This window comes from Arachis hypogaea, chromosome 10 (assembly GCF_003086295.3).
Source record: "Arachis hypogaea cultivar Tifrunner chromosome 10, arahy.Tifrunner.gnm2.J5K5, whole genome shotgun sequence".
NCBI lineage: Eukaryota > Viridiplantae > Streptophyta > Magnoliopsida > Fabales > Fabaceae > Arachis > Arachis hypogaea.
In genome coordinates, this window is record NC_092045.1 from 90907924 (window position 1) to 90980012 (window position 72089).

Below are 72089 nucleotides of genomic sequence, written 5' to 3' on the forward strand. Positions count from 1 at the left end.
GGGGAAAACGAAGAATGGTAATAAACTATAAGAAAATGAATGAAGCAACTATTGGTGATGCTCATAAACTTCCAAGAAAAGATTCTATTTTAGAAAAAATCAAAGGAGCAACTTGGTTTTCATCTCTTGATGCAAAATCAGGATATTGGCAACTTCGTTTAGACGAAGAAACAAAGAAATTAACTGCTTTTACTTGCCCAACGAAAGAATCAACAAGCGTATTGCTCTATGAATGGAATGTATTACCATTCGGATTAAAACAAGTCCCAGGTATTTATCAAAGATTTATGGAAGAAAATCTAAAAGAGTTAAATGAATTTGTTTTAGTGTACATTGATGATATACTAATTTTTATAAAACAAGATAAAAAAAGATCATCTTCAAAAATTATTAATAGTTTTAAAAAGATGTAAAGAAAAAGGATTAGTTCTTAGCAAAAAGAAAGCAAGACTAGCAAAACAAGAAATTGAGTTTCTTGGATTGATTCTATCCACTCAAGGAAAGCAAAAACTTCAACCAAATGTTCTAGAAAAGGTAAATTTATTTCCTAATAAAATAGAAGATAGAAAACAATTACAAAGATTTTTAGGGTGTATAAATTATATTTCTGATCAAGGATTTTTAAAGAATATAAAAGAATACACTAAAAGCTTATTTCCAAAAATAAGTACTAAAAAAGTATGGAAATGGGATGAAAAAGATAGTATGCAAATTCAAAGAATTAAAGAATTATGTGAAAAACTTCCAGAACTTTATATTCCAGAAGAAAATGACTACTTAATAGTAGAAACAGATGCTTCAGACATAACCTGATCAGGATATCTAAAAGCTAAGAAAGCTATAAAAAGTCTGGAACAAGAAAAAGAATCACTAGATTCTAAATATTTCCCAAAGGAATTACTTTGCAGATATATTTCAGGGACTTTTACTCCAACAGAACAGAGATATACTACTCATGAAAAGGAAACTCTGGCAGCAATTAAATCTCTTAAGAAATGGAAAATTGATTTACTACCCAGAGAATTTACATTAAGGACAGATTCAAGTTACCTAACAGGTTTCATACGATATAATTTAAAAGTTGATTATAATCATGGACGATTGGTAAGATGGCAATTATTTTTGTTACAATATCCAATAAAAATTGAATATATTAAGGGTGACAAAAATGTTATTGCAGATACATTAACAAGAGAATGGAGTTCGTCTACAACGCATTAGATCAAGAAATTCAAAAATATGAACAAGAACTCGAAAAATGCAAGCATTGTCAGCAAATAAGGACACAGATCCAATCCCTCAAGAAGGCCATCGAAGCAATGAAATCAACACAACAACCAAAACCATCAGAGTTCAGCCAGCTAAGCGTGGTGGACAAATCAGGTGAAGAAAAAATTTCAGAAAATAAAACAATTGCTGAAATTATCAAAAAATCTACCCAAGATAAAAAATATTATGTAATTTATAATGGCCCCATGAAAGGAGTATATGATGCTTGGGAAAAAGCAGCACCATTCACACATCAATCAAGGATAATTCATAAAGGAGGGTTTCTAATACTGGAAGAAGCAAAGGAATCTTTCAGGGAATATGAACCTCTTCATCCAGAACAAACCCTAAAAAGAGCAGATAAAGCTCAAATTCAAACCCAGAGAACAGGGATAATAAGAAACATTCCTACAAGGGCTGAAATCAAGGAAAAGAAAAGGGTCTGTAGATCAAATCTCAGAGAAACCCTTAACATAGTCTTGAATTGGACCGAAGAAAAAAGGGCAATTTTGGGATATTATCCTATTGCCAAAGAACAGCTAACAAAGCTGGTTATATTTCTAGAGGCTTCCCCATCTGATACCTATCAGTTTTTCCAGTATGGACTAATTGATACAATTTTAATTTTTAATGATCTAAAAATTATTAGTGAGTTTCCTGCAGGATTCATTGATGCAGTAAAGAGATTTAAAAATATGATTGACAATGTAAATCCAATGGATATATCCCTAAAATTTACAAACATTCAACATATTTTTAATGAAGAAGAAGAATGCTTGGTTCCAGCACACCAAGTAATATTCATGTCCGTCTTCCCAGGAAATTTTTAACCAATTGATCAGATTCAAGACTTAACAATTTACAGTCATGAAGGAAGGCTAGCCAGCACATTAGCAAGGGTCTTTGAAAGAACTCAAAAAATAACGAAGGAATCTCACACAAGGATTAATTATAAAAGTAGAAATACTCTGCTTGTTGTAAAACCCGGTTAATTAACGGCTAATTAACCCATAAATGAGAATTTATTCTAGAAAGCCTAAAATGTGATTTTTATGGCTAAATGTGATAGAGGAGACTGAGACAAGAATTTCGGTACCAATTTTATAGAATTCGGACCAAGATTGGACCAAACGGGCCAAACCGGGCCAATTGGACCTAAAGTGGGCCCTTGGCCCAACATAACTTAACCAAAACCCTAGTTTTCAGCACTCTCTCTCCTCACACAACACCAAACACGCTGAAAAGAGAGGAAATGGGGGAAGAACACTCTCTCAAACCTCTATCTCTCACTTGATCTTCAAACCACCATAACTTTTGATCTAGAGCTCCGATTGCCGCTCCGTTTGCGGCCACGCGTTCACCGTGGAGAGCTCTACAAAACCCATACCATCAATCTTGAGGTAAGCCACACTTTGCTGTTCGAAATTCCAGCCCTTATTTTCGAGTTTCATGGGTGAAATGTTGAGATTTTGGGTTCTTTGATGTTATAGGACCCAACTCTCTTGAAGGAGAAGGTTAATCTTGTCTCCTTGGACCTTGGGTGTGGTAAGATTCTCAACCCTAGTGTATTTTGTTGTTTTATGATGCTTGGGTTTTGAGATGTTGTGTATGGGTATGATGGTTGTGGCTTAGGTTGTGTATGTGTGGATATTGGAGCTTGATTGGTGATTTTGAAAAGCTTGAATAAGGGATTTGGTGGTGAAAAATCTGTTCTTGGAGGTTTTGAGGCCTTGAGAGCTTGTGGATAAGTGGTTTGGAAGTGCTCCGATTGAGCTTGGGAAAATCGGCTAAGGTATGGTTTCGGTTTCCCGTATCTAATATGTAATGTGGTAGGAAATACTTAGGCTAGAGGCCCTAAGATAGGCATTGAATTGTTGATGTTGTTGAATGATTGAGATATATGATGTGGTCATATATGTGGTGATGATTATTGATGCCTTGGTAGTATGATGTATGAAAAATATGCATGTTGAGATATATGCTTGATGATTGGTTATGGTTGAATTGTGGGTTGAACCATGTTGATGGTGAATATGATGTTAATTGTGTACAATAATGATTTATTGGAATTGGTGTTGTTGAGAATTGGCATGAGGAATAGTATACGATACGTCAATATGTTTGAGTTTGAGCCACTTGGGTGAAGTGTGTTAAAATGATGGGATAGTGATTTTGTAAATCGTGGTAATATGTCAATGTGTGAGTTGAGGAGGCTTGATGTTGAATTTGATATATTTTGATTGATTTCAAATAAAAGGGATGAAATTGGCATGTTTCGATTGATTTTGAAAAGAGTTGAAAATGGCACTTGGTGGTTTTATATGAAAATTTGGTTTTTGGGCATACTTTGGCGGGATATAACTTGGACTACGAATCTCTGTTTTGTACCAAATCTGTTTAGAAATGAAATTGGAATCCGGGATGTCCATGCCGTTCGAAGAACGGGTGAAAAACGATTTAAAATGAGAAAGTTATGTCCGTCGGAAGATTGGGGTTTAAATCTGTGAATTTTGCAGCTTTTAACTTAGAAAATTTTTAGCAGAATGACCCCTTGCGCGTGGGCGCACCTGGCGCGTACGCGCCGATCTTCCAGAAAGCGCCATCCACGCGTACGCGTGATGTGCGCGGGCGCGCCGATTGTGCTGCACCCAATGCCCAGCCATTTTCCAGAGAGTTATGCCAGAACTGTGCCAGTGTTGTGCCTGGGGCACGAGAACACCCACGCGTACGCGTGGATGACGCATGCGCGTCGATTGGCAAATTTTTAATCCACGCGTTAACGTGCATGACGCTTGCGCGTCGATAAAGTTTTTTAGGCCATCCACGCGTGCGCGTGGAGTGCGCGTACGCGTGGACCTGTTTTCGTCCCAAAGTTGATTTTTGAGTTTTAAAAGCCAAATTTCATACTTCTGAGCCTTCAATCTCACCATTTATGTCTTAAATCATTATGACATGCCTAGCTATTAAAAAGGGGCTAGTGAATGTGATAACTTGCGAGTGAAGCAAGGGGAAATATATATGATCATTGAGGATCAAAGATGATTATGTGAGATGCGGAGAATGGCGGTGGAGGTGCTTGTTATGCCATGGGCCGAAGGGCCGTAAATGTTAATGAATTGGCTGGTTATGGATTTAACCGTGAGCCGGATGGCTAGATTATTGCCGTGTGACGGCGGAGCCATGTTTATGGCTAAGTATAAATGCATATATGTTGTTGAATGAATTGTGAAATGTTTGCACTTCCACCATCGGAGATGAGGGTTTCCCTGGGTAGTAGCAGTGGCTAGCCACCACGTGCTCCAGGTTGAGACTCGAAACTCTGTTAACCCTATGTCGTAAGTGTGGCCGGGCACTGTGAAAGGCCCGGATGAGCTCGCCCCCGTAAATATTCACCAGTGAGGGTGATGGATATGGATCATGATTATGATCAAGTTTATGATGAGTATAACTCGAGTTGGGGATGCGCGACAGAGGGACAGTCCAATGGTTAGCTGCCAGGACTTGTCGGGTTGGCTTTATAACCGACAGATGATATCATCAGCCACTAGGGATAGGCATTCATCATATGCATACTATGTGAATTGTTTGAGATTGCCTATTTGACTGCATATTACTTGCTAATTGTCTAAATGCCTTAACTGCTCCTATTTGTATATTCCTTGCTTGATATAACTGTGCTTGCTACTTTATACTTCTGCTGGTGGTTGGGAGGTCTGAAGGAATTGGAAAGGGAAGTATTAGTTAGACTGAAGAATCTTTAGTCAGTTGCCTTGTATGGTTTAGCTTGTTTATAAGCTTGGATATTATCTGGAGGAAGTTCTAGGATTGCCTTCGGCTTTCCTCTATTATTATGTATTATATATGTGGAAGCTGTTACCATGCTGGGGACCTTTGGTTCTCACCCATGCGGATTTTGTGGTTTTCAGATGCAGGACGTGAGGTGTCCCGCTGAGGCATGCTGGAGACTTCTATTATTGCGAAGATCCTTTGTTCTCGGGGCTATGTTTTGGTTTATATGTTCTGCTTAGATACCTTTTATCTCCATTAAATAATACAAACTGTGATGACTCCTCTTATGGGAGATTTTGGAGAATAGGTTTTATGTATTTGTGTCCCTTTTGGGTTTCCTTTGGGGTTTTCCTTATTTTATCATATGTATATATTGTTATGCTCGGACCGGTTATCTTCGCAGCCGGATCTTGAGTCTTGATATTCCTGTTTTTGACACTCCTTTGTATATATATAATCACGCGTTGGTTATCCTTGTTCGTTACGTTATCGATCGGAGTGTTGCGCTTTCGAGTTGCGATTTTTGTTTACCCCTTTTTCTACAAAGGCTCCTAGTTATAATCAATCGTTCATACTACTATACGTACTAAAATTTTATTTTAGAGGTCGTAATACCTTGCCATCTCTGAATTATGACTTAAGCATAAGACTCTGTATGGTAGGGTGTTACATTATGGTATCAGAGCAGTTCGTTCCTGTAGAGCCTGAGGGATGGACTGATTATGCTTCTGTGCATTCTCTGTGTGTGTGTTATGTGCTGTTAGTATATCTGCTTGATATAGTTGGCATAAACGTTCATGAGCATGCATTTGGGACTTTGAAGTACAAGACTTCCGATATTGAGACTGATCAACTTAATATCGATTGTTTGGTATGTATAGGGACCAGATGGCGCCTCGTGGACGCGGTAGAGGTAGTGCGAGAGGTCGTACGAATGCTCGTGCACCGAGGAATAACCCTAATGACCCGGTGAACTTTATGACTGCGTTGGAGAACATGGCTGCTGCTATGCAAGCCACTGCTGAGGCTCTTGGTCAACAGATGAACAACCATGGTAATGATGGAGGTGGAGTTCAGGGCCCGATGACACTAGCAAACTTTTTGAAGGTTAATCCGCCTAAGTTCAAGGGAACTACTAGTCCGACTGAGGCTGATACATGGTTTCAGGCTATAGAGCGAGCACTGCAAGCACAAGTGGTACCTGAAGGGCAGCATGTCGAGTTTGCTACCTATATGCTCACAGGTGAAGCGTCGCATTGGTGGCAAGGTACCCGACGTCTTCTGCAGCAGGGTGATGATTATATCACCTGGAATGTCTTCCAAGAGGAGTTCTATAAGAAGTACTTTCCGACTTCTGCTAGGACGGCTAAGGAACTCGAATTGTTACAGCTGAAGCAGGGTACCATGTCCATATCAGAGTATACTGACAAGTTTGAGGAGCTGTTCAGGTTCTCTCGTATGTGCCAAGGGACTCCGGTGGAATATGAGGAATGGAAGTGTGTTAAGTATGAAGGAGGACTCCGGAGTGATATCTTCAGTTCAGTGGGACCAATGGAGATTAGGACTTTCTCCGAATTGGTGAACAAGTGTAGGGTTGCTGAAGAGTGTGTAAAAAGGGCAACCGCTGAGAAAGGGAGTCACAAAGGTTCATTCCCACAGAATCGAGGGAAGGGCTTTGCACCTAGGGGTCCGTATTTCAAGAGAGAAAGCTCTTTCAGGAGGCCCAACAACAACAACAATTTCCAAGGGAAGAAGTTTGGGAAACAACTTCAGAATGAACAAGCTTGTACTAGGTGTGGAAGTCACCATCCGGGAGTACCATGCAAGGCCGGATGGGGTTTGTGCTACAATTGCGGAAAAGCGGGGCATAAAGCTGCAAGTTGTCTGGAGAGGCAGAAACAAGGTGTTGGGAAGGCACAGCAGACTGGTCGGGTGTTCACCACTTCAGCTGTAGGAGCTGAGGGATCTGAGACACTCATTAGAGGTAACTGTGAAATGGCTGGTCAAACTTTAAATGCTTTATTTGATTCGGGAGCATCACATTCATTCATTGCATTTGAGAAAGCCCATGAGTTAGGACTGAAGATTGTAACCTTAGGTTATGACCTAAAAGTATATAATGCTACCCATGAAGCCATGCTAACTAGGCTAGGATGCCCGGAAGTTTCCTTTAGGTTCAAGCAGCGTGATTTCGTTCATAATTTAATCTGCTTGCCGATGATTGGTCTTGATCTTATCTTGGGATTGGACTGGTTATCTAAGAACCATGTTCTGCTTGATTGTTCTACAAAGTCGGTGTACTTTATGCCGGAAGATACAGAAGGACCGATCGTGGTAAATAATTATTACTTGAATTCGATGATGGTGAATTGTTCCGGAACCGAATGTCAGGGTATCATGTTGTTAACAGCGAGTGTTTCGGGTGATGATCAAAGGTTGGAACAGATTCCGGTTGTGTGTGAGTTTTCGGAAGTGTTTCCTGATGATATTGATGAGTTTCCACCTAACCGAGAGGTTGAGTTTGCTATTGAATTGGTGCCCGGGACGGGACCAATCTCAAGTGCTCCTTATAGGATGTCACCGTTAGAGATGAACGAGCTAAAGTCTCAGTTAGAGGATTTGTTGGGAAAGAATTTTATACGACCAAGTGTCTCTCCATGGGGTGCTCCAGTGTTACTGGTGAAGAAGAAGGATGGGAGTATGCGGCTCTGTGTGGATTACAGGCAGCTGAACAAGGTTACAATAAAGAATAAGTACCCATTGCCGAGAATTGATGATCTCATGGATCAGTTACAAGGAGCTGGAGTTTTCTCCAAGATCGATTTGCGATCCGGTTATCACCAGATAAGGGTGAGGGGTGAGGATATCCCTAAGACCGCTTTCAGGACTCGTTATGGTCATTACGAGTACACTGTAATGTCTTTTGGGTTGACGAACGCTCCTGCGGTATTCATGGATTACATGAATAGGGTTTTCCGTCCGTTTCTGGATAAATTCGTTGTTGTCTTCATTGATGACATACTGATTTATTCCAAGACTGAAGAAGAGCATGCGGAACACTTGAGGACCGTGTTGCAGATTCTAAAGGAGAAGAAACTCTATGCAAAACTGTCTAAGTGTGAGTTTTGGAAGAGTGAGGTGAAGTTTTTGGACCATGTGGTGAGTAAGAAGGGAATAGCCGTAGATCCAACTAAGGTGGAGGCTGTGATGGATTGGAAGCAACCAACCACCGTAACAGAAATAAGGAGTTTTCTGGGTTTAGCTGGCTATTACCGAAGGTTTATCAAGGGCTTTTCACAGATAGCTTTGCCAATGACAAAGTTAACCCGCAAAGACACTCCGTTTGTTTGGACTCCTGAGTGCGAGGAGAGCTTTCAGACATTGAAGAAAAAGTTGACCACTGCACCTGTGTTAGTGTTACCTGAGCCGAACGAGCCATTTGAGGTGTATTGTGATGCCTCATTGAAGGGTCTAGGGTGCGTGCTGATGCAGCATCGTAATGTGGTGGCGTATGCCTCACGACAGTTGAGACCTCATGAAGTTAGTTACCCTACGCACGATTTGGAACTCGCTGCAGTTGTGTTTGCCTTGAAGGTGTGGAGGCATTATCTCTATGGGATTAAGTTCCAAGTTTTCTTTGCTCATAAGAGCTTGAAATACCTCTTTGATCAGAAAGAGCTTAATATGAGGCAGAGAAGGTGGATGGAATTGTTGAAGGACTACGACTTTGAGTTGCATTACCATCCGGGAAAGGCAAACGTAGTGGCGGATGCGTTAAGTCGGAAGTCATTATATGCGGCTTGGATGATGCTTCAAGAGGAGAAGTTGCTCAAGGGATTTGAGAGTCTGAAAATTGGTGCTCGAGAAGTATCCGGAACTTTGTGTTTGAGCCGATTAGAAATCTCAAGTGACTTTAAGTCCGAACTCCTAAAGGCTCATCAAAATGATGAAGCGTTATGGAAGGTGTTACCGGCTATTGAGCAAGGAAAACGGTGGAGAGTGTCGGAAGAAAAAGATGGGTTATGGAGATTCAAGGGTAGGATCATTGTGCCGGATGTTGGCACTTTGAGGCAAGATATTTTAAAGGAGGCACACAAAAGCGGATTCTCCATTCACCCGGGAAGTACTAAGATGTACCATGATTTAAAGACAATGTTCTGGTGGCCGGGTATGAAGAATGATGTGGCGGAATACGTATCAAAGTGCTTAACTTGTCAAAAGGTAAAGATTGAACATCAAAGACCTTCTGGGATGTTGCAACCTTTAGAGATTCCACAATGGAAGTGGGAAAGTATTGCAATGGACTTTGTGTCTGGATTGCCAAGGACTAGGGCTGGTTTTGATGCTATTTGGGTGATTGTGGACCGACTGACGAAGTCAGCTCACTTTTTACCCATTCGTATGACTTACACCCTTGAGGAGCTAGCTCGGTTATACATAAAGGAGATTGTGAGACTTCATGGTGTACCTGCCACTATAATCTCTGATAGAGATCCTCGTTTCACTTCAAGGTTTTGGGGTGCATTTCAGAAAGCTTTTGGAACCCGATTAAGTTTGAGCATGGCTTACCATCCTCAAACAGATGGTCAATCTGAGAGGATGATCCAAACACTAGAGGATATGTTGAGAGCTTGTGTTTTGGACCAACCGGCGAGTTGGGATCGGTATATGCCATTGGTGGAGTTTGCATACAATAATAGTTATCATGCGAGCATTGGAATGACTCCATATGAGGCCTTGTATGGAAGGAAATGTCAATCTCCGCTATGTTGGTATGAAGCTGGAGAGAAAAGCTTGTTGGGACCGGAAATGATAGCTGAGACTACTGAACAAGTCAAGAAAATCCGTGATAGGATGCTTACGGCGCAGAGTCGTCAAAAGAGTTACGCCGATCAGAGGCGAAAGCCCTTAGAATTTGAGGAAGGAGATCATGTTTTCCTTAAGGTTACTCCGACTACAGGAGTAGGTAGGGCGATTAAGGCAAAGAAGTTGAATCCTCGATACATTGGTCCATTTCAAATCCTGGAGAGGATTGGACCAGTGGCGTATCGGATGGCTCTACCACCTCATCTTTCGAATCTGCACGACGTGTTTCACGTGTCGCAGCTTCGGAAGTACACTCCTGATGCTAGTCATGTGTTGGAACCTGAGTCGGTTCAGTTGAGGGAAGATTTGACGCTTCCAGTGGCTCCGGTCAGAATCGATGATACTAGTATCAAACGGTTGCATGGAAAAGAGGTTTCATTAGTCAAAGTGGCATGGAGTCGAGGCGGTGTTGAGGAACACACTTGGGAACTTGAGTCGGAGATGCGAACGGATTATCCGCATTTATTCCCAGGTAATTGCATTTGAATTTTGTGGGCAAAATTCCCAATTAGGTGGGTAGAATGTAAAACCCGGTTAATTAACGGCTAATTAACCCATAAATGAGAATTTATTCTAGAAAGCCCAAAATGTGATTTTTATGGCTAAATGTGATAGAGGAGACTGAGACAAGAATTTCGGTACCAATTTTATAGAATTCGGACCAAGATTGGACCGAACGGGCCAAACCGGGCCAATTGGACCTAAAGTGGGCCCTTGGCCCAACATAACTTAACCAAAACCCTAGTTTTCAGCACTCTCTCTCCTCACACAACACCAAACACGCTGAAAAGAGAGGAAATGGGGGAAGAACACTCTCCCAAACCTCTATCTCTCACTTGATCTTTAAACCACCATAACTTTTGATCTAGAGCTCCGATTACCGCTCCGTTTGCGGCCACGCGTTCACCGCGGAGAGCTCTACAAAACCCATACCATCAATCTTGAGGTAAGTCACACTTTGCTGTTCGAAATTCCAGCCCTTATTTTCGAGTTTCATGGGTGAAATGTTGAGATTTTGGGTTCTTTGATGTTATAGGACCCAACTCTCTTGAAGGAGAAGGTTAATCTTGTCTTCTTGGACCTTGGGTGTGGTAAGATTCTCAACCCTAGTGTATTTTGTTGTTTTATGATGCTTGGGTTTTGAGATGTTGTGTATGGGTATGATGGTTGTGGCTTAGGTTGTGTATGTGTGGATATTGGAGCTTGATTGGTGATTTTGAAAAGCTTGAATAAGGGATTTGGTGGTGAAAAATCTGTTCTTGGAGGTTTTGAGGCCTTGAGAGCTTGTGGATAAGTGGTTTGGAAGTGCTCCGATTGAGCTTGGAAAAATCGGCTAAGGTATGGTTTTGGTTTCCCGTATCTAATATGTAATGTGGTAGGAAATACTTAGGCTAGATGCCCTAAGATAGGCATTGAATTGTTGATGTTGTTGAATGATTGAGATATATGATGTGGTAATATATGTGGTGATGATTATTGATGCCTTGGTAGTATGATGTATGAGAAATATGCATGTTGAGATATATGCTTGATGATTGGTTATGGTTGAATTGTGGGTTGAACCATGTTGATGGTGAGTATGATGTTAATTGTGTACAATAATGATTTATTGGAATTGGTGTTGTTGAGAATTGGCATGAGGAATAGTATACGATATGTCAATATGTTTGAGTTTGAGCCACTTGGGTGAAGTGTGTTAAAATGATGGGATATTGATTTTGTAAATCGTGGTAATATGTCAATGTGTGAGTTGAGGAGGCTTGATGTTGAATTTGATATATTTTGATTGATTTCAAATAAAAGGGATGAAATTGGCATGTTTCGATTGATTTTGAAAAGAGTTGAAAATGGCTTGTTTTGAAAATGGCACTTGGTGGTTTTATATGAAAATATGGTTTTTGGGCATACTTTGGCGGGATATAACTTGGACTACGGATCTCTGTTTTGTACCAAATCTGTTTAGAAATGAAATTGGATCCGGGATGTCCATGCCGTTCGAAGAACGGGTGAAAAACGATTTAAAATGAGAAAGTTATGTCCGTCGGAAGATTGGGGTTTAAATCTGTGAATTCTGCAGCTTTTAACTTAGAAAATTTTTAGCAGAATGACCCCTTGCGCGTGGGCGCACCTGGCGCGTACGCGTCGATCTTCCAGAAAGCGCCATCCACGCGTACGCGTGATGTGCGCGGGCGCGCCGATTGTGCTGCACCCAATGCCCAGCCATTTTCCAGAGATTTATGCCAGAACTGTGCCAGTGTTGTGCCTGGAGCACGAGAACACCCACACGTACGCGTGGATGACACGTGCGCGTCGATTGGCAAATTTTTAATCCACGCGTTAACGTGCATGACGCTTGCGCGTCGATAAAGTTTTTGAGGCCATCCACGCGTGCGCGTGGAGTGCGCGTACGCGTGGACCTGTTTTCGTCCCAAAGTTGATTTTTGAGTTTTAAAAGCCAAATTTCATACTTCTTAGCCTCCAATCTCACCATTTATGTCTTAAATCATTATGACATGCCTAGCTATTAAAAAGGGGCTAGTGAATGTGATAACTTGCGAGTGAAGCAAGGGGGAAATATGTATGATCATTGAGGATCAAAGATGATTATGTGAGATGCGGAGAATGGCGGTGGAGGTGCTTGTTATGCCATGGGCCGAAGGGCCGTAAATGTTAATGAATTGGCTGGTTATGGATTTAACCGTGAGCCGGATGGCTAGATTATTGCCATGTGACGGCGGAGCCATGTTTATGGCTAAGTATAAATGCATATATGCTGTTGAATGAATTGTGAAATGTTTGCACTTCCACCATCGGAGATGAGGGTTTCCCTGGGTAGTAGCAGTGGCTAGCCACCACGTGCTCCAGGTTGAGACTCGAAACTCTGTTAACCCTATGTCGTAAGTGTGGCCGGACACTGTGAAAGGCCCGGATGAGCTCGCCCCCGTAAATATTCACCAGTGAGGGTGATGGATATGGATCATGATTATGATCAAATTTATGATGAGTATAACACGAGTTGGGGATGCGCGACAGAGGGACAGTCCAATGGTTAGCTGCCAGGACTTGTCGGGTTGGCTTTATAACCGACAGATGATATCATCAGCCACTAGGGATAGGCATTCATCATATGCATACTATGTGAATTGTTTGAGATTGCCTATTTGACTGCATATTACTTGCTAATTGTCTAAATGCCTTAACTGCTCCTATTTGTATATTCCTTGCTTGATATAACTGTGCTTGCTACTTTATACTTCTGCTAGTGGTTGGGAGGTCTGAAGGAATTGGAAAGGGAAGTATTAGTTAGACTGAAGAGTCTTTAGTCAGTTGCCTTGTATGGTTTAGCTTGTTTATAAGCTTGGATATTATCTGGAGGAAGTTCTAGGATTGCCTTCGGCTTTCCTCTATTATTATGTATTATATATGTGGAAGCTGTTACCATGCTGGGGACCTTTGGTTCTCACCCATGCGGATTTTGTGGTTTTCAGATGCAGGACGTGAGGTGTCCCGCTGAGGCATGCTGGAGACTTCTATTATTGCGAAGATCCTTTGTTCTCGGGGCTATGTTTTGGTTTATATGTTCTGCTTAGATACCGTTTATCTCCATTAAATAATACAAACTATGATGACTCCTCTTATGGGAGATTTTGGAGAATAGGTTTTATGTATTTGTGTCCCTTTTGGGTTTCCTTTGGGGTTTTCCTTATTTTATCATATGTATATATTGTTATGCTCGGACCGGTTATCTTCGCAGCCGGATCTTGAGTCTTGATATTCCTGTTTTTGACACTCCTTTGTATATATATAATCACGCGTTGGTTATCCTTGTTCGTTACGTTATCGATCGGAGTGTTGCGCTTTCGAGTTGCGATTTTTGTTTACCCCTTTTTCTACAAAGGCTCCTAGTTATAATCAATCGTTCATACTACTATACGTACTAAAATTTTATTTTAGAGGTCGTAATACCTTGCCATCTCTGAATTATGACTTAAGCATAAGACTCTGTATGGTAGGGTGTTACACTTGTGTCCAGTAAAAGAAATGAAATTGAAGAAAGAGAGATGAGACTCTTGGTGGAATTTGAATCAGCATTCTACAACTTATCTGGACTTTTAGAAAAGCTCCCTGAAGGGATAAAGAGGAATCTCTGCTATTTAATAAAAGACAGAGAAGACCACAAGTGCCAGCTATGTGCCTCAGAGATATATGAAGAAAGCAATAATGAAACGGAATCAACCCACATGATAAAGGAAGAAGACGACGCATCTGAAGGTCACATGATGAAAGAGGAGGATAGCACATCTGAAGCATCTCTCAACATTATTGCATAGTGACGTAAGCACTTAGGTCATAAAGCACCAACAATGTAGCTGGTGCAAGATAGCAAACAATGACGTAAGCAATGACGTCATAAGAAGGGTAAGGATGGGAATTGTCCATCAAACCCAACTATTATAAATAGGTTGCTTAGGCAATTGTAGAAGGCATCAAACAATAGAAAGAAGAAGGCTAAGAGTACTCATATGCTAGGAGAGCAAGGAGGAAGCTGCCGAGGCGATTCTATAGTTTGAAGAAGAATTCCCTTAGGAAAAACCAATTCTAAACTCCCCTCTGGAGTTAGTATCTACAATCTCCCCTCTGGAGATAAAAACATCTTATGTAAAATATTCTAAATAAAGGAAGTTTTTCTCCAGAAAGGTACGCCTTTATCCTAATCTCTTAGTTATGAATTATTTAGAAAGTTTAGAATTAACGGAAGAATCTGATTATTATAGATTATCTGCTTTATTAGATAATGAAAAACAGGCTGTTCTAAAAACAGAATTAAATCTCAAATCAAATGAAAATTTTAATAAACAAAATCTTTTAAAAGAAGTTTTTAATAGAAAAAATATAATATATTATGGAAAAATTCAACTTGAAGCCCCTATAAAGATAAAATCTGCCAATGGAGAACTTGAAATAGCTTTGATAAATGATGAAGAATTGAGTAAACAGATTGAGAAAATTAAGGATCAACAAAAAAGATCTAAAATTGGATGGATTCATATTAGTACTATACAAGTCTTAATCAAATCTACATATATGAAAGGAATTAATTCACCAATAAACTTAGCAATCTGTGACAAAAGAATTACTAATGACCCAATAGACCAAATAATTGGAATTGTTCATGAAAACTTGGCAAACGTAAATGTTAAATTCAATGCCCATCTTGGATATGCTATACCTTTATCAACTGAAAATCTTGGAAGATTTATAAGTTTGGCTTATAAATTTCACAGAAAGAATCTAATGGAACAAGACGATGAACCATTTTCAATTACATATGCAATAAATTATGCTTTAACAAATAGCCATCATAGTATAATATTTAAAAACATAGAAAGATTTTATGTTAATGAATTATTTCAGAAAATTGTAAAAACAGAAATACCAAAATATAAAGCTATTGAAAATCCAGTTCTATTATTAAAAGAAACATCAGGAAAATTAGTTTCATCGAATTTTCAAATAAGAGAATCTAAAATTAATAGCCCTTTAAGTTTATCCAAGTTAAAGATTAAAGAAGAAAATTCTGAAATAAAAGAATTAACAAAAAAGGTCGAAAAATTAAATGAAACCCTAAACATTAAATTATGACAATAAATAAAGAAAAAATATATGTAACTTATCAAGACAAGAAACAAGAGCTCTTTGAAAGAGAAAATCGGTTGAATTATTTACAGTTTTCTGAAATAAATCAAAGAGCATTTGAAACTCTAAAAATAATCTATGACAAGTTAAAAAGAGAAGTCGAAGAGCTAGAAAAATTAATAGAATCTCTAGAAAATAGTGATGAATCGATGATAGAATTTGCAGAAATTCTAAGATAAATAATGAAGCATACAAAGATTGAGAGACCAGAAAATAAAATAAAAAAGAAAAGGGCGAAAAAATTAAAAAGTAAAATAAAGGAGTATAAAAGGGAATTAAATAATCTTCAGATCGAAATTGATGGCCTTATAATAAAAATGATAGAAATAAGAATAAATATAAACAAGTTGGAGTTAAACTTAAAAAATTTTTAAATGCCTGGAAAATCATATTATAACCTAAAAGAATTAAAGCTGTTAAAAAAATGGAGAATGAAGTTGAAAAATTAAAAAGATATTTAGAAACAACAGAAAGTGTAGAAATAAAAGAAGTTTTTGAGGATTTAAGAAAATATATTAAAGAAAAAGACAAACAGATAAAAGATTTTATATACAATAATCCATGCAAAAAAGAATATTATAAACTAAAACAAGATTGAAAAACTATAAAAATCAGAATTATGGTCAATACTTTTGATTATGAATTGGCAAATTATTCGAAAAATTTTTAAAGTCGTTTTACTTATAAAAATTGGTATCAGAGCCAAGTTAACGATTAAGGGTAACACTTTCTCTTTAAGCAACACTTTTAGTGACATACTTTTAAATCAAAATCTGTAAATCTGTACAAACATGCATCTGTACAGTAGATGGACCCTTATTTAAATCCCGTTTCTTGGATTTGTTTTTCTTAAAAAAAAATCTCATATTTGGAATAATATTTTTAGCTATAAAATCAGCTGTATAATTAGTTATTCTTTGAATTAAAGTGATACAAATTTAAAGTCTTCCAATTTTAACTTAGCAGTTTTTAAATTTTATTCACTAAATTCTTTTTTAAAATAATATTATCAAACTTCTTTTTATATACTATAAAAAAACATCCAAACAATTTATTTTATAAAAAATATGGCAATAACCACATTCCTAAATAAAAATTAAACTCCTCTAAATAGTATGAAATTCAGCTTAGAGAACAATAATATTGTCTAACTTCCTAGAATAATCTTTCACTCAACAATTTTTCGAATTTCGAATAAGACTAGCATCATAATTCACTTTGACTAAGAAAAATAGAATAAAGAAGGAGATAAAGACATGTGCTATTAAAAATGGCATATAAGTCTCTGGCTGAACTCCGAATCATACTATCCATTCTGTTGACACTCCACCCATCATCAAATTGAAAAGATCATTGTTTCTATCTCTCTATATTCACCAAAGAGTTTAATAGAACAAAAAATATCTCTCTGATTGAGATTTCGCTCAAGTCATTTCTTCAAACTAGGACAAGCAGAGTACATACCTTAAAAGCGTCCAAATTTCTCTTGCTTTAGCACAGTCTTTGATGCAATGAAGGAGAGATTCATGAGTTTGTTTGCATCTATGATAGATATCAGATGTTATAAGACCACGATGAAACCTGAATTCAGTTACCTAAACCCCATTATGAAGACAAAGTCAAATAAAAAAACATGTAATTATCCGGCACTTGCAGCCTTCAAATCCAATAGTTGAGTAGAAATTGAAAGCAGATGCACTCCAAACGCAAACCCGGTATTTCCCTAATCTCATGAAGAATCAAGCTTCCACTTATCAAACCTAAAGAATTTGGTTGATGACCCAATACACTAAGAGAATCCATTCTTTAAAGCAACAAAGAATTTACATATGCTCTTTCAAATATGAGATGCTGAAGCCAAAAAAGAACCATCAAAGACTCCTTTTTGTCGTAGGTATTTTGCCTTCGTGAGACCCATCCAAGGCTTATCTTTACGGTGCAAAAATTGCCAAACCAATTTACCAAGGAGATATTGGCGTAAAGCAGTGTCTTTGATTTCCAAACCACCATACTTATTCGAAGCCACTGCTTTCTTCCATCTGACAACATTAAGACTTCTGCCATCTGGGGATGAATGTGATAGGAAATGATAAGATGGGGATGAATGTCGTAACCAAATTAATTAAACAAAGTCTTCCAGCTTTATTCAAAAGTCTCTCTTTCCAATTTGCTATTCTTCCTCTCACTTTTTATTCTATTAGTCTGAAAATAACTGATATTCACCCAAGCAGTTAACCTTAACCTTTTTGATGATGCCAAAGAGATTCTTGTAGAAAGATAGTGTGCCTCTTATTATAATATCGCTGGAGCAGTAGACCAGAAACCATTCCTCACATAAAGCCCATGAATTTTGTATTTCTATCCCCATATTTAATTTATTGTTGCATTGACTTCTGGTACCAAAAGAGCTTCTCTTGCATCAAAATGCCATTATAATCATCCTTTAGTTCAGCTTCTTTGACCCAAAGAAAAAAGACATCTACTACCTCCAATCTCTACTAAATCATGTTAATTTATTCTCAAGTTTCCGCTTCCTGATAAAAATATTTCCAAACACTTTTGAGTTAAATTCCAAATAATCCCTCTTGACTCTTGAGCACCCTCAGTCTGTCAATAATTCCCCTAGAATCATGATTCCAAGCTTTGTGAACAACATATTTGTAGGATGGACGGGTTGCCCACGTTAAAGACATAGTATGCTTATTTTAAATTATTTATTATGCCCATTTATCATTTTCTTTGTTTTTGAAAATACAGAAATTTCTGAAAAAATACAAAAAAATTGACAATTTATATTTTTATGTTTCTCATCTTTTTGTCTTTTATTTCTTTTTTTTTTGTTTCTATAAAAAAGAAAAGAAATAAATGCTGAAAAGCACAAAAAAAGATAAAACAAAACATAAAAGAAAAATGCATGTAACTGATTTTTTGGAGAAACTTTTTTTTGTAAAGAATAATGTTTGTTAAAGAATGAAGATTATAATTAATTTTTGAGAAAAACAACATTGTATATGATGTCTTTAATTTCTTTTGTTTTCTTTTTCTATTGTAAAGAGTACAATCTTAACTATTCACCTAATTTTCCTATTCACATAGCATTATTCTTTTTTTGGATGTATTTTTTTTAGGTTTTTGGGATAACTGATTGAACAATAAATAAATGGTTTAGCATAGCACTATTTCCATTTTCGGTGTGATTATGTTTCTCATGTTTATTACCTCTTTTCAGTGATATGGTGCTAACTTCAAATTGGACTCTCTTATTATAACGAATCAGAATCACTATCTATTGTTCAAGTAAATTAGAGAATGGATATCTTTATTCTTTAAGTTGGATACTGATTAAAATATTTTTAAACAAAAATTGTGACACGTCTTGTTGAATACAGATGGAACGGAGTATGGAGTTATATTTCCCCAATAATAATCCGCAGATTTTAACAAGACACCTTAAACCTATACTCTACTTACTCCTTGCCAAAAGCCAAAGGCTCCAACAGTAGATACTAGATAGTAAAAAATAATCTACTTTTTACCTTGAACTGAAATATAGCATTATACGGAGTCACGGCCAGTATACAATCAGCCAGCAAAACAACAAAATAATTTGAAAATAAAAATCCTTATTGTAAAATAAATAAAAGATATATTAAATATAAAGATGTATTAATATACGACTCTAGCATTAAAATAATTAGCTCAATAATGATTTGTATATATATAATAATATTATATGTTGTAATGTGTATATATATATAAAGATAGAAAAGAGTATAAAAAGTAAAGAGAGAGAATTGCATAAATATATATATATAAAGATAGAAAGAAGTATTAAAAGTAAAAAGAGAGAGAATTGCATTTGTTTATAATAAGAGAAAGAAAGAGAACATTTTATATTGTTTTGTAGTGTAAGAAAGAAAGGAGAGATTATTTGTTTATTATTGTTGTGTAAAAAGGTCTCGTACCATACTCCTATTTATACATGTATGGGGTCTTTAAATATTCATTCTCTTTTTGAAAATATGAGTTTTACATGGGAATGGGCATCCACCTTGCTCGTTCTTATCACAGCACTCCCCTTGAATGCCCATTTAGAATTATTGCCTCATTAAAACTTTATTAAAGGAAAACCCTGTGGGAAAAACCTTAGGCAGCGTTTGGTTTGAGAGACATAGACACTGAAACATAGACACAGTGGTACACGGTGACACATGTCTGCTGTTTGGTTTGGTGAGACACGGATTTTTGAAGGACACGGGAAGACACGGATGGACACGGAGACACTAAATTTGTTTACCTCCAATTTGGTGAGACACTAAGACACAACTTGTGAGACACTAATTTTTTACTCTTTTACCCTTATTGAAATTTTAAAATTTGTCATCTTATCTCCCCAAACCTTTCTTTTTTCTCTTCCTCTTTTAGATTCTACAACTAAATTTATCTTTTTATTTTCTTTAAGAAAAAAAATTGTACATTTAATTTTTTATTTATTTAAATTTTGATTAATCTTTGATAAATTCTGAGATTTAGTTTTCTATTTTTTTCAGAAAAAATTTATATATTTAATATTTGAATGATAATTTAAGATGATATTAGAAGAAATAAAAAAACATTAAAAGAAATAAAAATTTAATGGTGATGACATACAGTATTTAGGGTAATGGATGTACAGTAATAATAGTAAAATTTGTGGTTGAATGAAGGATAATTCAGTCTTTTTTAAATATGTGTCTTGTTCTTTATTTTTACCAAACACTACATAGACACAAATATTTTATGTCCATGTCTTTAATGTCTATGTCTTTGTGTCTATGTCTCATCATATACATCAACCAAACGGAGCCTTAATGAAGGAAAAAGAGTACAATATCCTTTGTGATGAGGACTGCCTCATTAAAAACCTTGTCAAGAAAAACCCAATGGGAAAAAAATATGACCAAGGAAAAAAGAGTACAGTCTCCCCCTCTTGCTGACATTATTTAATGTCTCGAAATCGGCGCATCCCAATCTCATGTACCAATCTTTCAAAGGAGGATTTTGAGAGTGACTTTGTAAATAAATCTGCCAGATTGTCACTTGAGCAGATCTGTTGGACATCAATTGTCCCTTGATTTTGAAGATCATGAGTGAAGAAGAATTTGGGAGAAATATGCTTTGTTCTATCACTTTTAATGTACCCGCTTTTAAGTTGAGCAATGCATGCTGTATTATCTTCAAACAGGACAGTTGGAGCTATCTTATGATCAATCAGTCCACATGATGATAGAATATATTGAATCAGACTCCTCAGCCAAAAACACTCGCGACTAGCTTTATGAATCGCCAATATTTCAGCATGATTAGAGGAGGTTGCTGTTATCGTTTGTTTCGTGGATCTCCATGATATAGCTGTACCACCATATGTAAACAGGTATCCTGTTTGAGATCTCCCTTTATGTGGATCAGACAAGTATCCAGCATCTACATAGCCAACTAGTTGTGACTTGGATCCGTAGGGATAAAATAATCCCATATCAATCGTTCCATGAAGATATCAAAAGATTTGCTTGATTCCACTCCATATTAAACTATTCCATCATTGATCTATTAATATACGACTCTAGCATTAAAATAATTAGCTTAATAATGATTTGTATATATATAATAATATTATATGTTATAATGTATATAAATATATAAAGATAGAAAAGAATATAAAAAGTAAAGAGAGAGAGAATTGCATAAATATATATATAAAGATAGAAAAAAGTATTAAAAGTAAAAAGAGAGAGAATTGCATTTGTTTATAGTAAGAGAAAGAAAGAGAACATTTTATATTACTTTGTAGTGTAAGAAAAAAAAGAGAGTATTTATTTATTATTGTTGTGTAAAAAGATCTCGTACCATACCCCTATTTATACATGCATGGAGTCTTTATTTTCAACATGCATTTACTATTCATGCTCTCTTTAAAAATATGAGTTTTACATGGAAATGGACATCCACATTGCTCGTTCTTATCACAACAATCCTGTGTTTGTTAAGAATTAAGTTGAATTGTTAGAACACTGCTAAATTGCCAAGCAGACTAAGCGTATCAGAAAATTGGTAATTGGTAATTACAGAGTCAATAAAGAAAAGGAATGTACAAAATAACTGTTTCCTACAAAAATTCTATACTGACATTAAACTATTAAAGTATGATTTGGTATTCATTCATGTAATTTCCAGTTTGCTTCTAGAACCACAAATACACTCGGGGTATGGATTTTCATAAAAGGACTCTTCAGTCCTAAAACGTGCTCGTCCCTTAATTCCTGCCGGGGAACCTAACCTTCTCCTTGGAGCTCCTTGCCTGCACATGATTTCATGAAAAATAAGAACAAGTGATATAAAAGACTGAATGGAAAGAAAAATAATCAGTTATCTTGTGGAAATAATATCTCTAAATTAAGGAAATATTAATTGAAACCAGTTTTGACTTCTAACTATCATGCCGTTAAAGGTCCAAAGTCGGGTAGAAAGTCACCTGTTCTTGTGCATCTGCTGCACAAGATGTGCTAATTCTGCTCCTTCTTTTAGCTCTCCAGTCTCCAGCTTATCGAAAATTTCAACGAGTCCTTTCCTGATTATTTTTTAAAAAGAAGAAAAAAGGGAAAGTTACCAATAGAGAACAAGAAAATCACTAGTGTGAAAGCCTTTCCCTTCACACAAGCAAGCAAAATCCAAATAGAAGGCAAGCTGAACTTTCACAGCCAATATATATATGTCAAATAATTAGAATGAACCCAAACAAACAGAACAGCAGAAGAGATTATAAGAATTCAGGTCATGCAATCAATAAAGAGAGGAAGCAGGTCCATTTTCTTGAGCCCAAGAAGAACTTGTTACAATTATAACTTCTCAAATCCATACCTGTCTGGATTGATTGTCTTCCGATGACCTAAAAATCTGCGGTGTCCCTCAACCGCTCTTGCCATATTTCCTGCATGTGATGGAACAAATACATCACTCTCTACACAGATTATGTAGTCCAGTGCAGCAGTCTGAGATGCATGATTGGTGAAAGCTTTCAGCTCTTCAGATGTCGCAAGGGATTCCTGTTATCATTTATTAATCAATTGAACAGGTCAGTATTAAACTTCCCCAGTAGATTATGCGCCACTGAACTATTTGTTGACACAATCAGACGACAAAATTACTAACAAACCTTAAAGACTAAATTGGGGAAACGGGACGATAGCTCTGCAAGATGAGTGTTACCACCATAGATCTCCCCAGCTGCAATGTATATTGGTGTTGAAGGGGGGAAGCCAAGAGCTTGTAGAAAAACACCCACCTCCTTGGGTGTCAATGGACAAAATCCTCCAATTCTCTGTTCCGTTGAATTGATCTTCTTTACTTTCCAATAATTTGTATTCTCCCTAAAAGAATTGAAAAATAAATATTCTAAACATGAGGGTATATTTCAAATACATGGCAGCATTAAATAGCAAATCTCACCTCAAAACTCTCAGCTCTTCAGACTCTGCATCTGTCAGACCATACGTACAACCAGTAAAAGACAGCATGTCTTTCTCATATCTCAGATGAAGAGCAATATATCTTCCCCCGCGTGATCTTAGTCGATCCACCAACCTCTGTTTTTTCACCGTCATGTATGCTCAGAACCTATTTTACCAGGAAGCCCCATGTAGACCTCTTAAATGCATCAAAAAGTGAATGATATGGTAATCCCGGTACCACATGCATCATATTTCTAGTATGGTATACAGAAAACATTGGACTCTGTTTACATGGATTTGAACCTAACAACTTTTCAGCTTTCAAAATATGTAAACATCCAAAACAATAATATAATACATACAATATTATTCTAATAGTTGCCAGTGAGAGATATGCCAAACTCATAACACCGAACTTTCAGACTTACACTACCAATATTTACTTCAGCACATCTCTATGTACCCCCAAATGCTCTATAAATCAAAACTTTCCTACTTGATGACTGATTCACATGAGATTTGTATATACTTTTATTTTAAAAATGAAAAAAGACCAATAGTCCACATACTATTCACTCGATCTCCTTTCAAGTTGTGTCTAATACGATCATCAATTCATATCTGCTTGGGAAAAATTTTTAATTCTTGTGTTTTCACATACCGTTCTTTTTTGTTTTTTTTTTTTTGTTTTTTTTTTGTTTTCTGTCTAAGATGTTCCATTCAAATCCTACAATTTGGTCCGCGATTAAGACAATGAAGGGGGAAAAATCACCATTAATCACGCCTATATTGTCTTCAATTTCCATTACAATATCCAGTAAATCCAGCAATATGATGCAAATGTTATATTTTTATGAAGTATTTAGCATTCCATGATTTTTTAATAAAAAATAAAATAAATAAATAAAGAAGAAGTCAAACCTTTCCTAAATCTTCAATGGGAAGAGAGAACCGAAGTGCCTGGTACATTGCACGGCATCTCAACCTCTGGATATCCAGAGGAAGATCATTGTTTGCAAGACGAGAATCAGATTTTGCAACATGTATCACCTGCAAAAAAGATATTGGCATACAACTATAATCCATTTGTTATTTCAACCGTGTAATGACAGCTTAAACATCACAAAGGTCAGAACTTTTTTAAATCATTGCAATATGACTTCACTCTAATCATATGAAATATGCAGCCTAGCATTCTCTGACTAATATTCTTCCAATATATATTACAAAATGTCATGCAAAACAAAACAATTTAATTTTCACAGGGTGATCAGATATTTAACATGCAAAAATATGTTTACTCAATTAACATATCTTGCAAGGAAGTATTCTGCAGAAAATGAGAATGACCCTAAATTTTAGTTCATCTAGGATAAACTTTAGTACCTGATACTCATTCCATAACCTTTTCATCTCTTCATAGTAACCCACACCAGACCAGGAAGTAAAGTGTTTTCTGGCCCGGGGGCCAGCTTCCAGATTCTTAGGAAGTTCCTTGACAATTCTGATATCTCTTTTCAGGGAATCAATGAAATGATCCTCATCAAATACATCTGAAAATACACTGCACACACCCAATAATGAAGACAATCTTGGAAGAGAGTATAATGGGCATTTAAAGAACCAAACGATGCTGTAATAGAAAACTACCTTGAGTCTTGCCAGAACGAACGTTTATCCAATTGAGGGATGACTAAAGTTGCATTCATTATATGTGCCACAGCTACCATGTCTGATATCTGGTAGGAAAAAGACGGGTTACTTAAGTTCCAAATCAGGAGGTAGAATAACAGTTCAGATTTACACAAAATTGCCACCCAATTGCTAAGAAGATGGCATGAATGCTTTGCAAACTGAAATGCATACAGATAACACAGAATGATAAATTAAAAACCTTAAACTGCCATTCACCATATACCATGCTTAATATCTAACAGTATAAATGAACCAATGAATGAAAAGGAAACCAAACTGTTCAAATTTACAAAAGGAAAATGATACTTAAAGAGAGAGAGAGAAATAAACATCAAATTCCCAGGTTCTGGTGCCAAAAGTAGTAACCCAAACACCTATTCAGATACAAGAAAGTTAAAATAGCAAATCTTCAACTGCATATGTATTTATGTACTAAAGTTTGAAATGATCATACATACAATTATAGGCAGAAGAGCATGAATTTCATTAGTTTCCATTTACAGGACTTTACAAGAAAGTAAGCAGTCACTTACACCAGTTCGCATTTGATTTAGTCCACCATTGCTTCTCACGGTGAGATAGCCATCAAATCCTTGGGAACCTATGACAGGGTAACATATTTAACAGAACAGAGGAGTGAGGGAAGATGCAGTAAACAGTTACAGCAAAGGTAAGCTCTGGTTGAAAAGACAAATGCATATGTACTTGAGGTAGCTAAAAGGAGAAGTTGAAATAAAAGGAGGGCCAGAAAATACTTGAACAAATAAGAAGCAGTGTAATATGAATAAGTGTAACAAGCATCAGGAACCTTTATATTTAGCAGTTGGCTTGAGACAGCTGTGCAAGGCATGGCTGAAAGGAGAATCCCAAAGTTGCTCCTGGTACTGGTACTTGCTTGACTCCTGCAACAGTAGCAAACAATGAAAAGAATAAAAACACATGCTAAAAGCTTGAACTGTTAATCATCATAGCTAGAACGAACAAGACATCTCAGAAAAATGAACCCTCAATCTTAAGACATTTTGAACTCAAAACAGTTATAGTAAAAAAATTTCAAGTTAGATTTTGAAAATAAACAAATAAATACAGGCAGCAATTTTCTTAAATTAAGCTGTTAGTTACTAATCATACTGTCAACTAGCAAGCGATAAACCTCTAGTCTTAATCTAAAATCTAAATGACTATCACATATAGAAACCAAGTATTGAATGCCACAGCTACTTAAATTCCATATGGCAGAGTAGAATTGAAATATAGATTTGATCAAATCTTGAGTAGTGAGATTCACAAACGAATAATTAAGATTATCGTGCAAAGCTAGAAGGAGCATAGTAACTGCAAGGAAACAAAGTCCACATACGCAACCACAGCATCAGATTAAGATTTCTAGCAGTGAATCAGGGAATCAAACATGCGAAAATTGAAGCAAAAAAGAGAGAGAATAGATTGGGACCTGGGGAGATCTCGATCTAGATCTCGATTGGGATTGGGAGTGAGGGTGAGGGTGAGGGTGAGGGTGAGGAAGGTGATGTTGGTGTTCGTCGGGGACGAAATGCCTGAGGTAGAAGAGGAAGAGGAAGAAGGAGAAGGCGAAAATGAAGAAAGTGTAGAAAGTGATGGCGCTGCCGCACAGTTTCCTTGCTCGGAATCTTGACGCCAACAAGCTGCTGGAGCCGTGTGAGGGGTGCGAGTGCAAACCCCTGTTTACCATCTCTCTCTCCCCCCACTTCGCTGCGTTCTTTCTTCTTCTGCACACTCACAGTCAATACATGGCGGTGCGGGTAATTAACCTCTATCAATTTAAACCTGTAAGACTAACAACTTTTATCGTGTTCTAAAACAATATACGAATTTTTTTTTTTTTGTACAAATGAGTTAATCGGATTTTAAAACTAATTTATAAATGAAAAAATATAGGGAATGAAAATAGTGAATAATAAAATTAAAAGAGAAGAATTAAAATCAAAATATTAAATCAGATTATTAATTAATTTTTAATAATTTTTAATTTTTAATTTTTAAAAAATAAAGATTTACAAATAGTGCAGTTACACCTATGATCACTTCTAACTACTTTGCTCTATTTGTAAATTGCGTTTTGCAACCCAGCCGCCCATTATTTTTTCCTCTCGTCAGTCCGACGCCGCCGAGCCGCAGCCGACGCCGCCTACCTTTACGCCAACGCCCAAACAGGCTCCCCCTTCGCGTACATTGTGTTTTTCACGCAGCGCACAACGCGTCAACCATGCAGGCCCCCGCAGTCCACCGCCTTTACTGTCGCAGCCTCTTCATCTACGATAGATCTGTCTAAATACAAGAGACATTCGCGGCTGCTGTTTCATACTGTTTCAAAGGACAATTGCGATGTACTAGTGCAACAATCTAACCAGGTAAGCGTTCAAATGGTTTTCTTTGATGCGAATGTTTGGATTATGTGACTAAGGGAGTTTGATCATGGTTGTTTCTTCTGTTCATTCATCTTCTTCTTCTACTTCAATGACCAATTTAGGATGATCATTTTAGTAGGTATACGAATGGTTATTTTAATTCGTGTGTGGATGATTATTTTGATTGGATTGGGTTTAGTTATGTATGATTAAAATATGTTGAATGTTCAATTCATTAGGTATGCGGATAATTATTTTAATCCTTAAGTGGATGGTTATTTTTACTAGGGGTGAATGATCCCGGTGGCAACGTGTGGCAAACTAAGTAGTAACAGTGAAGGAGGATGATTATTGATGAAGATGGGGCGGCAGCTAGTTGGGAAACAAGAGGATATTGTAGTGAAATGCTTTGATATATTAAAATTTGGGATGATTATTCTTTTGGAATAATTAAGTTGATTTTTTATTTAGATTTTTTGTGGAATGCTTTTTATTTTTTATATGTATTCGGCTAAATTTATAGCTCATTATTCACGTTATTTAGATTTTTCATTATTTCTCTAGCGGAGTTGTATATTTTATTTTGGAATGAAATATTCCATTAAACCCCTTGTCTTTGTCCTGTCAGGACCTTAATTATAAACTTAAAAATGATATATCAACCCAAATTGAAAGGATAAAAAATTTATAAAAATTTAATTATAAATTTGGTAAAATTCTAAGGACTCACAAAGTAATTAAATTTAATATTTATAAAAAATAATTTCATGCATTACATGAAATAATAAACTTGTTTGTAATATTTGTAATGTCAACCATGTTAAGTATATACTAAAATTAACTATTAATATAAAATACGTGTTAGAATATAAAATATATATTAAAAATGAGTTAAATAATACATGTATTTATTTATAAATACATTGGTCTCTAATTTTAATAATTAATTTTGGTATACAAATAGCATTTTTATTGTAATATATATAGTAGACACTTGAAATTAATAGTTTGTAACATTTTTTCATCCTATATTTTTATCATGATTAATTTTAATTCATCTTATTAAACTGATAAAAAAATATATTTTATAAATAGTTACATAGTATTTATCGATTTTTAGTAAATCAAAAGTGGTTCGATATCTAGTAGTCTGGAAGCGAAGCCTATTCTTCTGAGAGTATTAGTTTTCTAAAGTGCATCAAAGGACATTTTCGATTGAATAAAACTAAAAGAAATATGAATGATAAACAAAAGAAATCTTGAAAATAAACTGATTGAATTTGAAATAAATTGCATTGAATTTAAATGAAATAGTAGAATGTCTTCGATTAGATCAAAGGAATTTTGAAATTGAAAATAAAGTACTAAAACGTAAAATTAAACAAGGAAACTAAATGTTGCTCGAAAGATAAATTTGTAAGAAAAGTAAAGGTTACAGGAAATATAAATGAAAATTTAAAAATGTGGAATGAATTCTACAGAAAAATGACTTGAATGCAGACTCAGAAAGTCTTTGGTTCAAACCCCGCAAAATTAGCAAGTAATTAATCCATAAATTAATTTTTAATAAAAGAAATTAGAAATGCGAATTTTATAGTTTAATTGGATAGAGCTAATTAAAATAAAAATTTTGACACTAATTTTAAAAAATTTGGCCCAAGATTAGGCCAAACGGATTGAACCGATCAAACCAGGCCCCGTAAACCCAACCAACTCATTAAACAAAATGAGCTTAAGCTCATTCTCTCCCCTTCAATCCTCATGCACGCTGGAAAACATTTTGGAAAGGGGGAAGAGCAAGAAGCAATCCCAAACCCTTCATTTTCATTTAAATCCACACAATTCCTCACTCCGAGTTTCGATCGCCGCACCGTTTGTAGCCACGCGTCCAGCGCGTCGAGCTCTACAAAGCTCGGTAACTGATTTCAATAAGAAGCCCCAATTCCCATCTCAACTTCTCATTCCTTTGATTTTTGAAATTTTTGAGGTATGGTTGTTAAAATTCGATGTCTTGATGTTTAAGCTCAAATTAGCTTGAGGAATTTGTGGGTCTTTGTTCAATAAAGACACATATAAGGTGAGGACTCTCAAAACCTTGCAAACTCTTAGCTTATATGAGTTGGTTATTGAATTTGGTATATAAATGTGGTAATGTGAATTAGGTGTGTAAGTATATAAATTGGATGCATGGTGGAGTCTTGGATGTCATTGCTTTGGATTCTTGGGGCTGAATTTTGGACATTTGGTGGTGCCCTTGGGTTATACGAGAAAATCGGTCAAGGTATGGTTTAGGTTTCTCGTATTTGAATGTGAGTATGTTAATTATTTAGTACTTTTGATAATATGAGTTGATATGGATTGAGCATTTGTTGGTGCTTATTAATTATGATGAAAATTAAATGATAATGATGGTTTGATGATGATTGATAAGTTGATAATAATGAATATGTATATATGATGGTATGTTGAAGGTTGTTGGCATAATTGTGAAGCTTATGTATGGGAGTTTTGTGAAAGTGAGGTATGATGGGTGATGGAAGGGTATGATATTGTATTAATATGATATGGTGTAATGTGTTGATGATTATAGGTATAGAATGTTGAGGTTTGAGTTTGATTTCTAATGAAAATAGAGGTTAAGGTTTTTTTGTATAAAATTGATATTTGGCCAAACTTTGGCAAGCTATAACTTGGCTTCTGACCCCCAAATTGTTTCAAACTGATTTCATATGAAAATTGTGTCCGTGAAATTTACGCCGTTTGAAGAACAGATGAAAAATATTTCAAAACGAGGAAGTTATGCACGTCGGAAGTTCGATATGTAAAGCTGAAATTCTGCAGACTTAGCCATTTTTTACTGATCTGCATTGTATGCATACACGGACCCCTCCATATGCGAAGGGTCATCTCTATCTGGCATGTATGCGTACACGAGCATGTGTATGCATACGCATCATGGGCAAAAGAGACCCGTGCGTACGCGAGCATGGGGTTCATACGCGGATGGTAGATTCTATCCAGCGTACATGCATACGCGGACGAGGTAATTCGTACGCGTAATGGGCAAAACTGCACTCCCACGTGTATGTGTGACCCCTGTTTCAGTAAACATAAATTTTTTTAAAGCTTAATTTCAAATCTCTAAACCTCTATTTGCATTCTTTCAGCCCTAAATCTTAATAGTATGCCAAATAATGAGATGGGGATAGAAAATGGTTGAGAAGATAATGATATTAAGGTATGATGGTGATTGAATTTGAATGAATTGAATGAGACAGAGGAACTAGGTCCCTCTTGCCATTTAATTTCCATTTTTGTTACTTTAATTGCTTTCCATTTAATTCCTTGCATGCTTATTTACTTTCTTACTATTTACATTTCTTGCCTCTTGCAATCAAAACACTCTTACTTCATAGCGAATAATTGAGCAATCTATTACAATTCCTAGGAAAAACGACCCGAGGTTCAATACTCTTGGTTTTTGATATTGGTTTGCCGTGTGACAACATTTATTTAAACTTTGATGTGAGGATTTGATTGCCGGTTTGGACTATGCTATTAACGAAGAAGCTCTTTTTTATATTGAGAAATTTTGAATCGGCGTAAATCCTACGCGTCAAATTTTTGGCGCCGTTGCCGAGGAGTTACAATGGTGTTATGTTATTGGCTATTATGAATATGTTAATATGTAAATAGCTTGCTTCTTTTTGGTTGTTTGCTTACTTTTGTTAGTTGTTAGGAATATGTTTTAATTACTTCTTGATAGTTTTTGTTTTTATTTTTCCCTCTTTTTCTATGAATTCTCACCCTTTTGGCTTGGAGTTTGGTTGTTATGATGTTGTAGAAAGTGAGAACCTCAATGATAGAATGCATCATGGAGTGTGGGATCAATTAAGTGAGGAGCCATATGCTTCTAGGCAACCCTCTTGGCAACAATCTTCTCCATATCCTTATAGCTACTATCCACCTCTTGATGCACACCAATACAACCCAAACCCTTAATATTATGGTCAACTTTACTCACAAGCCACATCACACTATCACAAAATGAACCTTATTTTTTCCCACAACCTTCAACGGAGGAAGCACTCCAATTCTTCCTTCAAGATCAAGAACCAAAAGAGTAAAAAAAAAAAACATCATGGCTACCTTAGCCGGAGCTCAATCTCACCTAGCCTCACTGCACTCTTCAAATAATTCAAGCACTTCCATGGATAAAAGTGAAGAATCAACTTCAATTAAAGCATGTGGAGTGGAAGAGAGCTTGGAACTACAAGGAAAAGAAGAGGAATTGAAGCATGAGTTACAAGTAGAGGAGGTTAAGATCAAGGGATTGGAAGAAGTGGTTGAAGAGTTTGAACAAGTTGAATAAGGAAACAAGCTTGAGCAAGCTTGTCAAGAGGTGGAGATCATACAAGAAGTACCATCTACTCCATCATTTAAGTGGGTAAAATCCTTAACCTTAAACTTCATTATCCCACTTGAATATGGTCTGATTGAAAATGATAGACAACTTAGGAATCTTTGTGGATTGGAAAGTAAGAAGGAGTTAGGTAGTGGTTAGAAACATGATCCTAGGTTCATTAAGGTTGAACCTTTGAAGATTGGTTTCAATGGTTGGTGTAATTTGCAATTGAATAGATCTTGGAGGATGTTTGTGTGTTTAAGTGAGAGTTCTAATTGTTTGCCACCCAGATGAAATCACATGAGCCAACAAGAAGATCGGGTGTACAAAATTTGGGATTCCAGAGGCAATTGGAAATGCAAACATTGGTAGAGATTCAAGAAAGAATTCAAGCACAAGCTACCATAGTAAGGGCATCCCCCAATTGTCCAACTTAAGGACAATAAATAAAAGTGCTAGGTGGAAGACACCCCACCATGGTAACACCTTTCTAACCTTCTCTTTGTATATAGTTTTAATTCATTGCATTTTGTTTATTTTAGCTATCTTAAAGTTAGTTTAATTGTTTCTTTTTGTATGGATCATGTATTTGTGAAATTCTGGGTGTTTTGGGGTTAAAACCCTTTGTTTGGATCAAGATTGGTGCCTTAGAGCTCTAAATTTTTTTTGAAAAAACAGGGTAACATGCGTACGCACACCTCCCTCAAAATCAGCATTTTGTGCGTACGCACACTCATTAACACCCCCTCTGTTGGGAGCGCTCTCACGCACTTGTGCATCGCACCAGCCTTTTACCTTTTTTGTGTGTACGCACACATGATCCATTTTCAAAAAAAAAAAAAACTTAAGTGTGCGTACGCACAAACCGATTCTCACCTTCTGCCGGGAGCGCTCGCACATGCTTGTGCGTGCAACCCCCGTTTTCCACCTTTTGTGAGTACGCATGGCCAAGTGTGCGTACGCACAACTCTCTTCTCACACCACCTAACTTCTTTTCTTCTCCTATCTCTATTTCTTTTCTTCTTTTCTCTTCTCCTCTCTTCTTTGTCTCCTCCGACCACCATCCACCACTATCATTCACCACCCACCATACTCTCTTTTAGTTAGGTAGTTATTTAGTTTGTTAGTAGTTTAATTTTTCTGTTTATTTTTTGTGATAAGTATCAGATTATTGATTTGATCTACTGTTTATTAATGCTGAAGTTATTCATTGTTGGATATCTTTATTGAATTTATACCTTATTGCTTGGTGTTGAGTTCTTCATGTTTAATTTTGTGCATACCAAGTACTTATGACATTGCCTTCAAGAATCTTGTTGGATTTCTAAATTGCATGTTGTAGCTAGCCACCATGTAATTTGAATTCACTATCTAGTATTAGGCAATTGTATGTAGTTGATGCATTTTTTGTTAGGTGATGCTTGTTCATGATTAATTTTTATTTAAGGCACCTAGTTGATGCATTGAAATTAAGTAATTGTGAAATTAGATCGTAAGCTCACCTAGTGACATTTTTTTGAGCTTTTTAAGTTTTATGGACCATGTTTGCCATGTTTTCCACGTCATGTCAATTGGGTATTGCAAACAAACTTTCCTCAATTATCCATTTCACAATTGCGTGATTGTTGCTTGAGTACTTTCATGTTTCTTTATTACTTGTTTGTTTATCTTAACATACAAGTTTCTTTTAAAGTATCTCAAGCACACTAGAATGCGTAAAGTGCATGCCTCTTTTGAGTAATTGTGACATAACTTTCTATGCTAGTATGTATATTCTAAACCGCGCAACTTAGAATACACACACTTGTTTCCTTCTTGTCACAAACTAATTCACTCACTCATTCTAGTGAATATCACCTCATTCCAACAATCTATACTCCCTTGTTTTTGCATTTACTCATCTTACGGTGCTAGTTTCTATTTTTCATGGATCATTCACCATAAGCAACAAGGGAAGCGAGAGAAAGAACATGCACTAGCCGGTTGATCCACCTGTTGAAGGTGGCAATTCGAATAGTCACTATACCCTCTTGTTCACCTTATGCACGGAGGACCGTGCAAACTTTTAAGTGTGGGGAGGTCGTCATCGATCGGTAATCTTGGGTGACAAATTCTAATCCAAACACTTTCATATTTTATTTTTCGTAATTTGTATATATTTAGAGCTTCAATTGCATTTTTTTCTTAGTTATTAAATTTTTTTTCATATATACGCATATAATAAGCTTAGTTAAAATAATAAAAATTTCCAAAAAATATTCTTAATAGGGCATTGATATCCTAATTGATTTGAGTGGATATTTGCTTCATTGAAACTTGCTTAAAATATATTGTGGAACATATTTTTGAGCTAAGAACACATAAGCATGTGAGTTTTGAGCCTAATTATGTAGTTACATCATATTAACCACTATTTTTCATTCTTGTGTGTGTTATTCTCTTTCTATAATTGAAATCTTTGATTTGTTTGATTCTTTATATCTATTGTTTGATGTATATATGCATTTACATGATTGAGGTCATCATTTCAAATAGCTCACTTACCCAAATAGCCTTACCCTTTTATCCATCTTTGTCAACCAATTTTGAGCCTATTTTAATCCCCTTTGTTCTTTATTTTAGCACATCACTATTCTAAGTGAAAAACAATAATTGTCCTTAATTTAGATCTTTGATTAGCTTATGCTCGTGAGAGTGTGTATCATTCAAGTGTGGAAAAATGTGGAAACAATAGTTGGGATAAAAGTGCATCTTGTAACTTTGTTGAAGATCTTGAAAATTGGGCACATACTCATGTATTGAATATTGAACCATATCCATTAGTCTCTCTTGTATATATTATGCTATATGAAAAAAAGAAAAGAAAGCAATAAAAAGGGGGACAAAATGCCACAAAGTAAAGTAATAATAACAATGCATATGTGTTGTGATTAATAGGGCACAGTGATGCATGCATACACACACTTGCTGAAAAGCTGCAAACTCTATTTCTTCATGAATTCTCCACTTTTACATACTTTTTTTCATTCTTTCAATCCATTCTTTGCCTTCTAAACCTGAAATCACTCATGAAACACATCAAGGCATCGAATGGGATCAAAGTGAATTAAAATTAGCAAATTATAAGGCCTAAAAGACATGTTTTCAATTTCAAGCACAAATTAGGAAGAAATCATGAAACTATGCCATTTCAATGAATAAATACGAGAAATGTTAATAAAATCCACTTAATTAAAGCAAATAAATACCTTGAAATATGGATTCATTAGTGCCCAGGTAAGATGTGGTGGCAATAACCACTCGCTCCGGGTATATGTTAAAGAAGTGTAGAGATGTTAAGAATGTATGGAAAAAGAATTAATGAATTAACGATTATGAGTGAATTGGATTAATAATGAAAAGGAACTTGAATTTGATTGTGGTATGCCTTCGGGTAAGACGTAGTGGTATTATCCACTTGCTCCGGATAAGAGGTGAGATTGCCAGGTAAAATGCAGTGGTGTTATCCACTTGCTCCGGTTAAGACTTTGAAACTCCGGGTAAGATGCAAGGGTTGAGTTTTGACACCGCTTACTCTGGGTTAAGAACTATAACACCACCTGAGTAAGAGGTAGGGTGGAGTTGTCCCCTGCTCTGGGTACACGGGTAAGATGCAAGGGTTGAGGCATTGTCCCACTTGCTTTGTGTTTGGTGTTCTGTCCAGGGTTAGCTACCGGACATATCGGGTTTGGCTTTATAATTGACAGATGAGACTCATCAGCCATAGGACAGGTATGCATCATATGCATATTGTGTGAATTGCTTGTTTGTGCATTATTTGGAAATGCCTAAGTGAACTTACCATGTTAATTGTTATATTTGCTACCTGCAGTACTTGTATTCTACCTATGTTTGTTATTGTCTATTTGGTTGTCTGTGCGGTTGATGAATCCATATTTGATGATATATTTTGACTCAATTTGGATGAATTTTATCACATAAACTCACACTTAAACACCAAAATAGCATACTTTTGTGATTTCTCCCTAATTTGATAATAAATGTGAAAACATGCAATTTTATGCTTAATTTGAGTAATTTAATTCCACTTTTATGCCATTTGATGCTGTGATATGTTTTGTGAGTGATTTCAGGTCATTTAGGCAAGATTGGCTAAGCAAAAGTGAAAGAAAGCATGTAGAAGGGAGAACACATGAAGAAAACAAGGAAAAGCACACATAGCGAAGTGTGCATGCGCACAAGTAAGCGTGTGTGCACACAAGAAGGAATTTGCATGTGTGCGTGTGCACAAGTACCTGTGCGTGCGCATAAGTACCCTGCACGTGATTTCATTAATGAAACACGTGCTACGCGATTTTTGAGGGCTTTTGGTCCAATTTTTGAAGGCTAGAGGCTGAATTGAAGTGCTATATGAAGGGAGTATCAACACATATGAAGGCATTAGGTAGAATTAGGATTTATAACTTTATTTTTACATTTTTATAGTAGTAGGAGTAGGAATAATGTAGATTAGGGAGAGCTCTCTTAGGGTTTTTAATTAGGGTTCAATTGTAGCATTTTATAGAAGCTTTGATCTTTGATTTTGCTCATCTTTATTGTAATTACTCTCAATTTCCTCTTTAATTATAGCACATTTACTTTCATTTACTTTGGTTCAAGTTACTTGTTTATAATTACAATTTTGAGTTTCTTGAAGTTTTGATTAATGAATTTTATATCTTATGCTTTCTTTATGCTTGATTGCTTGTCTCTTGTTGATATTTTTGATAGTTAGTTATAGTTTTCTATTTTTCCTTGCAATTTTCCATGTTTTACTTTTATGCATACAAGGTGTTTGTGAAAATGCCCATTAAGGATTTTGAGTAAATTTTCACACCTTGGCTTGGAGTTTAAGTTCCTAAGATGCTAGAGTCATAATGTTTGACATTTAGTGGTAATTCTTGGGGAGTTAGTTGACTCTTGTTTTCATTAAATCCAGCCTTTTATCAACTAGTTTGGTAAGTTAGTTAGGACTTATGGATTAAGGTCAATTATGCTTGCTTGACCTATTCCTCGATGTTAGGGGTTAACGAAGCAAGATTAACTCATGATGATTATCATAGTTGTGGTTATGGCAATGATAGAATTCCTTAGACTCTCATTCCCAAGTCAAGGTTCTTTTATGCATATCTTAGCATTTTCACTAGTTTTGATTTTGTTTCCTTGTTAATAGCGTTGATTGCAATTTTGATCATTCCTTAGTTCTTTTATTTCTTGGTTCTTTTAATCTTTCATTCCTTGATTTTAAACCCCCTTTTTCCTCACAACCGAAAGCGTGACACTTCAATTGCATCCCGAGTGAGAACGACCCGAGGTTGAAAGACTCTCAGTTTATATTTGCTTTGATTTGTGACATCTTTAGGATTATAATTTGATTGATGATCAATGGTTGGGTTTGGACTATACTTGTAACATCAATCCTATTTTTAGTGTGAAAAACCAAACCTATGCTTTTGGTCAATGTCAAATTTTGGCACCGTTACTGGGGAGTTGGCAATTGGTGTTATATCTTAGGTTGTTGTAAATATGTTGATAGTATAAATAGCTTACTTTTTGGTTATTTGATTGTTTTTGTTAATACTTAGGTTCTTGTTTTTTCTTGTTTATTTATGTCTTTTACTTATATTTCTTACTTTCTTTATGAGATATCACCCTTGTTGCTTGGAGCTTGGTTGTGACTATTTTGTAGGGTATGATGAATTCAAATTGGGATTGCATCTTGCAGTGGGAGAAGTGATGGAGGGAGGAGCAATCTTCTCCATACTACAACGAGCCAAATCCACCCCCAAACCCTCCCCAATATGCATACCAAATCCAAGGATATGAGAGATACCCCATACGCAACCCCCAACCACCAACCCTTCAAGCACCACACCATACACCTCCATGGAATCAAAATATCTATATACCTTGCTACCAACTATATGAACCATCACCCCTGACGAGAGGACATTTGCCAGTAAAGAATTTCACAAAAATAATCACGTTGTAAGTATAGCTTCTAAACCAACAAAAATCCTTTCGTACAAAAAACTTGTTTGTCACTAAAGCAAACCCAATAAAATTTATAACCGAAGTATTTAAACCTCGGGTCGTCTCTCAAGGAATTACAGAGAGGTATGATTTATTATTGGTTATGGGAAAGTATCTTTTGGTTTTTTTGAAAGGTTTGAACAAGGAATTTAGATGGCAAGAAAATAAATTAATAACTAGAAAAACTCTTGGCAAGGTATGAGAATTGGAAATCTCATCCTAGTTATCCTTATCAGTTGTGATGAGAATTGTTTATTGCTCACACTTAGTTAACCCTTACTAAATAAAGGAAAGTCAAGTGGACTAATCAGTTTGATTTTTCAAATCCTAGTCAACTCCTATGGAAAGACTAGCGTTAGAGGAATCCAAATCAATAAGCAAATTCCAATTTTCAATCAGCACCGAGTTTGATAACTCAAGTGTCACCAATTACTCAACTAAGCTAAAGGGGAAAAAATCCAAATTATTTATATCATAAATAAAAGAAAGCAATCATAAATCTGAAATACCTCAAATTATATTAAATATAAAATCAAATCTAACATGAGAATTCATAAATCAAAGTAATAGAACAAATAAAAATAGAAGAAAAACCAAAGTAAAGGAACATGGAACCTGGAATGAAGAAGAAGTAAACGTAACCTAAGAGAAATCCTAAATCCTAAAAGCTAAGAGAGAGGAGAGAGCCTCTCTCTTTAGAAAAACTACATCTAAAACTAAAATTGTGAATAATGAATGTTGTATGATGAATCGATTCCCTCACTTTATAGCCTCTAATATGTGTTTTTTGGGCCAAAAACTGGGTCAAAAATAGCCCAGAAATCACCCCCAGTGTTTTCTGTTAATTCTGCAGATCGCGCATGTCACGCGTACGCGTCAGTCACGTGTTCATGTCGCTGGTTGTTTTGGCGTGTCACGCGTTCGCGTCAAGCACGTGCTCGCGTCATATTACAGAACTCCAATCCACACGTACGCGTTAGGCACGCGCACACGTCACTGCAATTTTCTCAATATCGCGCGCACGCGTGAGCCATTCATGCACGTCGCTGCTCGCTGATTATTTCCTTAGTTTCTTGTATTCCTTCCATTTTTTTACATGCTTCCTCTCCATCCTCTAAGCCATTACTGCCTTGTGATCTCTGAAAATACTTAACACACATATCAAGGCATCGAATGGTAATAAGAGAAGATTAAACACAGCAAAATTAAGACCAAAGAAGCATGTTTTCAATCATAGCACAAAATCAGGAAAGAAAATGTAAAACATGCATTTTGTATGAACAAGTGTATGAAAGATTGATAAAATCCACTCAATTGAGTACAAGATAAATCGTAAAATAGCGGTTTATCAACCCCCTTATACACCACCTCAATATCCCTACCCACATGACACACATTCCAACTACACAACCTTTCTCCCAACCTTTGAACCTTCTCTTCCACCAAATTGTGAAATCTTCCAACCCTTGTCCCAAGAAGAACAAGACCTTCAAGCATTCTTCCAAAAGAAAGAAGGGTTCCAAAGGAAGCAAGAGGAGTTCATGTCTACCATAGCCGAAGCGGTGAATCGCTTGACCTTAATACGCTCAAGAAATCAAGACATTCCCCTTGAGGAATGTGGAGTAGTAACAAAGGAGTGTAGAGGGGAGGAGAACATAGAGCCTCAAGGGAAAGAAGAAGAGCTAGGACAAGAATTGAAACAAGAGGAGGAAGGTAGAACTAGTGAACCGAAAGAGGTAAATGGAGAGTTGAGGGAGTTTGATCAAGAAGTGGATTGCATTATCAATGATTTTTTGTCCACCTTGGTCAACCCCCTCAATGATCTTGAGGAAGCTTTCCCCTTGGAGTTTAAGAAAGGTAGAAAAGAGCTAGAAAAGGGTGGTGAGGAAGAGGTAGACACCCAAGAAGTGAAAGCAATTGTGCAAGATCTTAATAGGATAACTCCACCCTAAGGATAAATTGAGTGGGTAACAATTTTCTCGATGAGCTTCATAGGCCTACATCAATTTGCTCTCTTCGAAACGGATTATCAACTTAGGGTACTTCTTGGTGAGTTAAACAATAAAGAAATGGATGTTGGTTGCAATAGGGATTCAAGGTATAAATGGTCTAAGATACAATTGGAAGATTCCAAAGTTTGATTGAGTGCTTAAAAGGTTATTCAAGAGGTTGTTCATCCAAGTACAAGAACAAGAAACAACAAGAGGGTGATAGAGAAACTAAAGTATGGGATCCGGGCATTAATTTCAAAAGTCAACACTCATGGATCCTAGTTGCTAGCTTGAAAGCTCTTAAGAGTTTGATGCAATGCATTTGGGACCCCAGAGGTCAAATCAAGAGCAAACTTGGTTGGAGATTCAAGGAGGAGTGAAAACATAAGCCACCCTAACAAGGATCTCCTGAAAGTCCAACTTAAGGACTTTAAACCAAAGTGCTAGGTGGGAGACACCCCACCATGGTAATATCCTTCTAACTTTCTCTCTTTTAGCTTATCTTTCTTGAATAATTGGTTATTTTGCTTGGTTGGTTAGTTTTGTTTTGATATTTGTTAGGTAATTTTAGTGGAATAAGGTGTTTTTGGAGTTTTATGGTGTTTTAGGACTTGAAAACCTATTTTGGATGTCATGATTAGTTCCTTAGAGGCATAATTTTTGTTGCAAGAACAGAGTCCTGTACGTACGCACAGCCTTGTGTGTGCGCACAGTTCCCCTGTTTTTCTGTCCTTGTGCGCATGCACAATACTGTGTACGCGCACACTCCTAAACACTCACTCTGTTCACAGCACGCGCACGGCTTGTGCGTGCGTACACTGCCTTCTTTTCTCCCTGTGCATCCGCACATGGTGCGTGCATAAGCACTTAAAAAAAAAAGAGATAACTACCTGTGCGTGCGCCTAGCGCTGAGCGCACGCACAGCTTTGGACACCCCTTCTGGTCGCAGCACACGTACCCCTTGTGCGTGGGAACACAACCCCCTTTTCCCTTTCATGCGTACACACACAATCTTGTGCGCGCGCACATGTCGCGTTACCCCTTCTGCTTGTGCGCGCATACCCACTCAATGGTTGAGTTTGGACTATACTTGCAACGTCAATCCTATTTTTAGTGTGAAAAACCAAACCTATTCTTTTGGTCATTGTCAGCGGTTCTCTGGTGTTAGAGGATTAGGGGAAAAGAGAAGGTTTGAAGGTTAGGTTTAAGTTTTAGTTGAGATAGAAACCCTTAGAGGACCACCTTGATTTATGGTTTCTTCTTTAGTTCTTTAAGTTTTATGATCTGAGTGTCAGAATTCTAAGATTGCCTCTAGGTTTTCTGGACCTTATATCTTATGTATGTGGCACCTTTATCATGTTGAGAACTCCCAGTTCTCATCCCATACGATATTGTTATTTTTCAGATGCAGGTCGAGAGGCACCTCGCTAGGCGTCTGGAGTTTCTGTAGTGAAGTGGACATTTTGAGGCTTTACTTTTGATCTTTTGATGTATATGAATAGGCCCTCCTCATGTGTATATATATGTTTTACTGTTGCACCTCTTAGAGGGTTATGGAGAACTAGGGTTTCATACATGTATTTTGGGCTATGGATTATATATTTTTGTATGTAAATATTCTCCGGCCAGCCTTAGCTTTGCAGGATGAGTTAGGAGCTTGTTATTTTGTACTCTTCTTGACCCTCTATTCTCGCTTTCTGTTATATATGTTTATAAACCCTAGCTTTCTTTGCACGCAAAAAATCTTGTTTCCTGAGAGTTGTGCATTTAAATTTTTTGCAATTTTGCTTTGAAAAGAATTTTAAACTAATTTGACTTGAAAAAGGATTAATGCAAATACTCTGCAACTTTTTTTGTGTGTAAGTGATCAAAACAACCAATGAGGCTCACTACATAAAACAAAAACAACTTTCTCCTTGGCTTAGTGGTGGTTTTAAGGAAATACATTAGACTACCAAGAATTTAGTTCAGATTTAGATTCATTTAAAATTATCAACACATAGTTTGAACTTCATGGAACCTAGAGGGAGTCATCATCTATTCAGGGTTGTCACCTTGTGACCTGAGAGATAAAAGCAAGCAAAAATACATCAGCCACAATTAATCTAATTTCTTGGCATCTACCATTCCTAGTGCAGTTCTCAGTTTACAAAACCTATCTTCACACAAAGGTTTTGTGACAATATCAGCCAATTAATCTTTTGATTTTACAAATTGAATATCAATTGTTCTCTTTTGCATATGTTCTCTTATAAATAAAACCTAACTTCTATGTGCTTGGTTCTTGAGTGTAAAATAGAATTTTTGAAAATATTTATAGCACTTAAGTTGTTACAAAACAAAGGGATATTGATTTCCAATTTGTAATCGGCAAACTAATTTCCAATTGTGAACAACAAGAGGAGGTTGATATGTATTCGGCCTCAGTCATGGATAAAGCAACAGTGGCTTGCTTTTTGCTTGACCAAACATTTAAAGATTGTCCAAGAAAGCAACACATCCCCAAAGTGATTCCCGTATCCACACGATAAGCCGCAAAATTTGTATCATAATACCCAACTACACAAAATTCATCAGTTTTAGGATACCATAAACCAAGGTTAGATGTTCCTTTAATATATCTAATGATTTGTTTAACAGCCAAAAGATGTGATTCTTTTGGATGAGATTAAAATCTAGAGTACACACCCATACTTTGAACAATGTCCAGTCTAGAGGAGGTTAGATACATGAGTGATCCAATCATTCCTCTATACCGAGTCTCATCAACATCTTTCCCATTTTCATCCTTGTCAAGTTTAGTATTTGGATGCATAGGAGTACTCATTGATTTGGAGTTTTCTAGATCAAATTTCTTTAGTAACTCCTTAGCATATTTACCTTGGTATACAAAGATTCCACTAGGAGTCTGTTTGATTCGGAGTCCAAGAAAGAAAGTATGTTCTCCCATCATACTCATATCAAACTCACTAGTCATTAGTTTTCCAAATTCTTCACATAAGATTTCATTTACCGATCCAAACACGATGTCATCCACATACACTTGAACAAGTATGAAGTGATCATTAGAGTCTTTGATGAAGAGAGTAGTATTCGTAGTGCCCTTTAGAAAATTATTTTGTAACAAGAAAGAGCTAAGTCTCTCATACCAAGCTCTTGGATCTTATCTCAAACCGTAAAGTGCTTTAGAGAGTTTAAAAACATGGTTTGAAAATTCATTATTTTCAAAATCCGGGGGTTGAGCTATGTATACTTCTTTATCAATAAAGTCATTTAAAAACACACATTTGACATCTATTTGAAAGAGTTTAAAACCTTTGTGGGCAACATAGGAAAGCAATAATCTTATTGCTTCCATTCTAGCCACCGGAGCAAATGATTCATCAAAGTCAATGCCCTCTTCTTGATCGTATCCTTGGGCCACTAATCTAGCCGTATTTTGAACCACACTACCATCCTCACCCAATTTATTTCTAAAGATACATATAGTGCCAGTTACCTTCTTACCATTCGGGTAAGGCACAAGAGTCCAAACCTCATTCTTTTCGAATTGAACTAACTCTTCTTCCATGGCCTTGACCCAAGATGGATCTTCAAGTGCTTTCTTCACATTTTGGGACTCCAATTGGGATAGTAAAGCAAAGTTGTTGATTTCAGCTTTCTTCTTGCTTGAGGATCCAGTGGTGACTCCATGGAACGGATCTCCAACTATGAATTCATGAAGATAGTTCTTCATGAACTTCCACTCTCTAGGCCTTTGTGATGTGATTTCAGTTTGCCTTTGATTTAGTTTTGTAGCACTCATAGTTCTGGAACCTCCTGCTTCATCAGGAGACAAAACTGAATTGTCTCCTGCATTCTGAACTGCAGGGTCAGAGCTAGCATCTTCCACAGAGGAGATTGGTTTATCTTTTCCTTGATTCTCTTTTCGATTTAACTCAGCTTCAGTTCCTACATCATCCTCTATAACAAAACTTGGAATGATGTTAGTATCACAAAAAAAGACATGTATGATTTCCTCTATGGTTCTATGTTCTTTGAGATAAACCCTATATGCTTTACTAGTAGTTGAGTATCTTACAAACATACCCTCATATGATTTTGGATCAAAATTTTCAAGATTGTCTTTATTATTTAACACAAATCATTTGCATCCAAATATGTGAAACTACTTGAGGTTTGGTTTCCATAGCTCATAAGGCGTTTTCTTGAGCCCTTTTCTAATGATGGTTCTATTTAAAATATAGCAAGTTGTGTTTACAGCCTCTGCCCAAGAAAATTTTGGAATTTCATTTTCACAAAGTATTGCCCTAGTCATTTCTTGGAGACTTCTATTTCTCCTTTCAACAATCCCATTTTGTTGAGGAGTTCTAGGACATAAAAAATATGAGAAATTATAAATTCATCACAAAAATTTTCAAAATCTTGATTTCAAACTCTTTTTCATGATCACTTCTTATACAAGCAATTTTCAAATCCTTTTGAATCTTTTTGCAAAGAGAAGAGAAAGTAATGAACACATCATTTTTTTGAGCTAAGAAAAGAACCCATCTGAATCTACTGAAGTCATCAACCACTATTAAACCATAATGTTTTTCTTCCAAACTTTGAGTTCTAGTAGGACCAAATGTGTAGCATTTATAATGTCCTTTTGGTAGAGATTCCATCCTTGAGCTTAAAAGAAGATTTAGTTTGTTTGCCCAATTGACAAGCATCACAAGTGATGTCTTTGTCAAACTTTATGTTAGGAAGGCCTCTAATCAAGTTTTTCTTTACAAGTTTAGAAATTTGGTACATGCTTGCATGACTTAATTTGTTATGCCATAGCCATTTTTTAGATTCCATAGAAATGAAACATGCCACATTTTGTTCTTTTATGGAATCCACATTTTTTAGATTTGGTACATGCTTGCATGACTTAATCTCACCAAATTTTTCACACACAACCAAGCATTCCAATTTCTTAAAAATAACCAAGTATCCTAGATCGCACAATTGGCTAATGCTTAGTAGATTGTGTTTCAATCCATCAACAAGAAAAACATCATTAATAATGGAAGAGAAAATTTTACCTATTTTACCTATGGCCATGATTTTTTCTTTACCATTGTCACCGAAAGTCACAAAGTCTCCATCATATTTGTCAAGCTTGATGAAGAATGTAGACTTTTCAGTCATATGCCTAGAGCATCCGCTGTCTAAGTATCACATGTTGTCTTTCTGCTTGGATGCTAAGCAAAACTGCATGAAGCTCTTAAGTCACCTTAGGTATCCAAATATTTTTGGATCCTTTAATGTTAAACCATCTCCTTTGGCCAAGACCATTATAGTTACCAACTATTTTGTAGACTTTATCACCTATTTATTTTTCAATTATAAAGCATTAAATAGGAAAATGTCTATCCCAATCGTATAAGTGACAACATCTTTTAGGTTGCTATTTTTAAGAAGATTTGGATTTTGAAATCATGGGTCATTAGAAGTGGAAGCCACATTTTCAAATTGTGAACTTTTAAAATAGTTTCAGATTTTTCATGAAAACTCAAACCAGTCTTTTCATAAAGAGATTATTGACTAGCCAACAGATTATTTAAATTTTCATAACTCTGACTAAACTTGGCTAGATCTTGTTTTAGACTTTTAACTTCTTTATGTAACCTATCATTCTCTTCAAAACAGTTTAAGTATGCAATCAGTGAATGCTATTTCTCATAACCTCTAAGTTCAACCTTAAGCCGCTTGTTTTCTTCAATAAGATCAACAGTGGTTTCGACTTCCCTTAATTTTCCTTTGAGAAAAGCATTTTCAGCTTTTGAGATGTCATTTGCCGATTCAAGATCATGATATTGATTTAGAAAACTTCTTAATTTTTCAGTGAGATGATTAATCATGAGATGAAGATCTTCATTAGAGGGTTCAACAAAAATTACCTCATCAATTTCACTGTGGTCGGCTAGTAGTGCGGAATTACACTTCACACTAATGAACCAGCAAGTGCACTGGGTTGTCCAAGTAATACCTGAGTGAGTCAAAGTCAATCCCATGAGGATTGTGATTTGAAGCAAGCAATGGTTATCTTGTAGATCTTAGTCAGGCGGATAGAAGAGTTGTTTGTTTGTTTAATTTGCATGAAAAGAAAACAAATAAAGCGTTACTTTGTTGATGGTGAATACAATGATATGAAGATGGTTAAGGCTTGGAAATACTTTGTTCTTCTGGATCAATCCAGTCTTACTGTCTTCTTCAACTGTAAATGATTTCTTCTATGGTAAGCTATATGTGATCAACCCCTTTCTTAAAGGATCACCAATACTCCTCCAGATCTGAACTCCAGGGTTAGTGCGGATCTAGGCTGATTGAGGGTGAAGCTTCTGCAGTTCATTCTCCTTAGTGATCCTACTCAAAACACCATAGACAAGGTCGAATCTTCCAGATCAGAGAATAATGAGCCTTTGGTCTAGCCTCTACCACAAAGACTCTAATCTCCCCGTACCTCGGCCTGAATTGGTGTCTCGAGAAGTCCCCAATGAAGTCGTGAATTAGCCGTCTAAGAGATGTATAATCAAGCTAGTGGTTCATCATTGTCTGATGAAAAACTCACTCTGAACCCATGTAGAATGAGATAACCTTGTTCCGGTTTAACCATTCATAATGATGAAGAACGAATATACATCTTAGAATAGAGAATCAAACACGCATTGAGATAGAACAGTAGCACTTTATTAATCCATAAAACTCAGCAGAGCTCCTCCCCTCAACCTAGGAGGTTCAGAAACTCATACTGATAAAAAATACAATGATAAATGAAAATATGATAGGTCCTCCCCTTGAGTCTGTAAAAGTTCTCAAATAAATACTAGACTAATGACTAAAGATTACATAAGAAGGGTAACACAGTCTTTTTAGTGTTAAAATCCACTTCTGGGGCCTACTTGGTGAGTGTTTAGGCTGAGCTTGATTGAGATCCACATGCTAGGAGGCTTCTAGGGCATTGAACGTTGGCTAGGGGGTCCTTTATGGGCGTTGGACGCTGATCTCTTCTCCTTTGGGCGCTGGACGCCAGAATAGAGTAAGAGGCTAGCGTTGAACGCCAGTTTTGGGCCTTCAATTCTGAAGTAAAGTATGAACTATTATACATTGCTAGAAAGATCTGAATGTTAGCTTTCTATAGTCGTTAAGAACGCTCTATTTGGACTTCTGTAGATCCAGAAAAGCTCTTTCGAGTGCAAGGAGATCAGATCCTGACAACATCTACAACACTTTCTTTGTCTCTGAATCAGACTTTTGCTCCAGCTCCTCAATTTTAGCAAGAAAATACCTGAAATTGCATAAAACACATAAACTCAAAGTAGAATCCAAAAATATGAATTTTGCACCAAAACCTATGAAAACTTAATAAAACTTAAACAAAACACACTAAAAACTATATGAAAATGATAGCAAAAAATGTATAAAATATCTGCTCATCAGAATACCTAACTTAAACTGTTGCTTGTCGCCAAGCAACTAAAATCAAAGTAGGATCAAAAGAAGACTAAGAAATAATAAATCTCAGAGTTTTCAATGAAGCTCAGTTTCAATTAGATGAGCAGGACTTAATAGCTTTTTACTTCTAAATAGTTTTGGCATCTCACTATCCATTGAAACTCAATAGTGTTGGCATCCCTCAATATTATTGATTCTCCTAGTTTAGTTCTTTATGATTCTTGAGCACAACTTTTTAGAGTCTTGGCCGTGGCCCTAAACACTTTGTTTTTCAGTATTACCACCGAATACATAAATGCCACATACACTTAACTGGGTGAACCCTTTTGGATTGTGATTTAGTTTTACTAGAATCCTCAGATAGAGATGTCCAAAATTGTTACGTGATGAGCGGATAATTTATACGCTTTTTGGCATTGTTTTTAGGTAATTTTTAGTATGATTTAGTTAGTTTTTAGTATATTTTTTTAGTTTTTATGCAAAATTAACATTTTTGAACTTTACTATGAGTTTGTGTATTTTTCTGTGATTTTAGGTATTTTTGGCTGAAATTGAGGGACCTGAGCAAAAATCTGATTCAGATGCTGAAAAAGGACTGCAGATGTTGTTAGATTCTGACCTCCTTGCATTCGAAATAAATTTTCTAGAGCTACAGAAGCCCAATTGGCACGCTCTTAATTGCGTTAGAAATTAGACATCTTGGGCTTTCCATCAATGTATAATAGTCCATACTTTGTCTGAGATTTGATGGCCCAAACTGGCGTTCCAAGTCAGCATAAAAATTTTGGTGTAAAACGCCCAAACTGGCACCAGAATTGGAGTTAAAGGCCCAAACTGGCATCAAAGCTGGTGTTTAACTCCAAGAAAAGCCTTGCACGTGAAAGCTTCAATTCTCAGCCCAAGCACACACCAAGTGGGCCCCGGAAGTGGATTTCTGCATCAATTACTTATTTCTATAAACCCTAGGTTACTAGTTCTCTATAAATAGGACCTTTTACTATTGTATTTTTATCTTTTTGATCATCTGTTATCTTTTGATAATCTTTTATCTTGGAATTAGGTCTTTGAAGCTTTTTTGTTTGCTTCATGCTATTTGGGAGGCTCGGCCATGCCTAGACCTTGTTCTTATGTATTTTCAACGGCGGAGTTTTTACACACCATAGATTAAGATGTGGAGCTCTGCTGTTCCTCATGAATCAATGCAATTACTACTATTTTCTATTCAATTCAAGCTTATTCTTGTTCTAAGATATTCACTCGTACTTCAACCTGGTGGATGTGATGATCCGTGACACTCATCATCATCCTCCCTTATGAACGCGTGCTTGACAACCACCTCCGTTCTATCTGCGAGAGCTTGAGTGTGTATCTCTTGGCCTCCTGGTTCACGATGCATGGTTGCCTCTCCTGACAATAGAGCTTCCATTCCGTGCGATCAAAGTCTTTGTGGTATAAGCTAGAATCACATGGGCAGCATTCTTGAGATCTGGAAAGTCTAAACCTTGTCTGTGGTATTCCAAGTAGGATCTGGGATGGGATGACTGTGACGAGCTTCAAACTCGCGACTGTGGGGCGCAGTGACAGTGCACAAAAAGATTAATGGATCTTATTTCGACATGATCGAGAACCGACAGATGATTAGCCATGCGGGAAACCATAGAGGACCATTTTCACTGAGAGGATAGATGGTAGCCATTGACAACGGTGATCCACCTACATACAGCTTGCCATGGAAAGGAGTATGACTGATTGGATGAAGGCAATAGGAAAGCAGAGGCTCAGAGGGAACAAAGCATCTTCATATACTTATCTGAAATTCCCACCAATGAATTGCATAAGTATTTTTTTCCTATTTTATGTTCTATTTCGTTCTTTTAATTATCAAAACCCCATAACCATTTGAATCCGCCTGACTGAGATTTACAAGATGACCATAGCTTACATCAAGCCGACAATCTCCGTGGGATTGACCCTTACTCACGTAAGGTATTACTTAGACGACCCAATGCACTTGCTGGTCAGCTGCACGAAGTTGTGTATCACGATTTCGTGTACCAAGTTTTTGGTGCCGTTGCCGGGGATTGTGAGTTTGGACAACTGACGGTTCATCTTGTTGCTTAGATTAGGTATTTTTTTATTTTGTTCTTTAGAATTTTTAAGAACGAATTCTAGAGTTTCAGATGATGCTTTTATCATCACAGGAGCTAGTTGATTCCCATCAATTTGGCTGTTGTATGTAATGTCTTGCTGAAGCTTGGCTGACCATGTCTAATCTTTTTAGATAGAAGCTTTAGACTAAAATTGCATGATTCCTGGAATTTATATTAAAAATTTTGAGTTTCTTATTTTCTTTTTCAAAATAATTTTCAAAAAATACAAAAAAATTATAAAATCATAAAATCAAAAATATTTTTGTGTTTCTTATTTGAGTCTAGATTCAAATTTTAAGTTTGGTGTCAATTGCATGTTTTTAATTTTCCCTAAAAAAATTTTCAAAAACTCATGCATTGTGGTCTTCATGATCTTCAAGTTATTCTTGATGATTTTCTTTGTCTGATCTTTAAATTCTCTGTTTTGTGTCTTTTGTTGTTTTTCATATGCATTATCAAATTGTTAGTATCTCTAGTATGAAAATTTCTTAGTTTGGTGTCTTGCATGTTTTTTTCTTTTCTTAAAAATTATCAAAAATTATGTCCTTTCAAGTCAATAATACAGAGAATTGAAGATTCAGAACATACAGCAGAGGAATCACAGAGAAGAAGCTGGGCGTTCAAAACACCCAGTGAAGAAGTAATTCTGGCGTTTAAACGCCAGCCAGGGTACCTGGCTGGGCGTTTAACGCCCAAGGAGGTAGCCAAGTGGGCGTTAAACCCTAAACCCTAAACCCTAAACCCTAAACCCTAAACCCTAAACCCTAAACCATTCTGGGTGTTTAACGCCAGGATAGCACCAAGGAGGTAGTTTTGTTTTAAATTCAAATCTTTTTCAAGTTTTAAAACTAATTTTTCAAAATCTTATCTTTTTCATATCCTCTCATATCAATCATATCTTTTTCAAAATCAAATCTTTTTATTATTTTTTTTTTCTTTTAGTATTTTCGAAAATCCTTGCTAACAATTAATGTTGTGATTCAAAAATTTCAAGTTTGTTACTTTCTTGTTAAGAAAGGTTCAATATTTAAATTTTAGAATCATATCTTTTAATTTCTTGTTAGTCAAGTAATCAATTTTAAAAATCAAATATTTTTTTTTAAAAATTGTTTTTCAATCATATCTTTTCAAAGATATCTTTTTCAATCAAATCTTTTTCAAATCATATCTTTTTCAAATTCTGATTTCAATAATCTTTTCTAACTTCTTATCTTTTCAAAAATTGATTTTCAAATCTTTTCACCATTTTTCATCTTTTTCAAAACCACCTAACTATCTTTCTCTCTCTAATTTTCAAAAATCACTAACTGTTCATAACCTGGGTCAAGCTGTCTGACCCGGGATGTTTAGCGACAAGCTGACCGACCTCTTCAGGTCAGACTATCCGACCTCTTCTCAAAGAGCTCAGCCAATGCCCAAACTCTTCTCAAAGAGCTCGGCCAAATCGCCAAAGGAGCCCAAAGCAGGCCCAAAATGAAAGAACACAGCACAATCTAAGTGCAGCCAAAGCCCAGAAAGATAAAGGCGGTTCCCCTAAAGATAAAATGACTTCACTCAATGATAAGATAAGATAAGATAAGATAAGATAACTATCTTATCTCCAGAGAGGTCACTCCTCACCATTATAAATACACTGGAGCACCCAGGTATAACTCATACTCTGATTCTACATAAAACCTGTTTAATACCCATGCTAACTTAAGCATCGGAGTCCCTTGCAGGTACCCCCACCTTCCGGGGACGAAGGATCAGCAGCACCGCCAGATCCAACAGGTCGGACACGACAACTCCGACCACCAGCTCTAAACAGGTCGGACACAACAGCTCCGACCAGTACAGAAGATCTCGTCCGAGATCGACCTCTAGTTTCAGGTAACCCTTGGAACACTAACCACTTTTTCAAAATTCTTTTTAATTATTTTAAATTTTAATTCTTTAGTTTTATTTAAAAATTTGTTTTCGAAAATTTCCCCCCTCTCACCTCCTTCTATTTAAAGACTAACACTTCTCCTCAATATCCATATTTATAAGTTCGAATTCCTCTCACTACCGCATCCTTCTACTCTTCTTTTCCTCTGACACATCAAGGAATCTCTATACTGTGACATAGAGGATTCCATACTTTCTTTGTTTTCTTCTCTTTCATATGAGTAGGAACAAAGATAAAAGCATTCTTGTTGAAGCTGACCTGAACCTGAAAGGACTCTGAAGAGGAAGCTAAGAGAAGCTAAAGCATAACTCTCTAGAGAGGACCTGACAGAAATTTTCGAAAAAGAAGAAGACATGGCAGCCGAAAATAACAACAATGTCAACAATGCAAGGAAGGTGCTTGGTGACTTTACTGTACCAACTCCTGACTTCTATGGGAGAAGCATCTCTATTTCTGCCATTGGAGCAAACAACTTTGAGCTTAAGCCTCAATTAGTTTCTTTGATGCAACAGAATTGCAAGTTTCATGGACTTCCATTGGAAGATCTTCATCAGTTATTGGCTTAATTTTTGCAAATCTGTGACACTGTTAAGACCAATAGAGTTGATCCCGAGGTCTATAGACTTATGCTTTTCCTTTTGCTGTAAGAGACAAAGCTAGTATGTGGTTGAACTCACAACCTAGAGACAGCCTAAACTCTTGGGAGAAGCTAGTTAATGCCTTCTTAACTAAATTCTTTCCACCTCAAAAGATGAGTAAGCTTAGAGTGGAAGTTCAAACCTTCAAACAAAAGGAAGGTGAATCCCTTTATGAAGCTTGGGAAAGATACAAGCAATTGATTAGAAGGTGTCCCTCTGACATGCTTTCAGAATGGAGCATCATAGGTATCTTCTATGATGGTCTATCTATCCAAAATGTCATTGGACCATTTTGCAGGTGGATCTATTCATAAAAAAAATGCCTACAGAAGCCCAGGAACTCATTGAAATGGTCGCAAATAACTAGTTCATGTACACTTCTGAAAGAAATCCTGTGAACAATGGGACAACTCAGAAGAAAGGGGTTCTTGAGATTGATACTCTGAATGCTATATTGGCTCAGAATAAAATATTGACTCAGCAAGTCAATATAATTTCTCAGAATCTGACTGGATTGCAAGCTGCATCTGGCAGTGCTAAAGAAGCCTCCTCTGAAGGAGAAGCTTATGATCCTAAGAATCCTGCAATGGAAGAGGTGAATTACATGGGAGAACCCTATGGAAACACCTACAATTCTTCATGGAGGAATCACCTAAATTTCTCATGGAAAGATCAACAGAAGCCTTAACAAGGCTTCAATAACAATAATATGGGAGAAACAGATTTGGCAATAGCAAACCTTTCCCATCATCTTCTCAGCAACAGACAGAGAATTCTGAGCAGAGTCTCTCTAGCTTAGCAAACATAGTCTCTGATCTATCTAAGACCATACTAAGTTTCATGAATGAAACAAGATCATCCATTAGAAATTTGGAGGCACAAATGGGTTAGTTGAGTAAGAAGGTTTCTGAAACTCCTCCTAGCACTCTCTCGAGCAATACAGAAGAAAATTCCAAGAGAGAGTGCAAGGCCATAACCATGACCAACATGGCCGAGGCTGGAGAGAGTAAGGAGGACGTGATTCCCAGTGAGAAAAACCTCATGGGATGTCCTCTAGACAAAAAGGAGTTCCCTATTGAGGAACCAAGGGAATCTGAGGCTCATACAGAGATCATAGAGATTCCATTGAATCTACTTCTGCCATTCATGAGCTCTGATGAGTATTCTTCCTCTGAAGAGGATGAAAATATTACTGAACAGCAAGTTGCTAAGTACCTTGGAGCAATCATGAAGCTGAATGCCAAGTTATTTGGTAATGAGACTTGGGATGATGAACCTACATTGCTCATTAATGAACTAAACACCTTGGCTCAGCTAAAGATACCTCAAAAGAAACCGGACCCTAGAAGGTTCTTAATACCTTGCACCATTAGCATCATGACCTTTAAGAAGGCTCTGTGTGACCTAGGGTCAAGTGTAAACCTCATGCCACTCTCTGTAATAGAGAAACTAGGGATCTTTGAGGTACAAGCTACAAGAATCTCACTGGAGATGGCAGACAATTCAAGGAAACAGGCTTATGGACTTGTAGAGGATGTCTTAGTGAAGGTTGAAGGCCTTTACATCCCTGCTTTCATAATCCTGGACACTGGGAAGAATAAGGATGAATCCATCATACTTGGCAGACCCTTCCTAGCCATAGCAAAAGCTGTGATTGATGTTGACAGAGGAGAATTGGTCATTCAAGTGAATGAGCACTACCTTGTGTTTAAGGCTCAAGGATCTCCTTCTGTACACATGAAGAAGAAGCATGAAAAGCTTCTCTCAATACAAAGTCAAACAGAGCCCCCATATTCAAACTCTAAGTTTGGTGTTGGGAGGCCCCAACCATTCTCTGAACATCTGTAAAGCTCCATGAGAGCTCACTGTCAAGCTATTGACATTAAAGAAGCGCTTATTGGGAGGCAACCCAATTTTTATTTTCCGATTTCCATTGTTATTTTATGTTTTCTTTAGGTTGATGATCATGTGGAGTCACAAAAACAATTGCAAAAATCAAAGCAAATTCAAAAATAGCATTAAAAATAGCACACCCTGGAGGAGGAGCGTACTGGCGTTTAAACGCCAGTAAGGGTAGCAGAAAAGGGCACCAGACTGGCGTTTAATGCCAGAAAAGGGCACCAAGTTGGCGTTCAACGCCAGAAAGGGAAGAAAACCTGGCATTAAACGCCAGAAATGGGCAGTAACCTGGCGTTTAATGCCAGGATTGGCACTAGGAGGGCGTTTACACGCCAAAATGGTGCAGGGACGAGAAATCCTTGACACCTCAAGATCTGTGGACCCCATAGGATCTCCACCTACCTCAACTCACTCTCTCTCTTCTTCACACCTCCCCATACCACCCTTCCCCAAATACCTATTACCAATCACCTCTATCTCTCTTCCCCATCACCTTTTCACTGCTCACATCCACCCACTCTTCCCCAAAAACCCTACCTACCCCACCTTTCAAAATTCAAAAACTTTTCCTTCCAAACCCATTCCTCACACACGAACCCTAACCCTCTCTCCACTCCTATATAAACCCCTCATCCCTCCTTCATTTTCACACATCATAAACACTTCTTTACCCCCTTGGTCGTACCACTCACACCTCTCCATCTCCTCAAATTTTTCTTCTTCTCCGTCCCTTCTTTCTTTTTTTGCTCGAGGACGAGCAAACATTTTATGTTTGATGTGGAAAAAGCGTTGCTTTTTGTTTTTGCATAACCATTTATGGCACCTAAGGCCAGAGAAACCTCTAGAAAGAGGAAAGGGAAGGAAAATGCTTCTACCTTCGAGTCATGAGAGATAACGAGAGTCATATCAAAGGTCCATCAAGACCACTTCTATGAAGTTGTGGCCAAGAAGAAGGTGATTCCTGAGGTCCCTTTCTTGCTCAAAAGGAATGAGTATCCGGAGATCCGACATGAGATCCGAAGAAGAGGTTGGAAAGTTCTCACCAATCCCATTCAACAAGTCAAAATCCTAATGGTTCAAGAGTTCTATGCTAATGCATGGATCACCAAGAACCATGATCAAAGTGTGAACCCGAACCCAAAGAATTGGCTCACAATGGTTCGGGAGAAATACTTAAATTTCAGTCTGGAAAATGTAAGGTTGGCATTCAACTTGCCTATGATGCAAGAAGATGCACACCCCTACACTAGAAGGGTCAACTTTGATCAAAGGTTGGACCAAGTCTTCATGGACATATGTGTGGAAGGAGCTTAGTGGAAAAGAGACTCCAAAGGCAAGCCGGTTCAATTGAGAAGGCATGACCTTAAACCCATGGCTAGAGGATGGTTAGAGTTCATCCAACGCTCCATCATTCCTACTAGCAACCGATCCGAAGTGACTGTAGATCGGGCTATCATGATCCATAGCATCATGATTGGAGAGAAAGTGGAAGTTCATGAGATCATACCTCTAGAACTATACAAGGTTGCTGACAAACCTTCAAATTTGGCAAGGTTAGCCTTTCCTCGTCTCATCTGTCACCTATGTAGTTTAGCTGGAATTATCATAGATGAAGACATCCTCATTGAAAAGGACAAGCCCATCACTAAAAAGAGGATGGAGCAAATAAGAGAGCCCACTCATGGACCTTAACAAGAGCATGAGGAAGTCCCTCATCAAGAAATCCCTGAGATGCCTCAAGGGATGCATTTTCCTCCACACAACTATTAGGAGCAACTCAACACCTCTTTGGGAGATTTGAGTTCCAATATAGATCAACTAAGGATGGAGCACCAAGAGCACTCCATTATTCTCCATGAAATTAGAGAGGATCAAATAGCCATGAGGGAAGAGCAACAAAGGCAAGAAAGAGACATAGAGGAGCTTAGGCGTTCCATTGGATCTTCAAGAGGAAGAACTAGCCGCCATCACTGAGGTGGACCCATTCTTTGATTTCCTTGTTCTTATTTTTCTATTTTTCGATTTTTATGCTTTATGTGTTATCTATGTTTGTATCTTCACTACATAATCAGTAGTATCTATGTCTTAAAGCTATGAATAATTCCATGAATCCTTCACCTCTCTTAAATGAAAAATGTGCCTAATTTCAAACGAACAAGAAGTACATGAATTTCAAATTTTATCTTGAAATTAGTTTAATTATTTTGATGTGGTGGCGATACTTTTTGTTTTCTGAATGAATGCTTGAACAGTGCATATTTTTTATAGTGAAGTTTATGAATGTTAAAATTGTTTTCTCTTGAAAGAATGATGAACAAAGAGAAATGTTATTGATAATCTGAAAAATCATGAAATTGATTCTTGAAGCAAGAAAAAGCAGTGGAAAAAAAGTAGCGAAAAAAAATTGGCAAAAAAAGGGGAAAAAGAAAGAAAAAGAAAAAGCAAGCAAAAAAGCCAATAGCCCTTTAAACCAAAAGGCAAGGGTAAATGGGATCCAAGGCTTTGAGTATCAGTGGATAGGAGGGCCCAAAGGAATAAAATTCTGGCCTAAGCGGCTAAATCAAGTCGTCCCTAACCATATGCTTATGTCTTGAAGGTCCAAGTGGAAAGCTTGAGACTGAGTGGTTAATGTCGTAATCCAAAGCAGAAAGAGTGTGCTTAAGAACTCTGGACACCTCTAACTGGGGACTTTAGCAAAGTTGAGTCACAATCTGAAAAGGTTCACCCAGTTATGTGTCTGTGGCATTTATATATGTGGTGGTAATACTGGAGAACAAAGTGCTTAGGGTCACGGCCAAGACTCATAAAGTAGCTGTGTTCAAGAATCAACATACTGAACTAGGAAAATCAATAACACTATCTAAAATTCTGAGTTCCTATAAATGCCAATCATTCTGAATTTCAAAGGATAAAGTGAGATACCAAAACTGTTCAGAAGCAAAAAGCTACTAGCCCCGCTCATCTAATTGGGACTAAGCTTCATTGATATTGTGGAATTCATTGTATATTCTCTTCTTTTTATTCTATTCTATTTTTAGTTGCTTGGGGACAAGCAACAATTTAAGTTTGGTATTGTGATGAGAGGATAATTTATACGCTTTTTGGCATTATTTTTAGGTAGTTTTTAATAGGATCTAACTACTTTTTAGTATATAATTATTAGTTTTTATGCAAAATTCACATTTTTGGACTTTACTATGAGTTCGTGTATTTTTCTGTGATTTCAGGTATTTTCTGACTGAAATTGAGGGGCCTGAGCAAAAATCTGATTCAGAGGCTGAAAAAGGACTGCAAATGCTGTTGGATTCTAACCTCCCTGCACTCGAAATGGATTTTCTAGTGCTATAGAAGCCCAATTGGTGCGCTCTTAATTGAGTTGGAAAGTAAACATCTAGGACTTTCCAGAAATATATAATAGTCCACACTTTTCTCGAGTTTTGATGACGCAAACTGGCGTTCAAACGCCAACTTTCTGCCCTATTCTGGCGTTAAACGCCAGAAACAGGATACAAGCTGAAGTTAAACGCCCAAACTGGCATAAAAGCTGGCGTTTAACTCCAAGAAAAGTCTCTACACATGAAAGCTTCAATGCTCAGTCTAAGCACACACCAAATGGGCCCGTAAATGGATTTCTGCATCATTTACTTATTTCTGTAAACTCTAGTAACTAGTCTAGTATAAATAGGACCTTTTACTATTGTATTTTCATCTTTGGATTATCCTTAGATCATCTTTGATCAGTTTTATGCTATCTTAGAATTTTATGGGGGCTGGCCATTCGGCCATGCCTGGACCTTCATCACTTATGTATTTTCAACGGTGGAGTTTCTACACCTCATAGATTAAGGTGTGGAGCTCTGCTGTTCCTCGAGTATTAATGCAAAGTACTATTGTTCTTCTATCCAATTCAAGCTTATTCTTATTCTAAGATATTCATTCGCACACAAGAACATGATGAATGTGATGATCAAGTAACACTCATCACCATTCTCACTTATGAACGCGTGCCTGACAAACACTTCCATTTTACATGAAAACAAGCTTGAATGCATATTGATAAACCACTATTTTATGGTTTATATTGTGTTTAATTATGTGATTTTATCATGATCCTTACCCACTTATTCATTAATTTAGCATGCATTTATATTTCCTTCCTAAAATTACTACATGGTTGAAAACTGCTTCCTAGAGACTTTTTAATTATGCATTTTAGTCCTCCTTTATCCCATTCAATGCCGTAATCTGTGTGTTAAGTGTTTCAGGCTTTATAGGGCATGGATGAGTTGGAGAATGGAAGGGAAGCTAACAAAAATGGAAGGAACACAAGAAATTGAGGAGATAACCAGCAAGAAGTGACGCGGCCGCATGGCTCACGCGTTCGCACGAAAGAGGAGAAATCGCAGTGACGCGGTCGCATGGCTCACGCGACCGCGCGGAATGGAAAAACACAAGTGACACGGAGGCGTTGACAACGGGAACGCATGGCAGGAAAAACGCGAATGACGCGTCCGCATGGATGACGCGATCGCGTGACGTGCGCGATCTGCATAATCTGCAGGATTCGCTGGGGGCGATTTTGGGCCCTATTTTGACCCAGTTTTCGGCCCAGAACAGCAGACTAGAGCCAGAGAACATGCAAAAACCAGCGACAACATTCATTCTACAGAGTTTTTAGTTTTAGATCTAGTTTCTACTCCTCATCTAGGTTTTTCTCTCTAGACATTCATAGTTCTTAAGATTTTATTTTTCTACCACTTTTTGCATTGGGATACTGAGAAGAGTTATTACCTCATCAAGACTTCGTTATTCTAGTTCGTTTTCTTTACTTGGCTTTACTCTTCCATGTCCTTTGCTTTGTTTAATTTTACCATTGGAATATTTTTAGGATTATTTAATACAAGGATTACGTTTATTTTTAATTGATTATTTTTTATTTTTATTTACAATGTCTTTCCTTAATTCCTTTTCATATGTTATGAATTTTACATTCACAATGAGCGAGTAGTTTCCTAACTTGATGGGGAGTTGATTGAAAGGAACCCTTGAATTGGAAGGCTTGAAAGAAAGATTATAATTGGGTTATTGTTGGCTTGCCCTCTAGTCACTAACACCAATCCCTTTTAATTAAGTGGGTTGCAACTTGTGAACGGGCATAACATCCCAACTTGTTTGACTTTCCCTTACCTAGTAAGAGATAACTAAACAGGATAACCTTTAATTATCAATCAATCTAGAGAGTAATCCAACAACAGCGGGACTTCCAACTAATCAACTCCCAGTCAAGGTTTTTATTTATATTATTCAAATTCTCCAATTTAATTTCCTGTTTACTCAACTCAAACCTTTTTCTGAAAACATCTGATTAATAAAACAACACACTTTCCTGCAACTTGTTGGGAGACGACCTGGGATTCATACTTCAAGTATTTTAATTTTAAATTTCTGTGACACCTTTCTAAATTGATAAGTGGATTTCGGGCGAGTTAAGAACTATACTTGCAACGTATATATTTTAATAATTTTTAATCGCCAATTTCTACTCGCATCACATATCTCTTGGGTTTCTAATCAACGATTCATATCGTTTCTCCTCTGACAATGGGGCATCTAAATCTGAGATTAGAACCTTCGTGGTATACGCTAGAAATAATTGGCAGCATTCCTGAGATCCAGAAAGTCTAAACCTTGTTTGTGGTATTCCGAGTAGGATCTGGGAAGGGATGACTGTGACGAGCTTCAAACTTGCGACTGTGGGGCGCAGTGACAGTGCGCAAAAGGATCATTGGATCTTATTCCGACACGATCGAGAACCGACAGCTGATTAGCCATGCGGTAGCTGTTCCTGGTATTTTTCATCCGAGACGAGAAATCCGACAGTTGATTAGCCGTACAGAAACCGTAGAGGACCAATTTTTCTGAGAGGACGGGAGGTAGCCATTGACAACAGTGTTCCCCAACATACAGCTTGCCATGGAAAGGAGTATGAATGATTGAATGAAGATAATAGGAAAGCAGAGATTCAGAAGGAATGACGCATCTTCATGCGCTTATCTGAAATCCCCACCAATGAATTACATAAATATCTCTATCTTTATTTTATGTTTTATTTATCTTTTAATTATCAAAATCCCATAACCATTTGAATCCGCCTGACTGAGATTCACAAGATGACCATAGCTTACTTCAAGCTGACAATCTCCGTGGGATCGACCCTTACTCACGTAAGGTATTACTTGGACGACGCAGTGCACTTGCTGGTTAGTTGTGCGTAATTGTGCGGAAAGTGTTGAGATTATGATCGCCTGTACCAAGTTTTTGGTGCCGTTGTCAGAGATCACAATTTTGTGCACCAAGCTTTTGGCGCCGTTGTCGGGGATTGTTCGAGTTTGGACAACTGACGGTTCATCTTGTTGCTTAGATTAGGTAATTTTCTTTCTGTTTCAACCTTTATTTTATTTTCAAAAAGTTTTCAAAAATCTTTCAAAAAATTTTTTTTCTTCTTTTTCGTTTTTCCAAAATAATTTTCGAAAAATCCAAAAAAATTAGTAAAATAAAAAAAAACAAAAAAATATTTTGTGTTTCTTGTTTGAGTCTAATGTCAATTTTTAAGTTTGGTGTCAATTGCATGTTTTAATTTTTCTAATTTTTTTTTGAAAATTCATGCATTGCATTCTTCATTATCTTCAAGTTGTTCTTAATGAGTCTTCTTGGTTGATCTTCATATTTTCTTGTTTTGTGTCTTTTGTTGTTTTTCATATGCATTTTTGAATTCATAGTGTCTAAACATGAAAAATCTCTAAGTTTGGTGTCTTGCATGTTTTTCTTTTCTTGAAAATTTTTCAAAAATAAGTTCTTGATATTCATCATGATCTTCAAAGTGTTCTTGGTGTTCATCTTGACATTCATAGTGTTCTTGCATGCATCATTTGTTTTGATCCAAAATTTTCATGTTGAGTCATTTTTGTGTTTTTCTCTTTCCTCATTAAAAATTCAAAAATAAAAAGTATCTTTCCCTTATTTCTCTCATAAATTTCGAAATCTTTGGGTTGACTTAGTCAAAAAATTTTAAAATTTGGTTGTTTCTTGTTAGTCAAGTCAAAGTTTCGATTTCAAAATTTATCTTTTCAAATCTTTTTCAAAATCAAATCTTTTCTTTTTCCTTTTATTATTTTCGGAAATTCTTTAAAATTAATTTTCAAAATTTTTTTTCTTAATTCTATCTTTTATTTTCGAAATTATTACTAATATTTAAGGATTTGATTCAAAAATTTGAAGTTTGTTACTTTCTTGTTAAGAAAGGTTCAATATTTGAATTCTAGAATCATATCTATTAATTTCTTGTTAGTCAAGTCATCAAATTTTAAAAATCAAATCTTTTTCAAAAATTTGTTTTTCAATCATATCTTTTCAAACATATCTTTTCAATCAAATCTTTTTCAAATTTTGATTTCAAAAATATTTTCTAACTTCCTATCTTTTCAAATCTTTTTCAATTAACCACTTGACTTTTTGGTTTAATTTTAAAAGTTTTCTATTTCAATCATATCTTTTTCAAAACCACCTAACTACTTTTCTCTCTCCAATTTTTGAAAATTTTCAAAAATCTTTTTCAAAACTTTTCAAAAATTTTTTCCCATTTTTACCTCATATTTTTTGAAATTAATACTAACAATTAATGTTTTGATTCAAAAATTTCAAGTTTGTTACTTTTTTGTTAAGAAAGGTTCAATATTTGAATTTTAAAATCATATCTTCTAATTTCTTGTTAGTTAAGTCATCAATTTTAAAAAAATCAAATCTTTTTCAACCATATCTTTTCAATCATATCTTTTTAAAAATCAAATATTTTTTCAATCATATCTTTTTTCAAATCATATCTTTTTCAAATTTTAATTTCAAACTCTTTTTCTAACTTCTTATCTTTTCAAAATTTACTATTTCTTATCTTTTTCAAAACCACCTAACAACTTTCTCACTTTTGATTTTTGAAAACCATTAACCATTTTTCAAAAATCTTTTTAATTAACTAATTGATTTAAATTCTAATTTTATCTCATCTAACTTTTTCGAAAATTGCTAACCCATTTTTCAAAATAATTTTCGAATTTCTCTCTCACCTCTTTCTAATTATTTTATTTATCCACTAACACCTCTCTTCTACTCATAATTCGAACCCTCTCTCCCTTTCTGTGTTCGAATTCTTCATCTCTTCTCTCTACATCATTCTTCTATTCTTTTCTTCTTTTACTCACATAAAGAAATCTCTATACTGTGACATAGAGGATTCCTCTTCTTTTTTGTTCTCTTCTTTTTCATATGAGCAAGAGCAAGGACAAGCACATTCTTGTTGAAGCTGACCCTGAACCTAAAAGGGCTCTGAAGAAGAAGCTAAGAGAAGCTAAAGCACAACAATCCAGAGAAAACCTTACAGAGAATCTCAAAAAAGAAGTAATGGCCGAACCCAACAACAATAACAATGCAAGGAAGGTGCTTGGTGACTACACTGCACCAACTTCTAACTTCCATGGAAGAAGCATCTCAATCCCTGCCATTGGAGCAAACAATTTTGAGCTTAAGCCTCAATTAGTTTCTTTGGTGCAATAGAATTGCAAGTTTTATGGACTTCCATCAGAAGATCCTTATCAGTTCTTAACTGAATTCTTACAGATTTGTGATACTGTTAAGACCAATGGAGTTGATCCTAAGGTCTACAAGCTTATGCTTTTTCCTTTTGCTGTAAGAGATAGAGCTAGAATATGGTTGGACTCTCAACCTAAGAGATAGCCTGAACTCTTGGGATAAGCTGGTCACAACTTTCTTAGCCAAATTCTTTCTTCCTTAAAAGCTGAGCAACCTTAGAGTGGATGTTCAAACCTTCAGGCAGAAAGAAGGTGAATCCCTCTATGAAGCTTGGGAAAGATACAAGCAACTGACCAAAAAGTGTCATTCTGACATGCTCTCAGAATGGACCATCCTGGATATATTTTATGATGGTCTGTCTGAATTGTCTAAAATGCCATTGTACCATTCTACAGGTGGATCTATTGACCTGAAGAAAATGCCTGCAGAAGCTCAGTAACTTATTGAAATGGTTGCAAATAACCAGTTCATGTACACCTCTGAAAGAAATCCTGTGAGTAATTGGACGCCTCAGAGGAAGGGAGTTCTTGAAATTGATGCTCTGAATGCCATATTGGCTCAGAACAAAATGTTGACTCAGCAAGTCAATATGATTTCTCAGAGTCTGAATGGATTGCAAAATGCATCCAACAGTACTAAAGAAGCTTCTTCTTCATCCTGAGAACCCTGCAATGGCAGAGGTGAATTACATGGGTGAAGCCTATGGAAACACCTATAATCCCTCATGGAGAAATCATCCAAATTTCTCATGGAAGGATAAACAAAAGCCCCAACAAGGGTTTAACAATAATAATAGTGGAAAAAATAGGTTTAGCAATGGCAAGCCTTTTCCATCATCCTCTCAGCAACAGACAGAGAATTCTGAGCAGAACCCATATAGCTTAGCAAATATAGTCTCTAATCTATCTAAGGCCACTCTCAGTTTCATGAATGAAACAAGGTCCTCCATCAGAAATTTGGAGGCACAAGTGGGTTAGCTGAGTAAAAGGGTTACTAAAACTCCTCCTAGTACTCTCCCAAGCAATACAGAAGAGAATCCCAAAAGAGAGTGCAAGGCTATAACTATGACCAACATGGGCAAACCTGGAGAGAGTGAAAAGGCAGTGATTCCCAGTGAGGAATGCCTCAGGGAACGTCCACTGGCCATTAAGGAGTATCCCAATAAGGAACCAAAGGAATCTGAGGCTCATACAGAGACCATAGAGATTCCATTGAACTTCTTTTTACCATTCATGAGCTCTGATGACTATTCATCTTCTGAAGAAGATGAAGACATTACTGAAGGGAAGGTTGCCTAGTATTTAGGAGCAATCATGAAGCTGAATGTCAAGCTATTTGGTAATGAGACTTGGGAGGATGAACCTCCATTGCTCATGAATGAACTGAATACCTGGGTTCAGTAAACTTTACCTCAAAAGAAACAGGATCTTGGTAAATTCTTAATACCCTGTACCATAGGCACCATGACATTTGAGAAGGCTTTGCGTGACCTAGGATCAGGTATTAACCTCATGCCACTCTCTATAATGGAGAAACTAGGAATCTTTGAGGTACAAGCTGCAAGAATCTCACTAGATATAGCAGACAAATCAATGAAACAGGCTTATGGACTAGTAGAGGATGTGCTAGTGAAGGTTGAAGGCCTTTACATCCCTGCTGATTTCATAATCCTAGACACTGGGAAGGATGAGGATGAAGCCATCATCCTTGGCAGACCTTTCCTAGCCATAGCAAAAGCTGTGATTGATGTTGACAGAGGAGAGTTGGTTCTTCAATTGAATGAGGACTACCTTGTATTCAAGACTCAAGGTTTTCCTTCTGTACACATAGAAAGGAAGCATGAAAAGCTTCTCTTAATACAGAGTCAAACAAAGCCCCCACATTCAAACTCTAAGTTTGGTGTTGGGAGGCCACAACCAAACTCTAAGTTTGGTGTTGAGAGGCCACAACCATGCTCTGATTATCTGTGAGGCTCCATGAGAGTCCACTGTCAAGCTATTGACATTAAAGAAGCGCTTATTGGGAGGCAACCCAATTTTTATTTATCTATGTTAAAATTCCATTTTCCATTATTATTTTATGTTTTATTTAGGTTGATGATCTTGTGGAGTCACAAAAACAACTGTAAAAATCAAAGCAAAATAAAAACAGCATCAGAAACAGCACAGCCTGGAGGATGAGCTTACTGGCGTTTAAACGCCAGTAAGAAGTACCAGACTGGCGTTTAACGCCAAAAACAGGCTACAGCTTGGCGTTAAATGCCAGGAAAGGTATAAAAGCTGGCGTTCAATGCCAGAAATAGGTAGTAGTCTGGCGTTAAACACCAGTATTGCATACAGAGGGCATTTACACGCCTAAATGGTGCAGGGATGAAAAATCCTTGACACCTCAGGATCTATAGACCCCACAGAATCCCCACCTACCCCACCTCTCTCTCTCTCTCCCCCTCACACATATCTATAATACTCTACCCAAAACACCACTCACCTATTAAATCCTATCATCTTCCCGATATTCTCTTCACTAATCACCTCCATCCCTCTTCCCCAAAAACCCCACCTACTTCACTTTTCAAATCCAAACACTTTTCCCTCCCAAACCCACCCAATTCTATTCGGCCACTCTCCCTCTCTTTCCCTATAAATACCCCTTCACTCCTTCATTTTCACACATCACAAACACTCTCCTACCCCTTGGCCGAACCTATCTCTCCCTCCATCTCCTCTATTTTCTTCTTCTTCCCCTTCTTTCTTTCTTCTTTTGCTTGAGGATGAGCAAACCTTTTAAGTTTGGTGTGGTAAAAGCATTGCTTTTTGTTTTTTCATAACTATTTATGGCACCTAAGGCCGAAAAAACCGCTAGAAAGAGGAAAGGGAAGGCAAAAGCTTCCACCTCTGAATCATGGGAGATAAAGAGATTCATCTCAAAGGTCCATCAAGACCACTTCTATAAAGTTGTGGCCATGAAAAAGGTGATCCCTGAGGTCCCTTTCATGCTCAAAAGGAATGAGTATCCAGAGATCCGACATGAGATTCGAAGAAGAGGTTGGAAAGTTCTCACCAACCCCATTCAACAAGTCAGAATCTTAATGGTTTAAGAGTTCTATGCAAGCGCATGGATCACTAAGAACCATGATCAAAGTATGAACCTGAATCCAAAGAATTGGCTTACAATGGTGAGGGGAAAATACTTAGATTTCAGTCCGAAAAATGTAAGGTTGGCATTCAACTTGCCTATGATGCAAGGAGATGCACGCCCCTACACTAGAAGGGTCAACTTTGATCAAAGGCTGGACCAAGTCCTCATGAACATATGTGTGGAAGGAGATCAATGGAAAAGAGACTCAAGAGGCAAGCCAGTTCAATTGAGAAGACCGGACCTTAAGCATGTGGCTAGAGGATGGTTGGAGTTCATCCAACGCTCTATCATTCCTACTAGCAACCGATCCAAAGTAACTGTGGATCGGGCCATCATGATCCATAGTATCATGATTGGGGAGGAAGTGGAAGTTCATGAGATCATACCTCTAGAACTCTGCAAGGTGGTTGACAAGTCCTTCACTTTGGCAAGGTTAGCCTTTCCTCATCTCATTTGTCACCTATGCAATTTAGCTGGAATTGTCATAGAAGGAGACATCTTCATTGAAGAGGACAAGCCCATCACTAAGAAAAGGATGGAGCAAACAAGAGAGCCTACTCATGGACCTCAACAAGAGCATGAGGAAATTCCTCATCAAGAAATCCCTGAGATGTCTCAGGGGATGCATTTTCCTTCACACAACTATTGGGAGCAACTTAACACCTTTTTGGAAGGATTGAGTTACAACATGGACCAATTAAGGGTGGAGCACCAAGAGCACTCCATCATTCTCCATGAAATTAGAGAAGATCAAATAGCCATGAGGGAAGAGCAACAAAAGCAAGGAAGAGACATAGAGGAGCTCAGGCATTCCATTGGATCTTCAAGAGGAAGAACTAGCCATCATCACTAAGGTGGACCCGTTCCTTGATTTCCTTGTTCTTATTTTTCTGTTTTTCAATTTTATGCTTTATGTGTTATCTATGTTTGTGTCTTCACTACATGATCATTAGTGTCTAGTATCTATGTCTTAAAGCTATGAATAACTCCATGAATCCTTCACCTTTCTTAAATAAAAAATGTGCCTAATTACAAAAGAACAAGAAGTACTTGAATTTTAAATTTTATCTTGAAATTAGTTTAATTATTTTGATGTGGTGACAATACTTTTTGTTTTCTGAATGAATGCTTAAAAAGTGCATTTTTTTATAGTGAACTTTATGAATGTTAAAATTGTTGGCTCTTGAAAGAATGATGAACAAAGAAAAATGTTATTGATAATCTGAAAAATTATGAAATTGATTCTTGAAGCAAGAAAAAGCAGTGAAAAAGAAAAAAGTAGCGAAAATAAAAAAGTGGCAAAAATTTAAAGAAAAAGAAAGAAAAAGAAAAAGCAAGCAAAAAAAGCCAATAGCCATTTAAACCAAAAGGCAAGGGTAAAAAGGATCCAAGGCTTTGAGCATTAATGGATAGGAGGGCCCAAGGAAATAAAATCCAGGCCTAAGCGGCTAAATCAAGTTGTCCCTAACCATGTGCTTGTGTCATGAAGGTCCAAGTGAAGAGTTTGAGACTGAGTGGTTAAAGTCGTGATCCAAAGCAAAAAGAGTGTGCTTAAGAAATCTGGACACCTCTAATTGGGAAATTTAGCAAAGCTAAGTCACAATCTGAAAAGGTTCACCCAGTTATGTGTCTGTGGCATTTATGTATTTGGTGGTAATACTGGAAAACAAAGTGCTTAGGGCCACGACCAAGACTCATAAAGTAGCTGTGTTCAAGAATCAACATACGGAACTAGGAGAATCAATAACACTATCTAAAATTCTGAGTTCCTATAGATGCCAATCATTTTGAATTTCAAAGGATAAAGTGAGATGCCAAAACTGTTCAGAAGCAAAAAGCTACTAGCCCCGCAAATCTAATTGGGACTAAGTTTCATTGATATTGTGGAGTTTATTGTATATTCTCTTCTTTTTATCCTATTTTGTTTTCAGTTGCTTAGAGACAAGCAACAGTTTAAGTTTGGTGTTGTGATGAGCAGATAATTTATACGCTTTTTGGCATTATTTTTAGGTAGTTTTTAATAGGATCTAGCTATTTTTTAGTATATAATTATTAGTTTTTAAGCAAAATTCACATTTCTGGACTTTACTATGAGTTTGTGTATTTTTCTGTGATTTCAGGTATTTTCTGGCTGAAATTGAGGGACCTAAGCAAAAATCTGATTCAGAGGCTAAAAAAGGACTGTAGATGCTATTGGATTCTGACCTCTCTGCACTCGAAATAGATTTTCGAGAGCTACAGAAGCCCAATTGGCGCGCTCTTAACTGCGTTGGAAAGTAGACATCCAGGGCTTTCCAGAAATATATAATAGTTCATACTTTGCCCGAGTTTTGATGACACAAACTGGCGTTCAAATGCCAACTTCCTGCCCTATTCTAGCGTTAAACACCAGAAACAGGATACAAGCTGGAGTTAAACGCCCAAACTGGCATAAAAGCTGGCGTTTAACTCCAAGAAAAGTATCTACACATGAAAGCTTCAATGCTCAGCCCAAGCACACACCAAGTGGGCCCGAAAGTGGATTTCTGAATCATTTCCTTATTTTTGTAAACCCTAGTAACTAGTCTAGTATAAATAGTACCTTTTACTATTGTATTTTCATCTTTGGATTATCCTTAGATCATCTTTGATCAGTTTTATACTATCTTAGACTTTTATGGGGGCTGGCCATTTGGCCATGCCTGGACCTTCATCACTTATATGTATTTTCAACTGTGGAGTTTCTACACCTCATAGATTAAGGTGTGGAGCTCTGCTGTTCCTCGAGTATTAATGCAAAGTACTATTGTTCTTCTATCCAATTCAAGCTTATTCTTATTCTAAGATATTCATTCGCACACAAGAACATGATGAATGTGATGATCAAGTGACACTCATCACCATTCTCACTTATGAACGCGTGCTTGACAAACACTTCCGTTTTATATGAAAACAAGCTTGAATGTATATCTCTTGGGTTTCTAATCAACGATTCACATCATTTCTCCTCTGACAATGGGGCATTTGAATCTGAGATTAGAACCTTCGCGGTATAGGCTAGAAATAATTGGCAGCATTCCTGAGATCCAGAAAGTCTAAACCTTGTCTGTGGTATTTCGAGTAGGATCTGGGAAGGGATGACTGTGACAAGCTTCAAACTCGCGACTGTGGGGCACAGTGACAGTGCGCAAAAGGATAATTGGATCTTATTCCGACACGATCGAGAACCGACAGCTGATTAACCATGCGGTAGCTGTGCCTGGTATTTTTCATCTGAGACGAGAAATCCGACAATTGATTAGCCGTACAGAAACCGTAGAGGACCAATTTCACTGAAAGGACGGGAGGTAGCCATTGACAACGGTGATCCCCAACATACAGCTTGCCATGGAAAGGAGTATGAATGATTGAATGAAGACAGTAGGAAAGTAGAGATTCAGAAGGAATGACGCATCTTCATGCGCTTATCTAAAATCCCCACCAATGAATTACATAAGTATCTCTATCTTTATTTTAAGTTTTATTTATTTTTTAATTATCAAAATCCCATAACCATTTGAATCCGCCAGACTGAGATTTACAAGATGACCATAGCTTGCTTCAAGCCGACAATCTCCGTGGGATCGACCCTTACTCACGTAAGGTGTTACTTGGACGACCCAGTGCACTTGCTGGTTAGTTGTGCGGAATTGTGAGGAAAGTGTTGAGATTACGATCGCGTGTACCAAGTTTTTGGTGCCGTTGTCAGAGATCACAATTTTGTGCACCATCTTCCAAGGATGATGGATTCATCATTATCTTCCCCTGTATCTAAGATAATAAAATTTGAAGGGATGTAAAGGTTTTTAACCTTCACCAATACATCCTCTATTAAGCCATATATTGTCGTCGTTGATTTGTCTGCCATCTCTAGTGAGACATTTGCAGCTTGTTCCTTAAAGATTCCCACCTTCTCCCTTACAGAGAGTGGCATGAGGTTTATACTTAAAACTAGGTCACACAGAGCCTTCTTAAAGGTCATGGTGCCTATGGTGCAAGGGATTAAGAAGCGTCCGGGGTCCGGAAGCTTCTGATGAACCAAAGCATTGAGTTCTTTGGTAAGCAGTTGAGGTTCTTCCTCCAAATGCTTTGTACCAAACAGCTTGGCATTCAGCTTCATGAGAGCTCCTAGGTACCGAGCAACTTGCTCTTCCCTAGTGTCTTCATCCTTATCAGAGGATGAGTATTCATCAGAACTCATGCACTGAAGGAGTGCATGCAAGGGAACCTATATGGTCTCTATATGAGCTTTGGCTTCCTTTAATTCCTGGATAGGAATTTCTTCAATGGATGCTGAACATTCAGTAGGTCTGCCATTACTGGCGTTTAACACTAGTTCTGGTGGTTCTTTGGGCATTGAACGCCCATCATGCATTCCTTCACTTGCGTTTAACGCCAGTTCCTTTACTAAGTTAGGCGTTAAATGCCCAGCCAGTGCTCCCTAACTGATGTTCAATGCCAGATTCCTTGCCAGTTTGGGTGTTGAACGCCCAGTGAGGGCTTCCTCACTGGCATTCAATGCCAGCTTTTGTGCCAGCTTGGGCGTTGAATGCCCAGTGAGATGCTCTTCATTAGCGTTCAACGCCATCCCAGTCTCACCAGATTCGGCCTCAGTTTCTATGGTGATGGCCTTGCACTCTTCTCTTGGGTTCACTTTAGTGTTACTAGGAAGAGTGTCAGCAGGAGTCTCAGGGATTCTCTTGTTCAGTTGACCAACTTGTACCTCCAAATTTCTAATGGAGGATCTTAGAGAGGTTGGAGACTATAGTGGCTAAGTCAGAAAGGCTCGGCTTAGGAGTTTCCATATTCCTTTGAGAAGATGGGAATGGTGGCCTGTTGTTGAACCTGTTCTGGGTTCTTCCACCTTTATTATTGTTGAAGGCTTGTTGAGACTTTTGTTGATCATTCCATGAAAGGTTAGGATGGTTCCTCCATGAGGAGTTGTAGTTGTTTCCATAATGTTCTCCCATGTAATTCACCTCCTTCATCATGGGTTGGTCAGGATCATAAGATTCTCCTTCAGAGGAAGCTTCTTATGTGCTGCCAGTTGCAGCTTACATTCCAGTCAAATGCTGAGATATCATATTGACCTGTTAGGTCAAGATCTTATTCTGAGCCAATATGGAATTCAAAGTGTCAACTTCAAGAAATTGTTTCTTCTTAGGGACCCCATTGTTCACAGGATTTCTCTCAGAGGTGTACATGAATTGGTTGTTTGGAACCATCTCAATGAGTTCTCTTGCTTCTGCTGGCATTTTCTTCAAGTGGAGTGATCCACCTGCAGAGCTGTCCAATGATATTTTGGATATCTTAGAAAGACCATCATAGAAGATGCCTAGGATAGACCATTTTGAGAGCATGTCAATAGGACATCTCCTGATCAGTTGCTTGTATCTTTCTCAAGCTTCATAGAGGGATTCACCTTCTCTTTGTCTGAAGGTTTAAACTTTCACTCTGATTTTTCTCATCCTTTGAGGAGGAAAGAGCTTGACCAAGAAAGCATTGACCAAATTTTCCCAAGAGCCTAGGCTCTCTTTAGGTTGAGAATCCAACCATATTTTAGCTTTGTCTCTAACAGCAAAGGGAAAGAGCATAAGTCTGTAGGCCCTAGGATCCACTCCGTTGGTATTAACAGTGTCACAAATTTGCAAGAATTCTGACAGGAATTGGTGTGGATCTTCCAGTGAAAGTCCATGGAACTTGCAATTTTGTTGCAAAAGAGAGACTAACTAAGGCTTAAGCTCAAATTTGTTAGCTCTAATGGAAGGTATGGAGATACTTCTTCCATAGAAATCAGAGGTTGGTATGGTGTAGTAACCAAGAACCTTTCTTGCCTCTCCTTCATGATTAGGCTCGGCTGCCATGCCTTCAGCTTCTTGTTCGAAATTTTCTGAGAGGTTTCTTCCAGAGTGTTGTGCTTTAGCTTGTTGTAAACGCCTCCATAGAGTTTTCTCAGGTTCAGGGTCAGGACTAAAGAAAGGTTCTTTATCTTTATTCTTGGTCATAAACAAGAAAAGCAAACAAGAAAGAAGAAGAATGGGAGCTCTATGTTTAAGAACAGAGGATTCCCTGTGAGATGTGAAGAAGAAAGGAAAGAAGAATGAAGATAAAGAGGAGAGAAGAAGAATTCGAATAAGAAAGAAGAAGAATTCGAAAATTAGAAGTAAAAAGAGAAAATATTTTTGTTTTTATTTTTATTTATTAATTAAATTCAAAAATAAAATTAATTAACTAAAAAGATTTGAAAATTAAATAATGAATTTTTGAAAAAGAAGAGAGAGAAATAGAGAAAATATTTTTGAAAATTAGAAGAGAGAAGAACTAGTTAGGAAGTTTTAAAAAAGAAAGAGAAAACAAGCAACTAATTAAGAAAGATTTGAAAACATGATAAGGTAGAAGGTTAGAAAAGATTTAAAATTTAAAATTAGAAAAGATAAAATAGAAATTGAAAATATTTGAAAAAGATTTGAATTTAAAATTTAAAATTAGAAAAGATAAGATAAGAATTTGAAAAGATTTGAAAAAGATAA

At 36.9% G+C, this 72089-nt stretch overlaps 1 protein-coding gene across 1 annotated transcript; it reads right to left on the bottom strand.

The window, feature by feature from the left end:
* Window positions 1-21639: 21639 nt before the first annotated feature.
* On the bottom strand, window positions 21640-26664 carry LOC112715901 (O-fucosyltransferase 38). The gene is made up of 11 exons (XM_025767723.3): window positions 26257-26664; window positions 25612-25705; window positions 25337-25404; window positions 24759-24847; window positions 24495-24672; window positions 24030-24158; window positions 23107-23243; window positions 22814-23027; window positions 22519-22703; window positions 22133-22228; window positions 21640-21958 (listed from the first exon to the last, which is right to left on the bottom strand). Exons 1-11 carry the CDS (start codon window positions 26512-26514, stop codon window positions 21820-21822), a joined length of 1587 nt encoding a protein of 528 aa, XP_025623508.1. The 5' UTR covers window positions 26515-26664; the 3' UTR covers window positions 21640-21819.
* Between the last annotated feature and the right edge of the window lie 45425 nt (window positions 26665-72089).

Bases quoted from the DNA above. Each gene is read 5' to 3' on its own strand.
- LOC112715901 (XM_025767723.3), bottom strand. From the start codon at position 26,514: ATGGTAAACAGGGGTTTGCACTCGCACCCCTCACACGGCTCCAGCAGC. The intron at 25,706-26,256 runs GTCCCAATCTAT...CTACTGTTGCAG, and splicing joins CTAGATCGAGATCTCCCCAG to GAGTCAAGCAAGTACCAGTA. The intron at 24,848-25,336 runs GTAAGTGACTGC...TTTTCCTACCAG, and splicing joins TAAATCAAATGCGAACTGGT to ATATCAGACATGGTAGCTGT.